This window comes from Castor canadensis, chromosome 2 (genome assembly GCF_047511655.1).
Source record: "Castor canadensis chromosome 2, mCasCan1.hap1v2, whole genome shotgun sequence".
Classification (NCBI taxonomy): domain Eukaryota; kingdom Metazoa; phylum Chordata; class Mammalia; order Rodentia; family Castoridae; genus Castor; species Castor canadensis.
The window spans coordinates 27,985,618-28,057,706 of record NC_133387.1 but is presented as its reverse complement, the minus strand read 5'-3'; the positions used below and the strand labels follow the sequence as shown (position 1 = coordinate 28,057,706).

At 33.3% G+C, this 72,089-nt stretch overlaps 1 long non-coding RNA gene across 1 annotated transcript; it reads right to left on the bottom strand.

Moving 5' to 3' along the window:
- Positions 1 to 29,914: 29,914 nt before the first annotated feature.
- On the bottom strand, positions 29,915 to 57,273 carry LOC141417212 (uncharacterized). Its single transcript, XR_012441801.1, has 7 exons — positions 57,164 to 57,273; positions 48,588 to 48,637; positions 46,617 to 46,648; positions 44,614 to 44,831; positions 44,386 to 44,451; positions 31,471 to 31,667; positions 29,915 to 31,093 (listed from the first exon to the last, which is right to left on the bottom strand). It is a non-coding gene; the product is annotated as an uncharacterized lncRNA (long non-coding RNA).
- Positions 57,274 to 72,089: the final 14,816 nt, after the last annotated feature.

Below are 72,089 nucleotides of genomic sequence, written 5' to 3'. Positions count from 1 at the left end.
AGTAACAGTAATTCATGGTTAGAGTAACTATTACAGGGGTAAAGCCTTCTAAGTTGGCATTTCCCAGGAGGAACACTCAGTCCAGCTGTGCTAATCCACTTTCCATCATGTAACAAACACCTGAGATAATCAACTTATAAAAAGAAAAGATCTATTTGGCTCACAGTTGTAGAGGTTTCAGATCACAATCATTCAGTCTTATTGCTTTGGGCCTGTGGTGATAAATCATGGTAGAAGCATTTGGTAGAGCAAAAGCATTCACCTCATAGTGACTGGTAGAAAAAAAGAGAAAGTGGGCTGGGATCCCACTACCACCTTAAAAGCCACATCTCCAGTGATCTAAGGCCTTCCACTAGGTTCTGTATTTCGAATGATCTACCAAATCAAAATAACAGCATGATCTGGGGATGAAGCCTTCAACACATGGGCCTTTGCAGGACATTTCTACTCCAAACTATAGTAATGTCCTGGCTATAGCCAGGAAACAGGGAGCAGTTGTTTTATACATAAAATAATATGAAATCTAAATCCTGAAGGAAAATTAGATGTTATAAATTGATCTCAAGGAAAGTAATTAAGAAGGAATTCAGAGGAATATCATGTAAAGGTACAAAAAAATCACAATATACCAGGTCACTCTTATATAGTGAGGAATCTTCTGGTTTAATGTAGTGAAAATATTATGTACTGATGTATGAAAATGGAAAAATGAGACATATTGAAACTATTGTAGGAATGGGGGAGGAGGCATAAAGGAGAATGATGGGAGGAGTGAATTTAACTATGATATATTGTAAGAACTTTTGTAAATGTCACAGTGTACCCCAGTAAAGCAATAATATGATAATAAAAGAAAAGAAAGAAAGTAAAGTGAGAATTGCTTCCAAATTGGGTCCAAGGAACAAGAAGTACCCTGTGTGCCTCATTAAGATGTATGGATTCTAATATTATGGTAATTACAAGTTTTCACAGGTTGTGGTAAGAAATGTGATGTGATCAAATTATTCTAGTAATGGAATTGAATGGATGTATTTAGTGCAGCTGTGTATAACAGAGACCATAAAACAGTGCCCTAAACATATGAAAGTCTTTCATTGCAAATAGAAGAAATACATGTATGATATAATATATATGTTCATTTCATTTATAAATACATATCTAGTTTAGAATATACTTATGTTAAATATTATCAATGACATTAAATTATATAACATATCAATATATAAATATATTTGTATCATGTTCTACTTTTAATTAAAATTTTATTTTTTATTCATTTATTCATATGTGCATACATTGTTTGGGCCATTTCTCCCCCCTGCTCCCCACCCTTTCCCTCTCTCCCCCACATTGACAATAATTGTACAAATCTATGGTATACAATAAAATGTTTTGACATATATATACATTATGTAATGATCAAACAAAGATAATTGGTATATTTATTGCCTCAAACATTTATCATTTCTTCGTGATGAAACACAAACTCTCTTCTACTTATTTTGAAATATTTAATGCACTATTTTTAATTATACTCACTCTACTGTGTAATAAGCTACCTATTTTAATTAAAATTTTATTGCAAAACTTTTATGGGAATATTAAGCAACAGAGATTTACAGCAATCTGGTCTGCAGTGTGGTCTTTGATGCTACGCATATGATGTATTATGGTTTGTATCTTAAATGTCCTCCAAAAATTCATAAATTGATGGTTTAGTCCCCACTGTAACAGTGTTCACAGGTGGGGCCTTTAGGAAGTGATTAGATCATGAATGGATTAATCCATTAATGGATTCATAACTTAATGGGCTATTGGAGGGATATTGAAACTTTAGGAGATACCGCCTAGTTCGATGAAGTAGGTGATTGGGGGCATGCCCTTAAAGGATATATTTTATCCCTGGCATCTCTCTTTCTCTCTCTCTCTTGTTTTTCCTGCCCAGCTGTCATGAGGAACAAGTCTGCTGTGGCATCTGCTACCACCAAGAAGTTCTGTCTTGCCAAGGGATCATAGTGATGGAGTCAAGTGTCCATGGACTAGAACCTTTCTGGAGCAGTGGGTCAAAATAAATCTTTCTTCTGTTAACGTTTATCTCTGGAATTTTTTCACAGTGACAGAAAGTTGACTAACATATTGCTTTTGATGTCATGATGCAAATGGTGTTAGATTTCTAGCCACAGTATACTTCATCCAAAGTCAGAAGTGAGGAAAAAAGAGTGACATTTTTATTATGAAGAGACTCTTAGAAGTTACACACAAAATATTCTTGCCTTATATTAACCAGAAGTTTGTCACAGTATTTCAAGCTACCTAGAAGACCTCACAAAGCAATGGATTTGGGGCAGTCACCTAGACTTATCTTAAAGGAGATGATCCTAAACGACAAAAGATTAGGTAAAGTGCTTTCTATAATATGGACTAGAAAACTTTAATGCATGGTTAATTTGAGGAAAATTTGAAGATGTGAAAGAAATGTCATTATAATGGCTTAGTGTTTTCTTTAACACCAGAAGTGAATAGCAAAGAGGATAGCATGGTAATTCCTAAGTCTCTATTAGAAATTCAAGTTAGGAGATTTCTGGAAGGGCTAGTTTGGACAAAGGTGAATCACTCCCATTAAATAAGATTGTGTCTGAGGTACCATGAAACTGATTTCAGGTTTATCAAATAAATACAAGCATAGTTCTGGAGAGGTAAGTGGGAGTTAAGGGAGTGATATTTTGAGTAAAAATGTCACAGCGTAAATTTGAATCTTATTGGGCAGAATGATGCTGAGCATATCTGGAGGGGAAAATCAGTTGAAATGACTTCATTATTCTCATTTATGATACATTGGGTTAGGATAATTGAAGACTTGTAAGTGTTGAGATCACCAGCAGAAAGGAATGCATTGAAAATAGAATAGATAATTGAGAGAGTCTCGAGAAACTTTAAGGTTTGGATTTACAACACAGGAACTGTACTCTATGAGGGAAACTTCTTCTACTGTAATGGAAAGGGGTAGAGAGGGCAGTAAAATCATGCATTACTAATTGTGAGGACAGGAGGATATGGGTTATCGTGGTTGGCTTTCATTTTATAGGAAATATAATAATGATTAGTTGTTCACAATAGAGGGAGAGTCTTAGAATAACAGAAGTTCCAAATTTTTGTGTGTTAACCTAAATGATGTAAAATTGAGAACATTTACCTGCTCTGAGCACTTCTATTTTGTATCATATTGAAAATCTGAGGGCTGGTGGAAGTGGTAAAGCACCTGCCTAGCAAGTATTAGGCCCTGAGTTCAAACCCCAATACTACCATAAAAAAGAAAATCAGGAAAGAAGAATAAACAAAGAACACAAAAGTCAGAAGAAAGAAATAGTGTTTCAACTTATAAAGGTATAAATTGTTTAAAAAAAAATAAAAGATCTGAAAACTACCTCTTGGACTAATCAGGTCCAAAACCACAAACATTAGGCTGGGGGTGTTATTCACGTGGTGGAGTACCTACCCAGCAAGTGTTTGGCTTTGAGTTCAACCCCAGTACCACCAATAAAAATAATAATAACACAAACATTGTTTATAGTATCTAATTATACAAGTAAGTAAAACTTAAAATAAATACAAATGAGATTTAATAAAAATAACATGGTATTAACAAAACCCCCAAAATACTTAAGAATAAGTTGTATGAAACTCATGCAAGTGTTCTATATGTAAAACTCTAAAGTCTTGCTCAGAAAACTTATAATGAAGAGCTTTATCATTTTTGTGGATTGAGAGACAAAATATTGCTATTATCAATTGCCCCATAATTCTTCTGTGGATTAAACGGCATACAAATTATGACAACTGAATATTTCACTATAGGAAGAAACTGACAAATTGATTCTAAAATTTATGTGGTAAAGGACCAGAGGTGTCAGAAAAACCTTGAAAAAGAGCAAAGTGGAAGATTTTACATTACTTCAGATCAGGCATTACTACAAATAAACACTATTAAGAACACTGAGATATTGGCATATGAGTCAAACATAGCCTTCTAACAGAAATGAGAGCCTTAGAAGTAACCACATTTATATAATCATGTGATTTTTGAAAAATCTTCCAAGGTAACTTAGTGAAAGTCCTTTTATCAAATGACTCTGAAATGACTTTGACATTTACTTCATATCAAACAGAAGTATTAACTCAAGATAAAACATACATCTCAATACTAAATTAAAACCATATAATTAAGGCCTAAACATAAATGTATATCTTTAAGATTTAATTGTAAGAAAAGAAAGATTTTTGAGGCAGCACAGAGAAATATCATCAGTGAAAAAATTGACTTGAACCAACTGAAACACCAAAACACACTTTATTAGTTACAGATTTCCCGAAAGAGGCAAAAAGAGAGAGAGAGAAAGAGTGGAGAGAGAGAGAGAGAGAGAGAGAGAGAGAGAGAGAGAGAGAGAGAGAGAGAGAGAGAGAATGGCATTTTATTGTGGGAAATTAGTATATGTGCTCACTGGGGAAGACAAATCAAAACTCTGCAGACTCGATATCCAAGTTTGAGTTCAAAGGCTATCAGATAGAATTCTCTCTTACTCTGGGAACAGTCAGCCTTTTTCTTCTATGCCGGCCTTCAATTGATTGGGTGATGCTTACTTACTGCAGAGGGAAACCTTCTTTACTCATCCATTCATTTAAATATTGATCTCTTAAAAAAAAATCACTCTCACAGAAGCACCAGAATAATAATGGTGTGTTTTATGGAATGAAAATGTGTGTTGCAATAAGGAAGCTTCTCACAAATGTATGCTGGTTGAACTAAGTTAGTCTTAATTTGAAAACTATTGAAATTAATCTAATCTGCACAAAACTAATGTATAGTGAAAATATCAGAACAACAGTTAACTCTGTGTAGAGAGATTCAATGGAAAGGGAGATAAATGAAACTTCTGGTACAAAGTAAATGTCATTTTTTAGTGGTACTGGGATTCAAACTTGGGGGCAGGTCCTCTACCACAATATTTTATATCTTGATGCAGATGATGACTACATGGCTATCTATTTATCCAAACTGAAGTATTAAGATTTATATTTCTCTTCATTTTTTTATTAATTATTTTAATTATACAAATTTACAGGGTAGTGTGTGATAATTCAATACATATACACAGTGTGTAAACATTAAATCAGGGAAGTTCACATTGCATTTCCATCTCATTAAATACTTCCAAAATTTTTGAGAAACACATAATAATTGTGTATGTTTATGGGGTATGTATGCAATATATACTGAGAAAATCAAGGTAATTAAAATTTATATCTTCTTCACATATAGTTTGTGTTTAGATCTATAAGATTCCTCTATTCTAGTTATTCATAAAATATATAATAAGATATTATGAAAATTAGTCACTTGCTGCTCTGTAGAAAACTAAGACATATTACTTGCACCTGTCTTTCAATGTATAGAAAATTCACTTAAACAAATGAGATACAAGTAGCTACTAAGTGTGAAGAGCCTAAGTGAAACAAAATGACATATGATTAATATTTGTTAAGGGTGAATGATAGACACATTGGAAATCATTATGATACATGGCTTATTTGAATATGTTTGAAATTCTCCGTGAGATGATGAATTTAACATAGATTTAGGAGACATCTTTGAGCCTCAATGGTACCTGCCATGGCTTATTGGCATTTTCATACTCCCATTCCCCTATGTTAGCTGTCATGGCTATGTAATATATTTGACTTCAGTAAAAGCAGACTTGGTGAAAGGTGACTATGGAATTCAACCAAGGGTCAAGTTCATGTTCACTGATTACAGAATGATGGGTCATTCAATACAGGAAGAAAGAGGAAGAAAGTTAGCCTCCCTGGGGCTGTCTGATGGAGAGGAAATACTGCAGTGTTTTGGTCTGTGAGATGAAGTAACCCATGTACAGTGAAATGGAACTATAATTAAATAATATGGTAGTCAGAAAATGTAAAAAATGCATATTAGTGTTTCAAATGAAGAAGTAAATGAGGAGAGAAAAATTAAGTCATATGTATTATTGTAAATACAAAATTTTGTGCCATATATGTTTTTAGGTCTTTCAGAGTATGTTTGATGAAATTGGGTGCATTGATGTTGGATGCATATAGGTTGATAATTGTTGCTTCCTTTTGGTGTATTTCACCTTTTATTAATATGGAGTTTCCTTTATCTCATTTGATCAATGTAGGTTTGAGGTCTACATTGTCTGACATAAGTATTGCTACTCCTGCCTGTTTTGGGGGGCTATTGGTTTGGTAAATTTTCTTCCAGCTTTCCACCCTAAGCCAGTGCTTATTTCTGTCAATAAGATGGGTCTCCTGTAGGCAGCAGATTGTTGGATTTTCCTTTATAATCCAGTTTACAAAACAGTGCCTTTTGATGGGGGAGTTAAGTCCATTAAATTCAGTGTTAGTACTGATAGGTATGCGGTGATTCCTGTAATTTAGTTGTTTTTGTTGTTAAAGGGTTTGATTGTGTGCTGTTGAATCAATGTTACTCTCTACTTTCTTGTCTTTTCTTCTCCTGTGGTTTGGTACTGCCTGTCTTTTCATTTTTTTCTTTGTTTTCATATTCTGTGTGCGGAATTGCTTGAAGAATCTATTATAGTGGTGGCTTGGTGGTCATATATTGTTTTAGTTTCTGCTTATCATGGAAGACTTTTATTGCTCCATCTATTTTCAATGATAGTTTTGCTGGTAGAGTATCTTAGGGTTGAAGTTATTTTCATTCAGTGCCCTAAATACCTCATTCCATGATCTTCTAGCTTTTAAGGCTTCTGTTGAGAAATCTGCTGTGATTTTTATGGGTTTACCTTTGTATGTTACCTGTTTTGTCTCTCTTAAAGCCTTCAATATTCTCTCTCTATTCTCTGTGCTTATTGTTTTAATGATAATATCTCATGGGGTAGTTCTATGCTGGTCAAGTCTGTATGGTATCCTGGAGGCTTTTAAATGGGCATAGTTTTCTCTAGATTTGGGAAATTTTCTGTTATTATTTTGTTGACTATATTATGAATTCCTTTTTCTTGTACATCTTCTCCTTCTTCAATGGCCATGATTCTCAGGTTCGGTCTTTTAATGGAGTTGGTGAGTTGTTTCATATTCCTTTCATAAGTCTTGAGTTGTTAGAGTAATAGCTCTTCAGTTACTCTTTTACTTTCCATTTCATCTTCAAGTTCTGAGATTCTGTCTTCTGCTTGTTCTAGTCTGCTAGAGTGGGCTTCCATTGTGTTTTGTATTTCTGCTTCATTCTTTTTTCTGAGGTTTTCCATATCATGGGTCACTTTCACCTTAATATTGTCAATTTTAGTCTTTAATTCATTTATCTCTCTATTTATAGTTTCTCTGTTTCACTTTGGTGTTTATTTAGGGCTCCTATGAGTTCATTTATTTGTTTCTGTATTTTCTCATATTCTTTATTTTTGTTGTTGTGGAATTTCTTGAGTGCCTCCTGTAGGTTTTGGTTGACCATTTCTAGTAACATTTCCATGAAATTCTCAGTGATTACTTGCAGGATTTCTTCTTTCAGAATGCTTTTGTGGGCTTCATTGGGTTCCTTAACATAGTTTATCTTTGTTTTGTTGGAGTCTGGAACTGGGTATCCATTTTCTTCATTTCCCTCTGAATCCTGTATTAATTTATTTTTTGGGGAGAGAATGGTTTCCACCCCTTTTTCTTCTCCAACACAGTGGTAATGGGAAACTTTAATACCTCACTATCACCAATAGATAGGTCATCCAAACAAAAAAAAATCAATAAAAAAAATTCTAGAACTAAATTGCACCATAAATCAAATAGACCTAGCTAATGTCTACAGAATATTTCTTCCAACTTCTGCACAATATACATTCTTCTCAGCAGCTCATGGAACCTTCTCCAAAATTGATCATATCTTAGGGCACAAAGCAAGCCTCAGCAAATATAGCAAAATAGAAATAATCCCATGCATTCTATCTGATCACAATGCATTAAAACTAGAACTCAACAACAAAAACAACAATAGAAAACATGCAAACAAATGGAAGCTGAGCAACACATTGCTTAATGATCAGTGGGTCACTGATGAAATAAAAGAGGAAATTAAAAGGTTCCTGGAAGTTAATGAAAATGAAAACACAGCCTACTGGAACCTATGGGACACAGAAAAGGCCATCCTAAGAGAAAAGTTTACAGCCATGAGTGCATATATTAAAGGGACAGAAAGATCTCAAACCAATGACTTAATGCTACATCTCAAACTCCTAGAAAAACTAGAACAAGCAATTCTGCTTGCAAAACAAGAAGGAGAGAAATAACAAAAATAAGGGTCAAAATTAATGAAATAGAAACAAAAAGCCATACTAAGAATTAATGAAACAAAAAGCTGTTTCTTTGAAAAAAATAAATAAGATTGAGAGACCACTGGCAAACTTGACTAAAATGAGGAGAGAAAAACCCTAAATTAGTAAAATCAGAAATGCAAAATGGGAGATAACAACAAACAGCATGGCAATCCAGGAAATCATCAGAGACTACTTTGAGAGCCTATATTCTAATAAATTTGAAAATCTTGAAGAAACAGACATATTTCTAGATACTTATGACCATCCAATATTGAACCAAGAGGATATTAACCACCTGAATATAACACAAAATGAAATTGAAGCAGCAATAGTCTCCCAAAAAAGAAAAGTCCAGAACCTGATGGATTTTCTGCTGAATTCTATCAGACCTTTAAAAAACATCTAATACCAACTCTCCTTAAACTGTTCCATGAACTAGAAAGGGAAGGAACACTGCCTAACTCATTTTATGAATCCAGTATTACACTCATTCCAAAACCACACAAAGACACCTCCAAAAATGAGAACTATATACTTCAATCTCCTTAATGAACATTGATGCAAAAATTCTCAATAAAATAATTGGAAACCAAATCCAACAACACATCAGAAAGATCATTTAACACAACCAAGTTGACTTCATCCTAGGGATACATGGTTGGATCAACATACTGAAATCTATAAGTGTAATACAGCAAATTAATAGAAGCAAAGACAAAAACCACTTGATCATCTCAATAGATGCAGAAAAAGCCTTCAACAAGATCCAACACCACTTCATGATAAAAGATCTAAGAAAACTAGGAATAGAAGGAAAGTACCTCAACATTGTAAAGGCTATATATGACAAACCTATAGCCAACATCATACTTAATGGAGAAAAACTGAAAACATTTCCCCTGAAATCAGGAATGAGAAAAGGGTGCTTACTATTCCCACTCTTATTCAACATAGTACTGGAATTCCTAGCCAGAGCAATTAGGCAAGAAGAAGAAATAAAAGGAATACAAATAGTAAAGAAACTGTCAAAATATCCCTATTTGCAGACGACATGATCCTATACTTAAAGACCCAAAAAATTCTACCCAAAACCTCCTAGACATCATAAATAGCTACAGCAATGTGGCAGGATACAAAATCAAACTTACAAAAATCATTAGCTTTTGTATACACCAATAATGAACAAACTGAGAAAGAATATGTAGAAACAATTCCATTTACAATAGCCTCAAAAAAAATGAAATGCCTAGCAATAAACTTAACAAAGGATGTAAATGACCTCTGCAAGGAGAACTACAAACCCCTGAGGAATGAGATCAAGGAAGATACAGAAGGAGGAAAGATGTCCCATGCTCATGGATTGGTAGAATCAACATAGTAAAAATGACTATACTACCAAAAGCAATCCACATGTTTAATGCAATTCTTATCAAAATCCCAATGATATTCATCACAGAGATTGAAAAATCTACCCTAAAGTTCATTTAGAAACACAAGAGACTGTGGATAGCCAAGGCAATACTCAGCAAAAAGAGCAACGCTAGAGGTATCACAATACCCAACTTCAGCTATACTACAGATCCATAGCAATAAACAATACATGATACTGGCACAAAAACAGAGATGAAAATTAGTGGAAAAGAATTGAGGACCAGGGTGTGAATCCTCACAGCTATGCCCACCTTATTTTTGACAAAAGTGCCAAAAACATACAATGGAGAAAAGACCACCCTTCAACAAATGTTGCTGGGAAAAGTGATTATCTGTCTGCAAAAAACTGAAAATAGATCCAGGTTTATCATCTGATACTTGTATCAACTCAAAATGGATCAAGGACCTTAATACCAGATGCAAAACTCTGAAGTTAGTACATGAAAGAGCAGGAATATTCTGGAAGTAATAGGTATAGGCACAGACTTCCTCAACAGAGCCCTAGCAGCTCATCAACTAAGAGAAAGAATGGACAAAAGGGACGTCATAAAATTAAAAAGCTCTGCACAAAAGAAATGGTCTCTAAACTGAAGAGACCACCTGCAAAGTGGGAGAAATTATTTACCAGCTATACATCAAAGGACTGGTAACCAGAATGTATAGGGAACTTAAAAAACTAAACTCTCCCAAAATCAATGAACCAATAAACAATGGGCAACTGAACTAAACAGAACTTTCTCAAAAAAAGAAATTCAAATGGTAAAAAAACACATGAAAAAATGCTCACCATCTCTATCCATAAAGGAAATGCAAATCAAAACCACACTAAGATTTCACCTCACCCCTGTTAGAATAGTTATCATCAAAAACATCACCAACAACAAGTGTTGTTGATGATGTGGGGAAAAGGAAACCTCATACACTGCTAGTGAGAATGCAAGCTAGTCCAACCACTCTGGAAAAAATATGGAGGCTTCTTAAAAATCTAAACATAGATCTGCCATATGATCCAGAAATCCCACTCCTAGGGATATGCCCAAAGGAATGCAACTCAGGTTATTCCATAGGCACCTGCACATCCATGTTTATTGCAGCGCTATTCACAATAGCCAAGTTACGGAAACAGCCAAGATGCCCTACTACTGATGAATGGATTAAGGAAATGTGGTATTTATACACAGTGGAGTTTTACTCAGCCTTGAAGAAGAAGGAAATCTTATCATTCTCAAGTAAATGGATGGAACTGGAGAACATCATTCAAAGTGATGTTAGCCTGGCCCAAAAGACCAAAAATCATATGTTCTCCCTCATATGTGGACTTTAGATCTAGGGCAAATGCAGCAATGTTGTTGGACTTGGGTTACACACTAAGGGGAGAGTAGATAGGTAGGAAACCCAAAACATGAACATGTTTGATGTCCCCATTGCAGAGGAACTAACACAGAAATCTTAAAGTAACAGAGGTCAGTATGGGAAGGTGATCAGGAACTAGTGAAAAGGTCAGGTAGAGATGAATCAATTTTCGTTGTAACACATTTGTGTATGGAAGCAATGCTAGGAATCTCTCTGTATAGCTATCCTTATCTCAACTAGCAAAACTGGTTTGTCTTTCTTCTTGTTTATGTCTTCTCTTCAACAAAATTGGAGAAGAGGACAGAACAGCTTCTGCCTGGAAGCAAGAGGGCTTGAGGGGGGAAGCGAGCAGGTGGGTGGCAGGGGGGAGAAATGGCCCAATCAATGTATGCACATATGAATAAAGGAATGAAAAAAATATAAAAATAAATAAAATAAAATGCTCTTCCCAGAAAAATATTATGTTCCAAATAATTTTAATATAATAATAATTGTAACATGACTTTAAATTATTCTTTTTTCAGCCATCCATCCTTCATGTTTATGTTATGTTGTTACTAAATGTTTTGGAACAAAATCTAAGGGGAAGTTCCCTTCAGATAAATTCTATTAAAATTCCTGGGATATATAGCTGAAAAGAAACACTTTTATGGATGATAGGACATTGACAGATCATAAATCACGTACAAATGCTACTGTCAGTCTGTGGAAAGTTTAACTTATTTTGCTTTCTGAGAGTTAAGCTTCAGTGCATATCAGATGGCAGAATTTGGCCCCCAGTACTGTTCAGCATCTTTTTCTGTGTGGTCAGTAATTCAGATTGTCAAATTCAAAGTGCCCTTGGCAAAGATGGTATATCACATAGTTATGAAAAAAAAGAACGAGGCACAAAAATCCTATTTGATTTGCATTTTAGGTACCATAGAGGATGGAATAGTAAAAGTTTAACCAGAAGTAATTAATCCTAATGTGAACAAGAAAGATTATCAAACCTCAGAAAGTGGCTATCTACAGAAATATCATTATATACTATCTCATTTAACCCTTGAAATAGCTTTGTTAGATTGTGTTTATTATCTTTACTTTGATGATGAATATTCAATGATTCAAAATCCTCAAGAGATTTTTGTAGAGATTAGATTACTGCTAAGTGGCAGAGCTGGGTAATAAACCTAAGTTTTCTGTATTCCAAAATCCATTCACCTTCCTTGAAGGGGTGGTTAAAATTAAGATCCTAAATATTATTGGTCATAGCAAATCTGTGTACTCATTTTAAAATGAGAAGTTACTGTGAGGTGAGAAGTTAAAGCTTGATTTGTGTTTGGTGGACATACTTAGAATTCTAGCTATAAGTGATTCCTTAATTTGGTCTAAAAAATTTCAATAGTCCTTTGTGTTTGAATGACTTTTCTAGGCTTTTTTTAATATAATGACATCATTAAGAAGTCAATCCTGGGAAGATTTCCCTTTAGCTAATTTGCTTTATAATTTTACCTGAAAATAGTAAAGTATGATTTGGTGAAATTATTGATTATAGTTGATTTAGCAAACAACATGCAAGAGTTACAGAGTATAGGCTAGAACTATGAAGAAAAATGTTTGCAGCTATAAGATCATGTGGTCACCTTTTCTCTCAGCACCTAACAGAGATGTATCCTTGGCTGAGGGTGTAGCTTAGGCTCCATATTGCAGAATAGCAGTCTCATCTCTACCTTTCAGCTATGTAACACACAGATTTTTCATAAAGGTGATCTGACAAAGTAGAGGGGAAACTTGAGTGGTGTTTCTTAATAAAGGCATCACAATTTGTGAACATCAAGTCCAACTACATACAAATATTAGTCTTTTCTTCTCTGGGACAAATATCTGACAACTTAAAGAAGAAAATTTTATTTTGCCTAACAATTTCAGAGGTTTCAATCTCTCATGGCTTGGAGGGGATGTCAGACCAGAGCAGCTCACAACATGGTAGCCAACTACATTATCTGGGCCAGAAAGCAGAAAGAGAGGATGCCTGCAAGCTCAGGGTTCTTCATCACCCCTTGCAGTCTATCCAGCCTCTGGTCTATGGGATGGTATGGTTGGGTCTTCCTGAATATGGGTGGCTCTTCCTCCCTTGGTTAATCTTTCCTGGAAACATTCTCACAGACACATCCAGAGGTGTGTGTTACTATCTCCTAGGTGCTTCTTATCCAATCAAGTTGACAGTCAAGATTTACCATCATAATAGGGAACTCTGGAAAGCTGGAGCCACAGAAGGCCTTCCACTTGTGGTGAGGAGAAAACTTGATTCCCATTCTTAATTGCCAGGCAACCAGAGAACCACTGGAGTAATTCAGTGGATACTTCTATTTGTCTCTCAAAAAATAATTTCTGCAACTTTGGTCATCAACTCATGTACAATGGCTGGTGATGAGAAGGACACCTGTAAATATAAGGACCATCATCTGTGCTAAAATTAGAGAGTGCTTCAATCCATCTGCAAATTTTTAAGAATAATGCATGAATGTTCAGTGACAACCAGATAAATAAAAAAGTAATAAATGACACAAAAACAGAAACATCAAAATCTTCATTTTAAAACCTTTTCATTATAAAGAACACTACTGTTTATAGTAAGACATAATTGAGACCTTGGGTAACTAGAAATACATCTCCATATACAGACTTCACTTAGCTGAATGTTTTAATGCATAATTGCTTCTCTAAGATGCATTTGATGCTGTCTACTAAAACCTACCTTGATGTTGACTGAAATGTGTCATGAAGTTATTTCTTATATATTCAATATTCTGTATATCTTTATTAAATTAAATTGAAGACCCAGAAAATTTATTCTGAGGCAGAATTAATGATCATTAACATCATTTATCATTAATTTCATTTATCAGAAAGTCTGATTATAATTTTGTTTGCGAGACAAGTTAAAATACACATGAATTCAGCTATAAGTAAGATTGATTCTGTCCAGCATTACCTAATTATGTCTTAATGCAGTAAACTAACCAAAATATTAAAGACACGACTTGAGAACACATGTGAATACTTTAGGGGTATATAGTGGAAATGCATACTACGTCTTCATCCCTCACTAATATTGCTGGCATTATCACTGTCATAACTAACCCTACTTGATAGCATTATAGATGATAAAATATAATATAAAACTTTCTTTGTTTAGGACTAAAAAAATTCCCTTGTGTTTTGAGTTAGTAATCAAATCATATGCTTTTTATATTAATGATATCCTTTAGGCAATTGTTTCTAAGTTTTTAATTTGCTTTTTTTCCAGACAGTTTATTAAAGAGACACTGATTATTCTGATTCCATTGCTATAGAATAAGTAGAGAAAGGAGAGAGTCATTGAGAGAATGGAGTGATCAAGTTTGCCTAAACAGAGAGAGAAGTATATTAGCAGTATGTTTATTAAATGGAATTCAGTGCTTTACTTTGTTATTCACCTCATGAAGGAAGAACAAGTCACTAATGGAATGATTGTTTTTTTCAGCTTTCTATGGTGAAAAATTCTGGCAAGGTGTAAACATAAGGTGTTTCTTAAAGACTTAAGATTATATTTGTCACTGATTATACTTGAGAGGAAAACAGTATCTACATGCTGTATAATGAAACCATTTAGTAATGCTTGAAAAATGCATACCAGGAAAATGTCTTCTACTTCTGGCAATTTAAGTTTAAAACCATCAGAATAACATGTGAAGACAAAGTATTGATTAGACTGTGCATATTCAGTAATTAGTTGTCACATGCAAACACAGCACTTAAAATTCACAAAACTAATTAGCCATCCTATGATTCAATAATAATTTCATGTTTATTAAGCCTATAGGATATCATTTGTATTAACAATAAATAGCCATTAAAATAGTACCTTGCAATGGTTCCTATTTCTCAGAAAGTTTTATAATAACAGGCTTAATTTTATTACATATATTAAGTTTATTATGAAGTTATTATATCCAAAAAATATTTTGCATAAATCCAAATGTTTTTTATAGGGTCATTATTTAAAGTTTCTGGAACTTACAATACATAAGCAGTAATTACACATTCAATATTCAGAGCACTTAACAGTATTTAGTCACTGGTACACTAATTGGGCATCAGTGGTCCTCAGTCCCTCTCCTGTGGTCAAAGTAACAGCAGAATTGAGTAAAGACTTCATGTTCATACATTTGTGCATGTGCACACATGGTTAATGGGTGGTGCGTGTGCATGAGAGACAGAGACACAGAAAGGTAAAGAAGTAGCCAAAAGAACAGGAGGAAAGCAAAGAGAAGGGAATAAAGAAGAAGAGAGGAGAGAAAACAAGAACAGAAAAAGACAGGAAGAAGACTGAGTGATTTGGAACATGTTACTTAATATTGCTAGTTTCTTTAAGTAGGCAGGGATAATTAATAGCTAGAGTCCTTGAATAGGTTAGTGTTAGGTTCAAACTATTTAACGGAAAGGATAGATGAGAAAGAAAATGAACTGACCTTAACAGACTAGATGGGCCTTTATTAAAAGCCAGAGAGGGGCAGCAAATACGCCCAGAAGAATCCAAAAGTAAGTGGCACATGGTTGTGGTAAAGCTTGGTCCTTAAGTAGGGAGGGAGGAGGAAAAAAGGCCACCGGGTAGCTGGTTCCAGGCAGGAAGAACTGGTGTCTGGGTGGGTGAAATATGTCATTTTGCAATTAGTATAACGGTTCAGGGGAGGAGAGGAATTTTGAGGTAGCCTCAAGGTGCGGTTATTTGTTCAAGTCTTTTGTAACCTTCCAGTTAGAATGTTTTCCAATTCAAATAACAGAAACCTTAATTAAAAAGTTTAAATCAGTAAGTTGTTTATCTTTTTCTCATAAATAAAAGCATAGGGAAAGGATAATTCCATGACTAATTTGATGATTCAGTGATATTACCAAGGACACAGGTACTTCCATCTTTCTAGTGTTGGCTTTTTCTTTGCACAGACTTCATGCTGACTCAGTGCCATGCATCCCAGGTACCACAGTCCCCTTGGTGTTAGAGAAGGAAAAATTCTCCTTGTGTTTCTGACTGAAGCACTAAGAAACTCATTCAGAAGCTCTTTAGTAGTCTTTCCCTCAGGACCCATTCATCAAAATTATATCACACATTTGTCGAAACTAAGAAAAGATATGGAGAATAGCATTTCAAGGATGACTTAAATTCAATTGGTAAATGAACAGATGAGCAGGGATTCTGAAATAATGGTAAAATGGGGAAAATCTTCTGGCACCTGAGAAGGGATTTTGGCTGGATCAACACACAAATCTTTGGTAACAATGATATTCAGACAAACATCATATGTGCCAGATTTTTCTTCTATTGAAATTTTTATTGATTTATTTATTTCCATGAATCAATTAGTTATTAGCATATTCAATAAAATTGGAAAAAAGATTGAGTGAAGACTGAATGTGTGTGTGTGTGTGTGTGTGTGTGTGTGTGTGTGTGTGTGTATTTCTGGACGTCTATGTGCAGGAAAAAAAGAGAGGTGTTACATAATTGGAAAGAACACTAGTGATAATTAAGTATTCTGTACTTTTCCAGTGCTGCTCTCAGACATATACTATATACAGAACAATATAAAAAGCCAAATTATTATGCAAAGTTTGAACATGCAATTTCTATGCATTCATCTGCAAGAAAATAACTTTAGCCACCATAATTTAAGCAAAAGTATAATGAGTTTGTATATAAGTAGCAAAAAAGAGAAAAAAAGCCACAGTTTGAAAATTGGGATGGATAGTGATGGAGTATACTGATAGCAGACTTATTTGGGAAATGGAATCCAAATTCTTAGTAGGCTCATTGAGATTTCATGCTTAATATACAAACTGAGATTTCAAATAAACAGCTGGATATGTGTATATAGATTTAAGGAGATGTTTCTATTTAGAGTTAAATATTTGAGAACAACTAGTATGATGAATGTGGTGACTATTATAGAAAAGAAAAAGAAGCCTAAAGCCAAGTCCTGAATGGTTCAAAATTTAAAGTAAAGATAGAAAAGAAGTAGTAAGTAGAAGAAAATCTTGGAGATTATGTTATCATGAGAGATGAGACAAATATGATTAGTCATGTTTTCACAATAGGGCTAATATAATAAAGCATAATTCTTATATTTATGTAACCCTGGGCAGTTTGTATTTAAGTGATGATTTAAACAAAACAACAGATTCTTTAGAATCCCTCTTACTTAATGATAACCGTCCCTTTTTATCTGGGTCAAAATTAGTGGTTCATTTGTAGCCAAAAGTATTCAGGAGAATCAATGTTTCATGGCATCCAAAGCTAGGATGTAAAAGGCAATGCAGCTTCTGCCATCTGCTTGAAATGTTTGTTTGCAGCTCTGAGCCACTATATCAGAACTCCTACTATTCTGAGACTTCCCTGCTGGAAAGAGGCTCAGGCCACCTGCAGCGCTCCAGTTAACAACCTGACTGAACTTGGAAATCTTCTGCATCATTGCTGTTAACAGGATGACTTGAGGATCACCACACCCAGCTATTGGTTAAATGAAGTCTCGTGAACATTTTTTGTCCAGGCTGGCCTGGAACCATGATCCTCCCAATTTCAGTTCCTCATGTAGCATGGGATAACAGGCAAATGCCACTGTGCCCATCTATTAGCTGACATGGGGTCTTGTTAAACGTTTGCCTGGTGCAGTCTCAAACTACAGTCCTATCTCAGACTCCCAAGTAGCTAGGATTATAAGTGAGAACCATCAGTGACTGGCTTTGACAAAGAGATTTTTAATTGATATTTTAATTGCATTTTCTAGATGATAAAGTGAGGGTCACACAGTTTAAGCAGTTTTCCACAGGTTATAGACCAAAGATGTGGACATGCACTAGAAGCCAAATCTTTTGACTTATCCACAGGTTCGTATTATGTTTTCAATTTTCTATGAAACAGATTGAGAAGTGTTTCAAAGCAGCATTCTTATGTTCATCAAATGTGCCATAAACTGTGATAGATAGGTATTGGCAATATGAAAATAAAGGAATTGATTTTTCTTCCTCAAGGCATTTATAGTCTTAGTAAGAAGATGAAACTCTATTCCATCATATATAGCACAACTTAATAGTGCTATAATGTTATTTTGCAGGAGGTATGACATGATCATGAAAAAAACAAAGATTGCATTAAAATTAAAATGTGTATGCCAGGCTGTCAGGAGAGGTGTTAACTAGAGGCACAGAGAATGAAAAGAAAACTATAGCCATGAGAACCTAATTAAAATATCTACACTAAAGCATTGGAAGTAAAGGTGGCAAGTTGGTGAGAGATGTATGTTTAGTTTTATTTAAATATGTAACTGGGTGGTGGTATATGTGTGAGTCATACATAGGAAAAAAGAATAACAATAATTATCTAAAGGTTTGAAATACTTCAATTTTTTTTGCAAAAGGAAAAAAGACAAGGATATCCATTTATAAGTACCAAGTACACAATAGATCTTAGTGTAGGAAGTTCAGAAAAGTTGCCAAGCAATTCTTAGAACAACCCCAAATTGTTACTATAGTTGTTTTTTTCTTCATTTGAAGAAAGTTAAGCTAGAGTTCAACAAATTGGGCTTCAAATTCTAAAATATGAAGGCAAGAGGATCTGGAGAGATATTTTATGTGAAAGATAAGGCCAGAGAAAAGAGAGACAGAGACTAGCTACTGGAAACAAGATAGGTGTGAAACTTTTAGCTAGACTTGATAGACTTTGCTCAATAATAGAATTCTCAGTTTGATTTGTTAGAAATAGTGAGACACTACTAGTGAGGTTTCTGGGTAAAGATGTATGCAAAAGCTTGTTTTAGTGAGATTGATGTAAGTGAGCTAGAAACCTGAATCAGAAAAAATAAACCTAGAGACCATAAAAACATACCAGGTCTGAGGAACATGATATCTACTTCATTTTCAAACATCTCTTTCTTACTTATAATAGTGAAAATATCTTGAGATCTTCTAGAAGTTCCCATGTAATAGTTTATACATAATGTTTGTTTCTTTTCTGTCTATTGATGTGTAAGAGTCAACTAAAATAGACATAAGAAGAAAAAACAGTCAAATTCAAATCTGTGATCACAGGACATTTGGACCTGGCAAACATCAAATTCTATCAGGTACAGAAGAAAATAATCTCTGTCCATATACTAAAGAAATATGGAGTTGCTTAATTTTTTAAAAATCATCTTAATTTGCATTACTAAAATGCTTTCTTGATAGGTGATGGGAAAGGATGTGTTCAAGACTTGTGTCTTGGTTAGTGCTTAGAAAATCGTTAATAATGTTCCTTCCTTTTCCCTATTTTTAGTGTCCCTATTTTTAGTGTTCGTTCCCATTCCCTAGTTTTCCTGCGCACATTCTCCCCTTAGTGTGTGACTCGTGTCCAATAATATTACTGCCTTTGTTTTAGGTCCATAATATTCATGTGATTTTTGGCCTCATGAGCCTAACTAACTTCACTTAAGATGATTTTCTCCAGTTCCATCCACTTACTTGCAAATGACAAAATTTCATCTTCTTTGTGGCTGGATAAAATTCCATTGTGTATAAATACCACCTTTTCTTAATCCATTTGTTGGAAATGGGGCATCTTGGCAGTTTCTGTAGCTTGGCTATTGTAAATAGTGCTGCAATATACATGGGCGTGAAGGTGCCTTTGTAAAAACTTGAGTTTCATTCCTTCCAGTATATCCGTAGGAGTGGTATTGCTGGATCATATGTCAGATCTATGTTTAGTTTTTAAGAAGCCTCCATATTGTTTTCCAAAGTGGTTGTACTAGCATACATTCCCACCAGCAGTGGAATGAGGGTTCCTTTTTCTCCTCATTCTTGCCAACATTTTTTGTTGGTAGTGTTCTTGTTGCTAGCTATTCTAACAGAAGTGAGGTGAAATCTAAGTGTCATCTTGATTTGCATTTCCTTTATGGTCAGGGATGGTGAGCATTTTTCATGTGTTTTTTGGTCATTTGGATTTCATATTTGAAAAAGTTCTGTTTAGTTCAGTTGCTGACTTATTTATTAGTTCATTAATTTTTGGAGAGTTCAGTTTTTTCAGCTCCCATGTATTCTGGTTATCTGCCCTTTGTCTGATGTATAGCTAGCAAATGTTTTCTCCCATGCTGTGGGTTGTCTCTTCAATTTAGAGATCATTTATTTTGTTGTGCAGAAGAATTTTTAATTTCCTGTACTCCCATTTGTCCATCCATTCTCTTAGTTGCTGGGCTGTTGCAGTTCTGCTGAAGAAGTCCTTGCCTATACCTATTGTTTCCAGGCCATTCCTTACTCTTTCATGTACTAACTACAGGGTTTCAGGTTTGATATTAAGGTCTTTAACCCACTTTGACTTGATACTAGTACATGGTGACAGGCATGGATCTAGTTACATTTTTTATACCTCTCTATCACCCATAGAAAGGTCATCCAAACAAAAAAATCAACAAAGGAATCCTATGGTACCACAAATCAAATGAACCTAACTGATGTCTACAGAATATTTCATCCAACAATGGCACAGCAGCCCATTGAACTTATTCCAAAATAGATCATCTCTTAGGGCACAAAGAAAGCCTCAGCAAATATAAGAAAACAGAAATAACCCCCTGCATTCCATCTGATTACAATGCAGTAAAACTAGAACTGAATGACAAAAGCGACATCAGCCTTTCTATATGTGAATAATGAACAAATTGAGAAAGAATATAGGAAAACAATTCCATTTACAATAGCTCTCCCCAAGATAAAATACCTATAAATAAATTTAACAAAGGATGTGAATTGACCTCTACAAGGAGATCTACAAACCATTGAAGAAAGAGATCGAGGAAGACTATAGAGGTGGAAAGAGCTCCCATGCTCTTGGATTGGCAGAATCAACTGTAAAAATGGCTATACTACCAAAAGTAATCTACATGTTCAATGCAATTCCCATCAAAATCCCAATGATATTCATGACAGAGATTGAAAAATCTACCCTAAAGTTCATTTTGAAATACAAAAGACCACAAATAACCAAAGCAATACTGAGCAAAAAGAGCAATATTGGAGGTATCACAATACCCAACTTCAAACTGTACTACAGATCCATAGCAATAATCAAAGCAACATTTGTTGACAAGGGTGTCTTTTCTCCATCATATGCTTTTGGTGCCTTTGTCAAAAATAAGGTGGGTGTAGCTGTGTGGATTCATATCTGCATCCTCTATTCTATTCCACTTGTCTTCATCTCTGTTTTTGTGCCAGTATAATGCTGTGTTTTTCATATTTATGAAAATAATCAGAAACTGAATAACACATTGCTCAATGATCAGTGGGTCAGAGGAAAGTTTATAGCCGTGAGTGCATATATTAAAAAGACAGAAAGATCTCAAATAAATGACATAATGCTACATGCTAAATTCCTACAAAAAGAAGAACAAGTAAAACCCAAAACAAGCAGATGGAGAGAAACAATAAAAATAGGGGCCAAAATTAATGAAATAGACACTTAAAAAACCCTACTAGAATCAATGTGACAAAAAGTTGGTTCATTGAAAAAATAAACAAGATTGACAAGCCCCTGGCAAATCTGATTAAAATGAGCAGGGAAAAGACCCAAATTAGTAAAATCAGAAAAGAAAAGGGTGAGATAACAACAAACTCCAAGGAAATCCAGGGAACCATCAGGGACAACTTTGAGAACCTATATTCAAATAAATTGGAAAATTTTGAAGAAATGGACAAATTTCTACATACTTATGACCATCCAAAATTGAACCAAGAGGATATTAACCACATAAACAGATCTATAACACATAATGAAATTGAAGCAGCATTAAAGAGTCTCCCCAAAAAGAAAAGTCTAGGACCTGATAGATTCTCAGCCAAATTCTACCAGACCTTCAAAGGAAAACAAATACTAACACTCCTTAAACTTTTCCATGAAATAGAAAGGGAAAGAACACTGCCCAATCATTGTATGAAGCCAGTATTACACTTGCCCCAAAACTGGACAAGGACACATCCAAAATAGAGAGCTACAGACCAATCTCCTTAATGAACATAGATGCAAAAATCCTCAATAAAATAATGACAAACTGAATCCAACAACACATTAGAAATATCATTCACTATGACCAAATGGGCTTCATCCAAGGGATGCAGGGATGGTTCAAGATATGCAAATCAATAAATGTAATATAGCACATTAATAGAAGCAAAGATAAAAAAACACTTGATCATCTCAATAGATGAAGAAAAACTCTTCAATATGATTCCACACCACTTCATGATAAAAGCTCTAAGAAAACTAGGAATAGAAGGAATGTACTTCAACACTATACAGGCTTTATTTGACAAACCTATAACCCACATCATACTGAATGGGGAAAAACAGAAACCATTTCCCTTAAAGTCAGGAACAAAACAAGGATGCACACTCTCTGCACTCCTATTCAACATAGTCCTAGAATTCCTAGCCAAAGCAATTAGGCAAGAAGAAGAAATAAAAGGAACACAAATAGGTAAATAAATAGTCAAAGTATCTTTATTTGCAGACAACATGATTCTACACCTTAAAGAACTCCTAGATACCATAAATATCTGTCATTTACTTGTCTTTGTTGTTTAAGGATTTGGTTGTGTGCAGTCAAATCAATGCAACTCTCTTATTACTTTTCTTTTCATCTTTATAGGTTGATACTTCCTATCTTCTTGTGGTTCTGTTTGCTTTCATCTTCTGTGTGCAGAATTCCTTGTAGAATCTTCTGTAGTGGTTGCTTGGTGGTCATATACGGTCTTAGTTTTTGTTTATTGTGGAAGACTTTTTCTGTCCCATCATTTTTGAATGATAGTTTTGCTGGGTTGAGTATCCTAGGGCTGAAGTTATTTTCATTCAGTGTCCGAAATACCTCACTGTATGCCCTTCATGCTTTTAAGGATTCCATTGAGAAATCTGCTATTATTTTGATGAGTTTACCTTTGTATGCTATTTTTTTCTTCTTCCTTACAGCTTTCAAATTATGTCTCTGTTCTAGTTATTTGATGATAATATGCTGTGGGGAGTTTCTATTTTGGTCAAGTCTCTGGTGTCCTGGAGGCTTCCTGTACCCAATGAGCAAAACTTTCTCAGGATTTGGGAAATTTTCTGTTATCATATTTTATTTTATTCAAATGAAAAGGGGCAGAAAGAGTAGTTGGGAGGGAGAGCAACTTCTTCTGGAATGTTGGCTTATCATCCTGCTCCTGCTCTCAGCCTTTGCTGCTTTACATACACATTAGTTCACTGAGAGTTTGGTGCTGAGTTGTCACACCCCTGTTCTCTGGGGCAGGTTCAGTGTTCCACCCCCACTTCCATTGTTGGTGTTAGATTGCAGTTCATGGCTTACAGTTTTTGTTTTGCTGGGAGGGTTCAGTCTGCCCAGGGGCTGCACTGGAATATAGTCCCAAGGGATCAGTAGGGGAGTCATGCATGGTGTGTGATGCTCACCTGTTCTGCTGTTTCATACAAGCAAACTTGGAGCCAGCTGGTGGTGAGAAATGGCCTAATTTTTTCAATGCAGCATGGCATAGGGAGGCTTTCCACAGGCTAGGGTTCCAGGATGTTACAGAGTTTGATTCTGATTGATGCTCCTGAGGCTCTGTCTTCTGCTTATTGGTAGAAGAAAAAACAAAACAAAAAGAGAAATGTCTGGAGGGCTTTATTCCCAGGGCTAGAGGCTGGACACACCTTGCTGGCTGTGCCAAGGGGGATTTCTGCTGCTGTTAGGTGTAATTACAGACTAATTTAAGGGTCAGTCTCTGAATTTTACCTGCATCTGATATGATGATGGTTATTATTTTGGTAGGAGCAATCAGAATTACCCAAGTGTACCTTCAATGTCTCAAGGAGGTTTCAGGGGTCACAGAGCTTAGGATTTCTGATTCCCTACCCCAAATGTCATTTTAGATCTCCTCCTACCTCAGCTTTCTAAGACATGTGCTACCACACCTGGCAGTCCTTTCTTCTTGGGCACCCATAACAAAATCCTTTTGTGAAAATCAAAATGGTTCAGAACAACATGTGGATGTGATAATTTTCCTTACCCTGACCTAATTATGCTCTCTAACAGTATCTGCCTCATTTTCACAAGTGTACTATTTGGAGAGGTAATCTGGGAGTTATTACCCAACTCAAGTGTTTGATATATATTTGTGTGTGCAAAGGTTATATTCCTTATCTCACTGGTTTAATTCTTGGCAGTGTGACTTTCCCTGGCCAATGGGTATGCTCAGATATGGTATTTTAGCATTCTAGTAAGGGTCATTTTGTAGTTCCAATATTGTGTTAGTGGCCCACTAACACAATAACAGCAATAAGAAATCTGACTGAACAAATAACATTAAAAGTCCCACGATGAAAAATATTGAAACCTCTCATCTATTTGTGAATATAATATAACATATTGCATTGTAAACAGTTTAATAATAGGGGAGCATGGTGATAGAGAAAGAGTTAATAATGGGGTATTTAAGGCATGATATATACATGTATGAAATACCAAGATAACACCCCCTTGAACTATCAATATACAGTTTTTTAAAAATGAAGGGTAAGAGGGTAAAACAGGTCTTTCTCAGTGGGTAGACACTAGTGGGAGGGGGCAGGGCATAAGAAAAGGGTAAATGAGTGTGAATATGATGGATATAGTCTGTATTCATATATGCAAATAGAAGAGTGAAACCTGTTGAAATTGTTTTAAGAAGCAGGAAGGGGAGAAAAGGGAGAATGATGGAGAGGGGTAAATCTAATTAAGATATACTATAAGCACACATGTAAATATTACAATACATCTCCCTGTACAAATATTATATGCTACAAAAAGTCCCATGAATTCAGAGTGTAAGTCCCATGAATTCAGAGTGTGATATAGTTTTACAGCTGAAAAACAAAATAGATAATTTAGATAAAAATAGATAATTTATAGATAGATATTTTTATTTAGATAAAAATAGATAATTTCCTCAAGATCATTCAGTTAAAAAGTTGTTAATTCTAGAATATCAGTGTATCTGTCTTAGAACATTTAATTTCATATCCAATGGGATAGGTCATGGGTGTCTAACTAAATGAAAGGGACAATAGAGCATTGATTAATGGTGCAATCAGTTGTGCTAAAATTAATTGTGGGGAGTCAGATATTTAGGATGATGATTCAAATAACAAAGTACAGAAAATAGTGGTGGAAAACATGTGATTCCAGTAAGGGAACAACTTTCTTGCCTTCAGTCCCCAAGAGTCATTTTGTTAACAGAAAATGAAATGTTCATAAACTGTTGTCAAAACTCTATGAAATTGTGCTCCCAGTCTAGAACTTCCTACCAGCATTACTGGTAGTGTTCAGATGAAAACTAGCATACTTGGCAATTTTTTTTTTATTTAGTGCATGAGGATAATGAGAACTCTATTTAATTCGCAATTTCTTTCACATTCATTGTAATAGGATTTGCAGAGTACAAAACCTACTATCCCCCAAGGCACCATAAATGATCAGTTTTCTCCAGGGATAATCTAGGCTGAACCTGTGAAACTTGTCCAGCTGTATATCTACACTGTAAAGAGGAATATCAAAACAACTCTTATAATTTTAAAATAAAATGGGCATTATCATAATTGGTAATGCTGAGTTATAATCAGTTAAAACATACAGCTGGAATGAAAGTAATCACTTAGAAAAACATCCCATGTTTTACATTAACTCATTATCTTATGCTTCTGGGACAACAATGTTTTGGGGGGTTTAATTGTAAAGACTCTACAGCTGGTACTTCATCTTTGCTAAGGAGCCAGCTGGCAGTGTGTTTACAGAGATTTAAAAAGGACTTAAGGAGATATTCTTTCCCTATCTTGCTCATATTCATTGTTTTATATGTTAGATTCTTGCTAAACCCACAATCTGCAACCAGAATATTTTCTAGCATAGTCTTCTGCACAATTAAGTACCCAGGAGGTGAAATTTCATTTATGGGAATTACTATAAGGAAAGATGATATTGGATGCATCCCAATGTCCTCTCACACCGAAACTGAACCCAGCATTTATCCTGACAACTATTGTACAATCTTCACACTTGGGGTCTTGACAATGCTAAGAATCTTATTTATGTTCATACTGAGGGATGGCTTACATCCCAGCATGTTGTAATTATTTTACTTTACCTTCTGCTTCCTGGAACATTTGTGCTATGTTTTCCCTGTATGCTCAGGACCCTAAACATTGCAAATGTAGTGTACTCCATGATATTAGCCCTTGTAATCTAAATAGTTTGAATGATAACCTAAATCTCAACTGCCAGTAGCTGGGGCCCAAAAGGATGCTAGAGAAGTGAGAGTGGTCTGGAGAGCAAAGGCAGATTTTTCCTTTTCTGCTGGTTTGTGTAATGACAGGGGTCATTCAGCCAAAGTTGCAATTTCTTTCCCTAGAAACAAGATTAATAAATTTGCCCTCTCTTGGGAAAACAAATGGTTATGACCAAGTAGATAATGATTGTGAAACTCTGAAACTGCCTGGAGAAATCCTAGATACAAGCAGACGACCCAGGAGTTTGTTCACTTCATAACTTTGAAAAGTAGAATCATCAAGACATGTTTTATTAATTGTGGGTATAAGGATGTTACTTTGGAACATTGAATGAAAGAGTGTTCTTCATGTCTAATAGAAAGTCTTTAAATTAGAATAGCTAGTATTTACATATTTTAGTAATGCCTACTAACTGCAATGAAAAGCTTCAACCCATTAACCCATTAAAATAAAGGCAAATAACAAACTTGTAGGTGGAATAATATAAAGTGATAAAGGATTAATATCTTTATAAAAACTTCTTTGCAAATCAGTAAGAACCCTCCAAAATTATAGAAAAATCACCTTAAAATATAAATTCCTAGAAAAAATGAAAAACAGGATCTAAACATGATATGAAAACTATATTCAGACAATACTAGTAATTAAAGAAATGTAAGGAAAGATAAAAATCGAATGTATTTTTCCCAATCTTTTCAATTGAACTTAAATGTAAAATAGCTAGTAGCAACTTTTATGTGATTTCAAAAATGTAAAAATGGATAGAGAAGTATAGAAGGAAATTCATTTTAAAGTACATTTCATACACACCCCCACCACACAAGCACAAAAACACACACTACTTTTCTGTAAGCAAAATACATTTCATTTTAAACCTGAAGAGGTAAGAAGGTTACAATAGTCAATAAATACATTTAAATAAGTATTAATACTAAAATCAAGAATAGTATAAGGTATATGTTAATTCTTATGATTTTAATAGTTGGAACAAAGATTCAGAATACCCCTTTTTACTTTTTCTGCAAATCAAAGTTATCATCAAATCATATAACTTCCAAAAGGAACCTTCCAAAGCCTATGTTAATGCCTATAATATAATTAATAAGTGATCTTATCAAATGGAGGAAGGAAGATACTGATATGGATTTGCAAAGGGTTGTAGTAACCAAACTACAAAGTAGTTAAAACCATTTTCCCAGTTACAAACCTTCATTCTCATTTTCATTGTATTTTGTAAGTTTGGACAACATCACTTAAGGAAAGCTCTAATAGCTATCAGCAGGAAAATGTGAATTGGAACTTCATCGAAGAATATTTGTATTCTACTTTAGAATTATCTGCAGTAATATTTTCAGATTTAGGGTATTAGAGGGGTATTTGGAAATCTCTTCCAAAACACTCTGGGTTAGGGGTTTCCTAGCCATTTCCACTCTTCAGAGTCCATGAATAATAGGAAATCTAGGGAAGAAGCCATGCTGCTTTCAGCCCCTGAGCAATTAGCCAGAATCAAATGGTTCTATTAGTCTGAGCAATGAGGGAGAACTCAGCTTACCTTCCAACTCTAGAGTGACAGAGTTATTGTGAGAAAAAGCTACTTTTTAATATTTATTTTTATATTTTTTTATATTTATTTTTATATTTATGATTTGAAATTTGTTAGGATCATTTGGGATTTGGGGTGTAGACAAAATGAACTATAGTCTACTTACTTTTTTCAAGTTTTAGCAGGATATTAATGCTAGCTACAGTCTAGAAGGAACTCACCTTCCTCTACTCTTCTACATTTTTACCCCTTTTCTTTTTGCAGTACTGGGGATTGAACCCAGGGCCTCATGAATGCTTGGCAAGCACTCTATCACTTGAGCTGCATCCTAGCCTTTTTTTTTTTTTTTTTTTTTTGTGATAGGGTCTCCATACTTTTGTTGGGGGGACTAGACTCCAACTCTACCCTTCTGACTCTTCCTCCTGAGTAGCTAAAATTACAGGTTTGTTCCACCCATGCCTGGATCTTTTAAATTCTTTGCACATGTTAATTTATTAAGTCCTCATAACAACCGTAAGAGGCTGGAATTACTGTTTTCATTCCCATTTTGAAGATAAACAAAAGAGGAGAAGAAGAAAGAAAAACAAAAGAAAGAAAGAGAAAGAAAGAAAGGAAGGAAGGAGGGGATTGTTCCTTAGGCTTTGTAGCTTTCTTGAGGGTAGGAGATAGGAGGAAGCAAAACAGAATTTCATTCCAACTCTTGACACCCCAAAGCCTGCATTTTCATGGTAATACTAACTGTTGTCATTGGGACTCAGAGCTGATGAAATTACTTACTTCTTTGCTGCTCATTTGCTGTTCATGATGATTTGTTTTGAATTTCTCTTTATTGGAAAGCCTAATTGCAAGTAAAAAAGATATTAAGTACTCAGAATATATCAAGACAAATTAAAGCTATTTCCTTCACACACACCCTGTCCTAGTCCTCTGATGTGAACATTAATAACTGCTGTATGTGTTCTGCTTGCACACTGTTGTTCACATTTTTAAAGACACAGATTTATTCATTTATGTATATTTCAAATATATGCACAGTTAGCCCTCTACTTCTACAGGTTCTGTATCTGTGCATTCAACCAATGATGGATCCAAAATACTTGAGAAAAAAATAAGTTACATAGTTGCTGATGTGTAATATGATGTTGGGACTAGGATGGCTGCATCTGTACTAAACATGTTCTGACATTTTCTCCTTGACATTATTCACAAAAAGACACCGAAGAGCAAGTAAATAAATAGCATTTATATCCTATTAGGTATAATAAATAATATAGCAGTGACTTAAAGTATATGGGAAGATGTGCCTAGATTATTTATATAGGAACTGAGCATCTAATAATTTGGGTATTTTATTGGGGGGAGGTGGAATCAATCCTTCACAGGTACTAAACAATAACTGTGTACATACACATATACACACAGTGGAAACACAGTTGATATACCTGCTGCCAGGGAATTTGTTCTTCTATTTCTGTATTTGTTATATAATAAACTGATGATGTTTTTCCTTCTAGGATCTCCTATTTTTATGTTTGATAGCTTTGTCTTCTCTGATTATTTTATTCTTAATCTCTAATTCATTATTTGTTGATTATATCTTCATTAACCAACATTTGATAAGCTCTTTGTGTGCACTGGGTACTTTTGTAGGTGCTGAAAGTAGGGAAAAGCATGCAAAAGTGGACCTGCCATATTGGAACTTGCATTCTTGTTATTGTCAGCTAACACCTCAATTTGATATTATAGAAAATTAATTTAGATTTCACCAGTGACATTCTACGTTTCTTTTTATTTTTTAATTTTTTGTTTTTTTGATTATTCATTTATTCACATATGCATACATTGTTTGGGTCATTTCTCCCCCATGCACCCCTCCTCCATCCTCTCCCCCCTCCCCCCTTAGTTCCAGATAGGTCCTGTTCTGCTTTTATCACTAATTTTGTTGAAGAAAAAACACAAGCATAATAAGGAAGACAAAACATTTTTGCTAGTTGAGTTAAGGCTAGCTATACAGAAATATTCCTAGCATTGCTTTTGTGTACACATGTGTTACAACCCATGTTGATTCATCTCTAACTGATCTTTACACTGTTTACTGATCCCCTTCTCATGATAATCTCTATTGCTTTAAGGTTTCTGTATTAGCTCCTCTAGAGTGGGGACATCAAACACTTTTGGGTTTTCTACCTATTCCTATATCTTCCATATGTGCTCTCCCTTTGTCATGTGATCCAAGTCCAGCCACATTGCTGCATTTGTCCTAGATCTAAAGTCTCCATATGAGGAAGAACATACGATTTTTGGTTTTCTGAGCCTGGCTGACCTCACTCAGAATGATGTTTTTTAGTTCCATCCATTTACCTGCAAATTATAACATTGCATTCTTCATGGCTGAGTAAAATTCCATTGTGTACAAGTACCACATCTTCTTGATCCATTCATCAATAGTGGGGCATCTTGGTTGTTTCCATAATTTGGCTATTGTGAACATTCTACATTTTTAATTTATTTAATTTGTTCATTTAAAAGTCATGCCTTTTGTTTTTGTTTTTGTATTCAGGAAAGATTTTTTTGCACTGTAGTTTTATATATCTGAAAGTTTCTATAATTTTTTTTGCTAAAAACCTGTTTAATCTCCACATACAGATTATAATTCAACAGAACCACTGGTTTTATATTTTAACGTGCCATGTTATTCCCTCAGGTTACTGACTCTGCTTCTAGGAGTTGATTCAGTGTGATTTTTCTTCAATTATACTTTAATTTGTATTTGTTCTTCAGTTGTATAAAGGAAGTTTATAGGATCACTTGAACAATGGCAAACCAGTAGCTAGTGGATACCAGGGCTGAGATAAATCCAGGTGTGAAAATATTTGCCAGGAGTTGAGATGCAGAGAGAAGCTTGCTCATCTTCCAGTGGCTCCAGCAAGATGAGGTATATGGTTTTCTCCTCCCATCGCATTCCTAGCTCTGAGTTCTTTGGATTTCATGCTGCTGGATGAACTCCTTCACTTGCACTGTGTTTGAGGATCTTGGTGGAAACCATGACCATGAGACCTACCTTGTACATTTCAGTCATTCTGTATCCTGAAAACAGAGTGCAAAGCCAATATTTCAAAGGCCTGAGTTAATTACTATCCCATATTTATCTATTATATCTTTTCCTTATCTGCCCAATCCTGCTCCTTATTTTCTGTAAGCAGAAAGAAACATTAGATCAAAGAGACCTGAGCTAAGAAATAGCATGAGTATTTTTAAACTAAAGAAGTCTAAAATATATGATTTGGTTGGTATCAATAATATTCATCTAAGATATTAACTGACCAGAGTTTAGTGTTTTATCCCATTGTATATGAGTTAAGAGTTTTACTTCAAACATGTATGGAAATGCTCACTCAACAAGCAGGCTTCCTAGCTTAAGCCCAGGAGTAACATATTCAATAACATAATTTGTGGAAGCTCACCTCTGCATATTTGTGAGAGCAGCCTTGGATGTTACAGCTAGGGGGAGATGCCAACCGGTACTTCAATATGTTCCTCTTACGTTAGTACAGATCACAGTTGGCGGAAATGTATTGCTTTGTAGATTTAATTTTAAGTCCTTGTACCACTTACATAATAAAATGTGCAGGTATTAAAGAATCGAGTTGGGTTGTAGGAACTGAAACAAAAACAAAATTTCATTTCATGACAAATTGAAAACTTTGATGAAACTTCCTTTCTTTAGGAGTTTGTTCTTAAAACAACAGAGCACAATTAAATGAACTCTGCTACTCAAAGAAGTATCTTCATATACCGTAGACAGCATCATTCTCCCTGCTTAAGTTGCTAGTATTTTCAAAACCATAGAATTATATATTACCTAAATAAATATTAAAACAAAATATGTTGATATTTGCTGTAACATTTGAGGGCCAAATTTTGTTTTTCACTTTTTTGTGTGTGAGCTGCTGTTGATAGGCTTTTGGTATCAATGTTCTTGTTGCTTTGAGATGTGGTCTCTCCATGTAGCCCAGGCTGGCCTTGAACTCACACTCCTCCTGCCTCTACTTCCAATTTTGAACAAGTCTGACAACTTAAACATGTGAAATAATTCTACATACTAAGAGAATGTTCAACCTTCAAATACTAGTCCAAGAATGAATTTAGGGTTGCAAAGTCCAGAAAAAAATAGAATTTTTGAAAATATAATATGCTAAGCTAAGCAATGAAAATATGCCAAAGTTAGATTTTTTCTAATCTGAGTGCATATGAAGATCAAGAGAAGAAGTATTGGTATATATAAACCAAATATTTGACTTATTTATTTTGTGCACTTACCCAGAAGAACTTGTTTTACATGTAGACATTTACTTAACATTTGCAAATGGTGATCATCACAAGCCACCTGTGTAGTTTTTGGAAATGTCCACTTAACACATATGGTCTTATAAACAATTGCTTATATATATATAGTTTTTTATTTGATATGAAAAATATCAAAACATTATCATTAATGGTTATTATTTTTCAAAAAGAAGCACTTTATTGAAGTATGATTGACATGTGGGGAGCTGTATATATTTAATGTACACAAATTAATAAGTTTAGAAATAAGAATCTTTCATGAAACAGGGCCACACTGTCATAAGCTTATCCATCACTCTAGTAGTTTTATATTTATAATTGTTTTTGCATTGTTTTACATACTTAGATGTTATGTTTGGTTTAAGATTCTCATAAATATGAAAATCAGATTCTTTATGCTAAGATAGTACAATAAATGACATATCCAAATACACACAAACATTACAGCCCCAAACAACAAATATTTAAAAATATTAAAATCTAAATCTCACTCTCTGTCCAATATTTTTTTTTACATTCTTTGACAGAGGTTTTTGGTTCATCTACCAAATGGAAAATTATTTAACTTGCTACATGTGTTGTAAAAAACACGAACTATTTCACACACGATAAAATACATTTGCAACAAATGCTTTCCACACCCCCTGAGAGGCTACCTGTCTTTAAGCATAGTAATTGAATTACAGTGAACTGAGCTAATTTTATTGGAGCAGATGGGAATGATCAGACTGGCCTAGAGCTACAAGTGAATCAAAATTGTTCATAAAAGTTTAACTTTTGATTTAGGAAAAGTGCTTTATCAGTTATATTAGTTTTCCTTCTTTTTACAAACTACATAATCATTTGAGTTTATGACTACAACTGTTCCCAGCTGTGTTGTAAGAATACATTAAATGCGAATGTGAAATATAAAATAAATCTCGTTTCATTCAGTGCTATGAAGCAAAGTAATACTAAAGTGAAATATTTCCACATCACTGTCAAAGATGTACAAAACGAAGACACTGAATGTAAAGGGATTTAATTCAAATCCAGATTACTATATTTTCTATTAGTTCAACTAAAATGTTATAGATTATAGTATATAAAGCATCAGTTATTTTGGCATGGAACTCAAAATTTTACCTTTCTATACAGTAGACAAGTTCAGTGAGAGATTTTCTCAGACATCTATCTATCTGTCTATCCATCTATCTGTCTAGCATAACATGCTATGAGACATCAACATAGTAAAATATAACATATGATTATAGAACTGATTAATTTCAATGGGGAATAATGGACCAATTCTTTTGAGTTTCCATATAGGAAAGAGTAATCTATTGCTTCTCAGCTATCATAAAGCAGTTCTCTACAGAAACTCAAGTGTAAAATATATGTCTCAAATGTCTAATTGTTTAGGGACCAACAGAGCATAGCATAACTCATAATGATTGAAATGTTGAGGAAAACTATTTTGGAGCTAGTGAAAGAGGTAAACCACTGAGTAGACATAAAAGTTTACATTTAAAATCAATATTTGATGTAATAATTTTATGTTCGACTTGTTTTGACATGCCTAAAAGGTAAATCATGTATTTTCATCCATTATATTAAATGGATAACAAAGTATCTATTTACAAAAAATCATTTTGACTAAAATAATTAAAAGGCAATACTTGCTAATGTGCATTTTTATATATGCAATGGGAAATGTTCATATTTAATTTTAAGTATGATTTAAATATTTCTTATAAAGCTATTCACAGATATTAATGCAATAATTATTCAAATATGTAACTGTGCTAGCTTTTGAGTGTATTTGCATGTGATAAGGAAAAAAAGAAGACAAAAATAGCACTTATTATCTCAACTGTATGGGAGGCACTGGAATGATAAACTAATCATGTTCTAAAAATGGCTCCTTAACTTATTATAAGAAACATAAAATAGATATTATTTTATTCCTTTAAAATTAATGAAGAAATTTAAACCAATTTATTTATAAGTCAGTCACTCAATATTTATTGAGTACCTAGTGCCCATCAATTAATATTCTTAATATTAATTGTACTTAATATACACTGATATTAAGTACACTGATAATACACTTATGAAAATGATAAATAAGGTCTGAGTTTGAAACATGTATTCAATTAAATAAACAGCAAAAACACAAATTTAAACAAGGTGAACTCAGTATTTCCATGGCAGTATTAAATAAACTTTTTGCTGAGATACATATAAAATTTTGCTACTTTTCAAAACCCAGTTATTATATATTTGATTTTTGGTAGAAAATTGAGATATATTTTATATGTACTAAAATTTCATATCAACAAATTCAATATGCATTCCTTTAATGTTCTTAATAATGCATAATGTGATAATGTGAACAGTGGGCCGTGCCCATCTTCCTTATGTATTTCCAAAACTTTTAAGTATCATCTGTGACAGCTTGTAAGTTAGTAAGTATATCACTGATGCGAATAACTTAATGTTGTCACATCATCATAATCCTTTACTTTTCTTAATATTTTTTTGTGTGATGGGAAATCACACAAATATTTAATTCTACATTTGCTCTTCAGTTTACTTGGCTAATTTTGCATTCACATAGCTATACATACATATCTACAAGTAAGCCAAAATTTTTAAAAATTAGACAGCAAACTCTACTTCCCTTATTACTTTCCTTTACATGTTTTGGTCTAAATCCAAATGGCCTTCTCATAGCATTTACTGAACTTGTGCTTTGAAACTCAGATCCTATAATCAATCAACATTTTCACTAATAGTGTTTTTCTTTTACTTTTAACAAATCTAAAATAAAGACATATGTTATTGAAATCAGGTCCTAACATTTTCTATTAATATTAACACATGTAGTTAATATGATACTTAATTGAAAAGCCATTCATTTCTCTTGTTCAGTATTAATAATGCTTAAATACTAATAAAATTGGTCTTTAGTGTTCTAACTAAGGAGTTTTTGTATTTGCATGATTAGAAATGAATTCAGCTCCTATGCTGTCCTTCACCTGAGTTGAACCTTCAGCATAGTTGCCCAAGGTATTCTACTAGACATACCTTACTATCAACTCAAATGACATGTGCTAAAAAACAATTTCATCATGTAACCAAGTCCCTTTTCCTTCTTAAGATCTCTGGGGGTAGATTACCAGTAGTCTCTCTTATTCTTGGGTTTGGAAATATGGAATCACAGAAGCCATCTTGAACCGTACATCCATTATTCAAATGTGCACAGAATGACTCTAAGAGAGTTTTATCCTATTCATACAGATGTTGACAATAACAAACTTACATACTCATTCTTCTTAGGTTGACTTCTTTACCTTCTTTCTCCTTGATTTATTTACCTTCTAGTCCCTACCATGCATATTTTTGAATTGTCAGGGTTTTCCTTACAGTTCTTTTTATTCTGTTCATCCTATATAATATCATGTCTTTTTTTTTTGCAGTACTAAGATTTGAACTCAGTCTTTTGCACTTGTTAGAAGGCACTCATCTGCTTGAGCCATTCCTCCAGTTCTAATACCACTTCTGAATGAGGCCATGATATAAAGTCATTCATCCCTTAACAATTGTGATACCTTCTGAGAAATGCAGCATCAAGGAATTTCATCATGAAGTGCATGATAGAATGCACTTACACAAATCTAAACAGAGTAGCTTGTTACGTTCCTAGGCTATATAGTACAAACATCATATATGTAGATAAATATTAACTGAAATCACAGCACAAGACTGAAATCATATGGTTTATGACTGTATTAAATGTTCAGTTTTGCCTCATTTCTTAATAAATATGCACCATCATGAATATTTGACATGTTTTCATTCCCTTGTATCTCAGTGACCTTCCCAGTTTGGGTAGTTCTCTATCATATGTGTCAGAGTGCTGGAGATGAAATCCATACCCACTAGCACAAAAATTAATAATATAGACTTTAGCCAACAAAACCTTTGCTAGTGATTTGACCCAATTTTTGCTTTTAGAAATATAATTGGTTTACTCTCCTGAAATCCTCCCAATTCACTCTACAGAAGGTGCCATTTGTGTTTTTAAACATTTTTCAGCATTTCTTAGTTTGCACAAGGGGTTTCATTGCAAAATTTCCACGTATGTTTACAATTAACCTTCATTAGATTCATCTCTTCCATCACTCTCTCTCATCGCCTTCACTCTTGTTTAAAATAATTTCAAAAATTTCATTGTTCTATTTTCATACATCAAGTCCATCAACTTTATTCCCCCTCCTTCATACTCTTCATTTACCCTCTCCCTCCTACTACTGCCCACTCCGTAGCAGGACATGCTTTATGTTCCAGATTTTCATTTTTCAATGGTACATTCCTTGTTCAAAGGGGTTTCATCATGGTATTTCACCCACAAATATTTTGTACTTTAATCGGATTAAACCTTCTCTGTTATTCTCCCTTACTCTAGCACTACCTTTTAATCAACTGCTTTCAGTGTGTTTCATTGTGAGATATATATATATATATATATATATATATATATACTGATAAATTGTGTGTGTGTATGTATGAGATCATGTTAGTATTTTTATATTCATTTATTTTGGTAGCCTTTCTTCCACATATGAGAGAAAACATGTAGCCTTTGTCTTTCTGAGCCTGGCTTACTTTGCTTAACATGATGATTTGCAAATCCATCCATTTACCTACAAATGACATAATTTCAGTCTCTTTATGGCTGAATACTCATGATTTTGTAGATATACTAAATTTTCTTAATCCACTCATCAATAGTTGGGTATTTAGATTATTTCCAAACTTGGCTTGTTGTGAATAGTACTGCAATAAACATGGGTGTGTAAGTGCCTATATTGTTTGCTGACTTATATTCCTTTGGATATATATCCAGGAGTTCAATCACAAGATCTTATGGTAGATCTACTTTTAATTTTTTGAGGAACTTCCTTACTGCCTTCCATAGTGGTTGTACTAATTTACATTCCCACCAACCAACAGTGCATAAGGGTTCCTTTTTCCTCAAATCCTCATCAATATTTGTTATGGTTTGTGTTCTTGATGATAGCCATTGTGATGGTATGAGGTGAAATCTCAATGTTGTTTTGACTTATATTTCTTTTATGTCCAAGGATAAGAACTTTTTTTTTCATGTATTTACTGGCCATTTGTACTTGTTCCTTTGAAAATTGTCTATTCAGTTCATTTGTCCATCTATTCATTGGGTTGCTGATTGTTTGGCAGTTTAGCTTCTTGAGCTCCCTGTAAATTTGAGTTATTAGTCCCTTGTCAGATATATAGCTGGAAGAGATTTTTCTCCCATTTTGTGGACTGTCTCTTCAGTCTAGTGACTCTTTCCTTTGCTATGCAGAAGCTTTTTAGCTTGACACAGTCCAATTTGTAATTCTATCTCTTGTTTGCTGTGTTAGTGGAATCAGTGCACTTCATTAAAAAAAAAAAAAAAACACAACTGGATTTAAAGCACAGACAGAATCCAACAAAATAATAGTGGAAGATTTCAATACTCTACTCTCATCAATAGATAGGTCACCCAGACAAACAAACCTTAGACTTGACACTATAGAACAAACAGGTTTAACAGACATCTACAGAATATTTCATCCTGCTACTGCAAAATACACATTCTTCTCAGTAGCCTATGGATCTTCCTCCAAAATAGATAATTTTTTAGGACAGAAAGAAAGTCTTAACAAATGTAAAAATGTTCAAATAACTCCCTGTATTCTATTAGACCACAATGGAATAAAACTGGAACTCAGCCAGGAGTCCATGGCTCACACCTGCAATCCTAGCTACTCAGCAGGTAGAGATCAGGAGGATCACAATTCTAAGCCAGTGGGAGGCAAATAGTTTGCAAAATCCTACCTTGAAAAAAACCCAATACATAAACAGGGCAGGCAAAGTGGCTCAAGTGGTAGAGTGCCTGCCTAGAACCCTAGCAAAGGTAAGACCCTGAGTTTAAGCCACAGTACTACCAAAAGAAATAAAGGAAAACAACTAGAACTTAACAGAAAAAGTTTGCAAGCACATGGGGACTGAAAAACTCATTGTTAAATGACCAGTGGATCATGAAAGAAATAAGGGGGGAAATCAAAAAGTTTCTAGAATCTAGTTGAACATGAAAACACAGCCTACCAGAACCTCTGGGATATAGCATAGGGAGTATTAGGAGGAAATTTTATAACTTTGAGCACCTATATTTTAAAAAGCGAGGTCATAAGTAAGTAATGTAATGAAGCACCTTAAGCTTTTAGAAAAATAAGAACAAGGTAAATCCAAAACTAAAGGAAAAATAATAAAAATCAAGGTTAAAATCAATGAAATTGGGACCAAAAAATATAAAAAGAACCAATGAACCAAAAGGATGGTTATTCAAAAGATATATAAGATTGATAAGCCCTTAGCCAATCAGATTTGAAGGAGAAAGGAGAAAACTGAAATTAATATAACTGGAGATGAAAAATGGGATATCATAGCAAATGCCAGTGAAATATCAGTAAAGAACACACTGAAAACCTATATTAAAATAAACCAGAAAATCTAGAAGAATCAGAGCTATAAAAGTAATGACATTGAGGCAGCAACAAAGAATCTCCCAACAAAGTCAAGCTTAGGACCCAATGGATTTATTGCCAAACTCTACCAGATCTTTAAAGAAGAGCTAATGCCAACACTGCTCAAATTTTTCCATGAAATAGGAAGGGAGGGAACACTACCAAACTCATTCTATGAAGCCAGTGTTGCACTCATTACACCACCAGACAAGGATACAACAAGAAGAGAATTGTAGATCAATTTCTTTAAAGAACATAGATGAAAAATTCTCAATAAAATATTTGCAAACTGAATTCAACAATAAAGAAATCATATATCATGATCAAATTGGCTTCATTCCAAGAATGCAAATATGGTTCAACATTTGCAAATCAATAAATGTAATACAGCATATAAAAAGAGTAAAGAAAACTCACAGGATCATCTCAATAGATGCAGAACCAGCCTTTGACAAAATTCAACATCATTTCATGATAAAAGCTTTGATGAAACTAGGAACAGAAGGAACATACTTCATCGTAATAAAGGCCAACATCATACTAGATGGGAAAAATCTGGAACCTTTTCCTCTAAAGTCAGGAATGCAACAAGGATATCTGTTTTCCCCCATGCTTATTAAATACAGTTTTAGAATTCCTAGCCAGAGAAATAAGAAAGGTGGAAGAAATGAAAAGGATTCAAATAGAGAAGGTAGAAGTCGAATTATTCCTATTGAAGATAATATGATATTATCCTAAAAACTCTACCATAAACTTTTAGATACCATAAACACTTTCAGCAAAGTAGCAGGATACAAAATACATGAATATACAAGAATCACTACTTTTCAACAGACTACCTCAATTTCTATTTAGAAAAAAAATTTTCTCATCCATCTACAATATTTATTATGTTCTATCTTAAAACTAACAACATAATTCTAAAAGATTTATCCAATTGTGTGTATTATGGAACAAAGGAAGCATGATAAACATAGAGAAAAGAAAGAAGTCAAACTCTTGGTAACTGAGCGAACAAAACTAACAATGCCTAATGTTTACAAAAAACCTTAGATTTCAAGTCTGACCTACCTATAAGGCTTTAAATAATCTGTGTCTTTCTAATTACAAGGTATTATCTCATAACTTCCTCTTTAATTTCAGGTCAGTATACTTCTGATTTCCAGTGTTGTTACTTTTGTGTAGCTGTGACCATAACATCTGAGATAATAACTTAAGGCACGAAAGATTTACTTCTATCTTGGTTTCACAGGTGTATCATTTTTCGTGGCAAAGAGGGCACAGCAGAGCAGCTCAAATCATGGTAGACAGGGAACAGAGCTGAGGTGCAACAGGAAGGGGGCAGGGCAAGATATATCCCCAAAAGGACATACTTTCTCCAACCAGGACCCACCTTCCACAGTTTCACTACTTCCCAATAGTCTATTGAAATTTGAATCTGTCAGGGGATTAAGCCATTCATTAGGTCAGAGCGCTCATAATCTAATTATCTCTGGAAACATCCTCACAAATACACCCACACATGCGCTCTACAAATTTCGAAGACATTTCTCAATCCAATCAAAACAGACCATCACTTTTATAGTTCACTAGACTTACACACTGACCTCCTGAATTTTTCTTAGCATGTGCAAGTTTGTTCCAAATTCATGTATTTGTTAATACATGATGATAGCTTTAAGTACTTTCATAGGTCGTCTGCAAACTATATCAGGTGGTATGATATTTTTATCTGCACATATTGAAATAATCCTAATTTTCCCACAGCTAGGCTTAGGACATTGGTAGGCTATACAGTAAGCATTGCAATGACAAATCTAACATAATTCTAATTTAATATTTTTATTCATAAATGCCCTATCTTCTCTGCCTCAGTAACTATATATCAGTACCTTTATCCTAGGGCTTAAATGTATGTTACTGGATGCAGGGAACCAAGTAAGGGTCAGAAGAAGGTTCTTTGTTACGTTAGAGAAAGGATTTGAGGAATGACACAGTGAAGCTTTAAACAGGAGCAGATTCATTCATCCAAAGCAAAGTGAAAGAATACCCTTCAGATGGGATGATAGGAAAGCTCAAGAAGGATGGGCACTTAGGGTACTCAAGCTTTTATAGGGGCCTGTGGACATGGAGGTAGTCACCTTGGGAAACTGGGATATGTGTTATCAACTTCTTAAGACTAAGTTATGCATCATTAACTCCTTCCATCCGTTGGATAGAGGACTTTTGAATCTTGGACGGTCTGTGGTTTGCAAGGAGTGCAGGTCAGCAAGACACTGATGTATATCATGAGTTGCTCTGTCTGCTTCAGCAGGGCAGGATGTGATTCCTTAATCAACATCCAAGTCATTGTTTTCAGCCATCGGGTTTCCTGTGTCAAAAGGAGGAAAATTTTTTGGAAAACGTCCTTTTTTTTTTTTCAGTTTGCTTATAGAATCATTCTGAATCTGCTCCACGTCTTTTATGCTCTACTTCTTGTTGATTCATGTGCTTGTGGTTTGTAGCCACTTCAGTTTCATAATTTGTTTTCTGCTCTATTTCACATCCACTGAAACATTGTTTAATTTTCCTAGATTTAGACTTATTGCACATAAAGCTACATATTTTATGGGGTTTAAGGATTATTAAAAATAAACAATGCACCATAAAACATGGTCTTTGTTCCAATAAGGAAGGAGAAAAATCTCATATTATCTGAACCTTGGCAGTTTGGGCAATTATGCAACATATAATATTGATAATTTCTTGAAAGAATAATCAAGTTTAGAAAAATTTTTACATCTGGATGTTAATGGGACATTGCAATTTGACACAGATTTTTAGCTGAGGTTGATCAGTTAAAAAATAGCCATCATGTTCTCATAATTAAAAAGGAAGATGCTAAAGTATTTTCATTTGAAGAAGTCTCAAAAACAACTCAATGGTCCTTCCGCCACCAACAGTATTGAACCTATGTTTATGAAAAGACAAGAGACTGATCAGAGAGAGTAAGAACTGTTTTGAAGAGAATAATCAGACTTATTTATGTATTTCCAGCACCTTTGTAGGAAAGGCAGGTGATGAGTTTCACGGCAGAACCACTCACCTCTGAAAGTATTTACCAAGAGTATGTAAAAATATCTCAAATCGAAAAAGATGATTGCTGACTTGTAAAATGGTTTAATCCCACTTAACATTGCTACAAAAGTGGAATGAGTAAAACAAATAGTACTCAAAGTAAATTGTGTGGCCAGGTACAGTGGCTCATGTTTGTAATCCTAGCTACTTTATGAGGTTGAGATCAAGAGGATCACAGTCCAAGGGTAGCCAGTGAAAAAAGTTCATGAGCCCCCATCTCAACCAAGGCCTTGGCATGGTGACACATTCCATCATCTTGTTTTTCCAGCTACACTGGGAAGCACAAATAGTAAAGTCTCAGTTCAGGCCAGCCTGGGCATAAGGTGTGACCCTATCTCAAAAGTAACTAATGCAAAAAGGGCTGATGGAGTGAATTCAGCACCCCCACACACACACAAACATACATACATACACACAGATGTGCTAAGTCTCTTGGATTTAGAAGATTCTATGACTTCATTTCTTAACCTTGTCTGGAAAAACCCAAAAATAAAGAGTGAGTCTGATTAAAATTCTTTGTTATGGCAGAAAGAACTAAGAAATGCAGTAGGAATACCCTGGTATTGCTGCAAAGATATGCAATACTGCAGACCCTTTAAACCAGACTCTACATGTGCTGAGCCCAGAAGTTTTTAATGCTACTCATATGATGTTATCTACAAAAACTAAAAATTATTGAACAAGAGAAAAGGGTGAAAAGGAACACAGAGAAAAGTATCAAATTGGGAGGAATAAAAGACAAGTAATGGTTTGAGAAATTATCTTTAACCAGATACATCTTTTTATTTCCTTCTATATGCTTCAAGGAAAACTGTGTTATAATAATTTTCATATTAAAAGGGAACAGAAAGGCAAATGTTTGGGATATTTGGGTGACTGCTCTGACTGCTTTCAAATTGAGATTTTTGTTTTATCTCATTAAAACAACAGTAATTTGCTTAATTTGCTATCCTTAATTGCATGAAATATTAATAATTTAGCTATCAAATAAATGAGTTAAAATTTAATTGAATATTTGAAAGATCAAAAGATGTGGCAGTGCCACAGTTTAGTCATTTTGGTTTACATAATTGAGTTACATGTCCTATCCTATTTGAAACCACCTACTCTAAAAACCTTTATTTTTATTTGCATTATTGGTTGAATTGTGTTCCCTAAAATCTATATCAAAGTCTTAACTACTAGAACTTCTTCATTCTAAAAGAATGTGACCTTTATGTGGAAATAGGATTGTTGGAGATATAATTAATAATATTGAGAACATGTTATAGTAAGGTAAACTTAATCCCAAACTACTAGAGTTCCTGTAAGAAGAGAAGAGACACAGAAATAGAGACAATATGACTGTGTAACACTGGAAGCATATATTAGAATAATGCAGTTATAAACCAAATGATGCGAAGTATTGCCAGAAAAAAAAACAGAAGCAATGATTTCACTCAGAATTTCTATGACTCTTTGAGGGTCTTTTGTGTTTCCAGATAAATTTTAGGTCAGTATTTCTTCTATTTCTGTGAAGAATGTCATTGGCATTTTAATGGGAGTTTCATTGACTCTATAGATCACATATGGTAATATGGGCATTTCAACAAGATTGTCAATCCATGAACATGGAATATTTTTCTGTCTTTGAGTGTCTTCAATGATATTTTTTTCAGTGCTTTACAGCTTTCATTGCAAAGGCCTTTAACATCTTTAGCTAAGCCTATACTTGGGGTTTTTTTGTTTGTTTGTTTGTTTTTTTGAGGTTATAATGAATGGATTGTTTTCCTGACTTATTTTTTAGCAAGTTTGTTGTTAATGTATACAAAAACTAATGATTTTTTTAATTTCCTTTATTCATATGTGCATACGATGATCAGGTCATTACTCCCCCCTTCCCCCCGCCCTCTCCATTTCTCCCCACCCCTTCCCTCCCTCCCCACCCCCACTTCCAAGCAAGAACTGTTTTGCGCTTATCCCTGATTTGTTGAAGAGAGAGTATGAACATTAATAAGGAGGACCAGGGGTTTTTGCTAGTTGAGGTAAGGATAGCTATATGGTAAGATTCCTAGTATTGCTTCCATGTACTTATGTGTTACTTTGTAAATTGATTCACCTTGAACTAACCTTTTCTCTAGTTCCTAGTCCCCTTCTCCTATTGGCCTCTGTTGCTTTAAAGTTTCTGCATTAGTTCCTTTGCATTGAAGACATCAAATTCTATCTATCTTTTTTGGGGGGGATGGGGTTACCAACCTATTCTCATACCTCCCTTGTGTGCACTTGCATTATCATGTGATCAAAGTCCTATCCCCTTGTTGTGTTTGCCCTTGATTTAATGTCCGCATATGAGGGAGAACATACAATTTTTGGTCTTCTGGGCCCAGCTAACTTCGCTCAGGATGATGTTCTCCAGTTTCATCCATTTACCTGCAAATGATAAGATTTCAGTCTTCTTTATGGTTGCGTAAAATTCCACTGTGTATAAATACCACATTTTCTTAATCTATTCATCAGTAGTGGGGCATCTTGGCTGTTTCCATAACTTGGATATTGTGAATAGTGCTGCAATGAACATAGGTGTATACGTACCTCTGGAGTAATCTGTTTCCCATTCCTTTGGGTATATCCCCAAGAGTGGTATTGCTGGATCAAATTGCAGGTCTATGTTTATATTTTTAAGAAGCCTCCAAATAAAACTAATGATTTTTGTATGCTTATTTTGTATATTTATGCTTTGCTGAAAATGTTTATCAGATCTAAGAGTTTTCTGAAGTCTTTCAAATCTTTTAAGAGCAGGATCATATTATCTGTAAACAGGGAAAAAGAACAAGGGTGAATATGCAACAATACCTCACTTCAAACCATACTACCAGGGTATACTAACACAAGGACTATAGTAGAAGCACAAAAACAGACACATAGGCCAAAAGAATAGAACTGAATATCCAGAAATAAGCTCAAATAGCCACAGCCATCTAGTTTTTGATGAAGGTGTCAAAAACATATAATCAATAAATGGTCAAATGAACTAAACAGACACATTTCAAATGAAGCAATGCATTGACCATGAAATACACAAAAAATGTGCAACTTTTTAGTCATCAGGGAGATGAAAATGAAATCTAGATTGAGAATTTGTCTCATCCTAGTCAGAATGGCTACCATCCAGAATACAAACAGTAACAAGTGCTGGTAAGAACTGGGGGCAGCGCAGTAGAAGAAACCCTTACACCCTGCGATGCAAATGTAACTCAATCTAGCCAATATGGAAATCAATATGAAGGTTCCTCAAAAAATTAAAAATAGAACTTGCATATGATTCATTTATACCACTTTTGGGTGTACATCCAAAAGAATTAGCTAGTTTACTGTGAAGATACTCGCATACTCAGATTTACTGGGGCACTGCTCACAATAGTCAGGTTATAGAATCATGCTCTGTGCAGATCACCTGATGAATGAATAAAAGTGTGGTATTGATACACTTTTATTCAGTCATGAGAAGAATGAAATTATGCTGTTTGCAGGAATTAGAGATTCTCTTGTTATGTTACATAAGTCAGTCTCACAAAGAATATGTTTTCTCTCACATGTGGAAATTAGGGATACATGAAAATGAAAAGGGAACTATTAAGGATGTGGAAGGGGAAAAGGGAGAGAGGGTGGGGAGAGAAGAAAGGGGAAATGGGGGGACAAGATCAAGGCACATTATGTACATGCATGGAAATGTCATAATGAAATTCTTTGCTTTGTACAATGATTGTGTATTAATAATAAAATTTCCATTAACCAATTAGCAGAAAAATAAAATAACACTAGCAACCTAAGAGGGAAAATGTACTGCTAAAATATAATAAGACAAAAGAAAGCAATGAAAGGAAGAAAATGGGAAAAAAAACCTTGTAAGGTAGAAAATAAAGTATTTTGACAGATTTCAGAGAGAACATGAACCTATAGTGATGTTAATTTTGAATTTCTAGCCTCTTGGACCATAAGTCAGTATATTTCTATTGTCTTAAACCACCTAGTTTCTGAATTTTTATGGCAGCCATAGGAAATAAATACACCTTGTATAAATATAAAAGGTGATACATTAAGTAAATGAATAAATGTAGTATCTTTATAATAATGAAAAACTTTAAAACCTTTAATTAAATTTTAATTTTCATAAAAGAAAAATGTGACTTTAATATTTTAATGCACATAAATGTTTACTCCTAATAGACATTAGCACAATGAGTAACACAGAATTGTTCCTATTTTGAAAATGTTAGCAAGCTTATTAAATATAATTTTGTAATTACATAAGTATGTGCAGAATGACTATCTTAGGGAAACATTGTAAAATATTTGTAATGTTGAAAAGACTTATAGATACAGTAAAGAAATATAATTGAGAGCAGATAACTTAGAGATCAAAATAATTTATCTAGGCAAAGGCTCTACCACTTAAGCCACTCCTCCAGAAAAATAACTTATTTAAATAAAAATATTTCTGGTATATGACCTCGTGTCTCCTAAGTTACTTAGATATTGGATATTTTCATTTCATTTGTGCATATTTTAAAATAACTTCTTGGGAAGGGACTTACCTCATGTCTTCAAAATAATTCCATAGAAATAACTGGAAAAAAAGATACATCCATGAATCATGGAAAAGCACACACTTAATGAAAGTTAGTACGCTATAGTTTTTTGTTTGTTTGTTTGTTTTTTGATGGTAGTGGGGATTGAACTGAGGGCTTCCAGCTTTCTAGGCAAGTTCTCTACCTTTTGAGCCAGACCTGGGAGAAAGTGAGACCCTATTTCCAAAAAAGAAGAACAAAAAGGGGTGAAGGTATGGCTCAAGCTGAAGAGTACCTTAGTACAGAGCTTGAAAAGTATGAAGCTCTGAATTCTAGCTCCACTATCACCAAAAAGAAAATGAGATTTTTTTAGATCACGGCTCTATGATCATACACACTGGTAAAATTAATGTACTCATGCAAAAAAAAAACATTATAAGATATAGAAAAGAATAAGGAAACTGTTTCCATTGGAAAAGAGATGCAAAAAAACCTATATCATTTTAAATTCCTAGACAATAATGCTATTAAAATATGAATCCTATATCTCAATGCAATATAATATCATAATTTAGGAGAGTTAAAATAATTTTAGGTATGGGAGATCTAAACTTATATATGCTTATATCAGCATTCAAAACTTATAAAACTACTTCAGCAAAAGAAAAAACATAAAAACAAGAAATATATGATTTCCCAGAATGAGATCTTAAGTGAAGATGTACTAATAAGAAAACATAGGGTAACGGTAGACATTTGACCCACATGGCAACTTGTCAAAATTAGAGTACCCATGATTTTCTAACGAATGAACCTACAGAGATAAAGGAAATTCTATTCAACAAAAATTTGGTAAAGGACTTCCAAGATTTTTGTGGTAAGATTTTAAGATTCTTACAAATGGTTTTAAGTCCCAAGAATAAGGAGCAAAATCTAAAAAAAATTATAGTTCTAAAAATTATTATACTGTTGAAAATTGTATGGATTGTAACAATCTAAATTTGATTTTAGAGTTCAGACCATTCTGTTTTCATCAGCACACCTTTATGATCACTGTAATTCATCATAATGCAACCATGTTATTTTATATTTTGGAGCAAATGAAAGTCACATTATCAAACTTAAAAGGCACCTAAGAGCTATCAATGCAATCAGAACACCTTAGGTCAAGATCCTAAAATATGAAAAAGTAATCTTTGTAGTCAGCTCAATATTTAAAGTTGTTTTCCTATATTCCAACTCACAAGGAATATATGGAATATGAATTTTAAAAAATAACTGAGCAGAAGGACCAGAAAGTTAAGAAAACTTTTAGTAATTTTATGGTACTGGGAATAAAATAATTTAGAACTCTGAGATGGTAAAATAACCATGAATTGAGGAGCAAAGATCCTGCAAATTAATACAGCACAGGGAAGTAAGCCTCATACATTCTGCTTCTTGCCTTGTTGAGTCATTTGCACAATATAAATGCTGCTGGATAGATGGATAAGGAGATACTCAGAAAGTGTCATATAAGAAGAGCGTTTATGGAGACTCATGTCTATATTGCGACCCTCCCAAGGATATTCTACACCCTCATATGGTCCAGAGGTATAGATAAGATTGAGAGAAATGTTAAAAAGTCCTGAAGACATTATCTTGAATGTGTTTAATTTCTGACTGAATTAAGGTAATCTATATCCAACTTTATTGGAAGCCATACACTGAAGTAAATTATTTCCAGACATAAAATTATCTAGAAATATTTTAATATTTCAAGCAAAATATTTGGCATTCAATGAAAAATCATTATTCACTAAAAGTGTCAACAGAAATAATAAAAAATAGCTATCTCAATAGAAGCTTAAACTATGATTGTTATAACTGGAAGAATTCAGCAACATAGGTAGTTGGAGAGAAATGGAATCCATAGTAACACAAGAGTTCAAGAGCTAAACACTGTGGTTGAAATTAAGCACACAATATACAGGTGTAACACTGAAGAAGACAACTCACAAGAATAACAAACTGGAAACTGGCACTGTAGAATATGTCCATTTTGAGACCTAGAGAACCAAACAAAAGAAAAGTATAGGAAACAGAACCAAATATTTAGGGTGCAAATGAAAATTTTTTAACAAAAGAATAAGTGGTATTTTAATAGTTACAGAATGTAATATTTAAAGACATAGTAGAATACAAGTTACAGGCACAGAAATGCACATACTGCATATCCTCACTGATAACAGAGAGCTTTATTAAAGTTTTATTTCTTTATTAAAGAACAGAACAGAATAGTCATTACTAGAAGATGGGAAGGGGAATGGGTGTGGGGATAAAAAGAGGGAGATAATGGGTACTGAACACAGTTAGACAGGAGCAGTAAGTTCTAGTGTAGCACAATAAGGTGATCATACTTTGCAATGATATGTATTTTATGATGAAATGGAAGGAAGGAATTCAAAGGATTTAGACAAATTATAATAATGTGGGAATGTTATTTATCCTGATTTGGTCATTATACATTGTATACATATATATCCCAGTAATGCAGAAAGAAAGAAAGGAAGAGATAAAGAAGGAAGGAAGGGAGAAAGTGAGGAAAGAAGGGAAGAAGGGAGGAAGGAAGGAAGGAATAAGGAAGAAGGGAAAGAGGAAGGGGGAAAGAAAGAATGGAAAACTTGTCTAAGGATTGTATAGTTAAGGTGACTATATGACATAGTTCTTTTAAACAATACCAAGTTATGTCTATTTTTTGTTCTGATGTCATATCTAATGCTACTATATTTACCTTTTAAAAGATTTAGGATAGGAAAATAAATCTACATTTAAGCAAATAATCAGCAAAATAATAGAAGCATTACCTTCAAATGGAGAAAAATAATACAGCTGCTGACTTCTCAAAAGAAAGAAAGAGAACCAAAAGAAAATTGTATGTCATCTTTAAGGGTCTAAAAGAAAATAACTAACTTAGAAATTTGAACCTGCTCAATATGTGTCTTAAAAATGAGATATACAGATATTGTCAGATAGTCAAAAACAGAAAGATTATGCCACCAAGTGGCTTTTATGCAAAGATAGGCACATCGATGGAAGAGAATAGAAAAACCAAAATGAAAATAGAAAAATCAAACTTACATGTTTTCAATTTATTTATGACAAAAATGCATTGAAGCAAAAATAGAAAGTGGTGCTGGATGCATTAATTAAACATCCATGAAAAGAACCTTGATTCATAATTCACAAATTCTAAATGCTAAATTTGAAATATTAAAATGCTCTAAATATGTTAATAATAAAGAAAAACTTTCTAGAAGATGACACAGGAGAACAACTTCTGTACCTTATAATAAAAGTTTTCTAAAAGAGATTGCAAAAATGTTAATCATAAAAGAAACATGATACACATGGCTATACTAAATAGTTCTTCATTGAAATACAAATAAAATTGAAATACAAGTGAAATACAAATGAAATGTGCAACATCCATAGCTAACAAATAGTCAGATGGTACATATTTTTTGTATAACTAAAATCAACAAAGAGTGAAACAATATAAACACAGTCAACAGTTTGAGCAAGGATATCAGATGAAAGGAAGTGTAATTCACAAAAAAGCATTTGAAAGATGCGCTGCTTCATACTTCACAGAAAAATAAAATGTCAAGCCATCAGCTACCACTATAAACAACATAGAATGGCTAAAATGAAGAAAGTATTTATAGTTAGAGTAAAGACTGGTATTACTTAGTTATGGCATGATGTGAAGCATGTTCAGTTCTTCTGTGTGGCTGTATTGCTGCTGAGGCATGAAGTGCTCTTTGGGAAACTCTTTGGCAGAATCTACTGAAGGTTAACATGTGCATACCTATGTGTAACTAATTAAGACAGAGCTAGTTAATGGAGACAGAATGCTCTGTACTTGGAGGTAATTAGTGGTTGAAGAAAGAATGAGGGTAGATTTGAGATGCTGATCATGCTCTAATTTCTGAGATGTCTCTGTTTGGCTTAGAGGTACCATCTTCTGCTTGTGTCTTCACATTGTGTTCCCTCTGTTCTCTCCTGTCTTAATCTCCTCCTCTTATGAGAGCACTCATGTTGAATTAAAGCCTATCCTAATAATCACATGGTAACTTTACTACCTCTGTAAAGATTCTATTTACAGATACAGTACAGTCTGAGGTGCTGAGGGTTAAAAGTTCAAAATATATGTTTGAAGGAGATACAATTCAGACCAAAACACTATAAATGAAAATTATATAAAGATCACATAAAACTATTAATTGAAGTACAAATGGATAACCGGGAGAAATATGCCTTTCACAAAATGAAAAAAAATACAAACAGACCAGAATATATAATGGTAATTTTAACTACAATTCTAAAAGAAAGCATACTTTAAGTAATGAGATGGTACTGTCTCTCTTCCTACTTGGTTGAAATAAGAGAAAGATAGAGAGACTGACAGAGAGAGATAGAAGAAAGGAAGAGTGACAGAGGGGAAGAAGAGGGAGAGGAGAAAGTATGAGAGGCATGTGGAAATCAGTTGATGAGAGTGAAATGAATTAGCCCATTTTGAATATAGTTATTTGAGCATTTAAAATGGTATGCTAATTCCAGAGTGTAAATTTACAATATTAGCATATTTGTATGTATCTTCACACATGCATATTGTTTTCAGGTGTAAATATAGATATGTAAATTTAAAAATAGATGTATATATTCACACACATAGATCTTTCTGTGTGTAGGTGTATATAGTAAAATACAATCTACAGAATTATACAAAAACCTTAAGATAAATGAAAATTCATTGTTTTGTAATTTAAATTCTTTCAAAGGCTCTATCTTTTTATTTTTATTTTTATCTTTGTATATCTGAGACCCAAATTTTTGACAATGAAGTATATGCTATTCTTACAAGAAACAAAAACCCTTAAACCATTTGCAGTGTTATCTTCTCCTTCCTTTAGGGATTACTAAAATATAACAAATAATTTTCAATTATGACTTTCCATGCTGATTGAAGTGAAATACCATGAATTTCTTGAGGCCAATACACTAAGTGAATCTATGAAGCCTTTAAAATTTCCTTGAGTAGACTTCTGGTTTTGTTAACTAGAGGTCTTCTATATCTTAATGAAAGTACCACACACAGCTGTGGAGTAAATGAGATGCAGGGCACCTGAGAAGATGAGAAGGAAAGCCCCAAGGCAAAGAACTCTCAGATGCTTCAGTAGGACATTTGGGGCAGTAGAGGAGTCATAAATCAACCTAACCAGAGGACCAGAGAAGATGTGAAAAATCACTTTTCTATATTCACTTCTTGGTAGAATGTAATGAGCAGAATTAAGAGAAAATTGTTTCTAAGGAAAAGGAGAAAACAGAAGATAGATAGATGCATGTACTCCGATATTCAGATACAGAAAATTTCGTTAACTATTGTTTCCTTAACAGTACAGAAATATGTTTTTTAAATATGTGTTTGACTATCAAGGGTTCTGAATTAACCAATGTTGATAATTTAGTAAATTATTATTTCTAATACTATTTTTGATCTTTTTATTTATTCAGCAATAAAAATAACCATCATAATAACTAATATTTTAGCACTTTCTGTGTGCTAAGGATTGTGCAAAATTTGTTATGTATTATCTTCTATGAGCTGTGTCAAAAATGTTATTATTCCAATTTTATAGATGAAGAAACTAAAACACAGAGAAGTCAAATAAGTCCTCATACATCACATGGCTAGGAAAAACAAGGATTTTAACCCAATTATCTGGCACCAGATGACTCATTTTTATAACTATCAGAGCAAGTTGTCAGTTAATTATTTAATAAACAATGTTGAACATTACTATGTTTCAGCACAGTTTTGTACCTTAGAACACCATATTGACTGCAACAAGTGAAATTCTCTGTCTTCATAGAACTCATGAATTCGTGGGAAAATTTAGTCAGTAAACAAGATAAATAGAACTCAAATATATTGTATCCTATATACAACTAAAGAAAAAAAACATTAAAGAGAAAAGACATCATTAGAACTGATATATACTTAAACAAAAGGCTAACTTCAACAACAAAATGAAATTTTAACAATTGAAGGAGTGAGGAGGATGTCATAATGGGGAAGAACATTCCAGTCAGAGGAAATGACATGTAAACTCCCAAAGAAAGGACTATTTCTGTCATGTTTCACAGATGGCAAAGTGGTTAGTGTGGCAATAGGCCATTACCTGGAAAATTATGCAGATAGTAAATAAGCACTTGAAAAGATGTTTGACATGTTAACCACTATGGAAAAATAAATTAAATCCATATCACTGCTTGCTTATCAGAATGACTAAAACAGAGAATCATCACTGAATATGGAAAAGCACTCAGAGAAACTGGATCACTCACACAGCGCTCATGGAAATGTAAATAGTATAGCCACCCTGGGAAAATACAGTGATTTGTTAGACAACAGGGTTTGCCATTAACATACAGTCTTGTAATCTTAATCCTAGGTATTTACCCCAGAGCACTGAAAATCTAAATTCACCCAGAAATCCCTAAAACAAAACACCACAATTTCTAATAACCAATGACTGACAACAATGTAGCTGCCTTCTAACAGGTAAATGGTTAAGTAATCTGCAGTTGATCCATTAGATGGAATATTATTTAGAAATAAAAGTGATAAACTATTGATTCACAAAACTTGGTTAAATCTCAAAAGAATTATGGTGAATTTAAAAAGTTCAATTTCAAAATACAATATATAGATATGTGATTATATTTGTATAACATTCCTGAAATGTCAAGATTACAGAGATGAAGAACAAATTAATGGATGCTATGATTTAGAAATGAAGGGGAGAATGGAGATGGACATAGCCATAAAAAGATAGTGCAAGGGACACTTGTGAAAATAATACTATTATATTGGCTACATAAGATGCTCCTAAGAGTCCACACATATGAAAAATGACATAGAACTAAGCACAAACTTGAATTTGTGTATTTAATATTGGTGATATGCAAACAGGGTTGGTTGACTGGATCAAAATTGATTCCCTGGTTGTGCTTGCATAATGCACTTATACAGATTTATTATTATTTGCATTAGTTCTTAGAATTGCATGTGGATCTACAATGATCTTCAAATGAGTAGTTTAAAAAGCTCCCAATGAAAGCAAAAGAGAATTCTTTTTATAAGTTACAAATTTTTAACAACTTTAAAGGGAAAAAGGAATCCATATTTGAGCATAGATAATTCTGCATTATACAAATTTATGCTATTATTTAAATTTTAATATCTTAATGATTACTAAACCATTAAGTAAAAAGTTATTTTACCAATGAGTATAATTTGACCAAAGAGATTTTTCATGTGTGAACTATTTTAAATTATATTCACCAGAAAAGAGCCAAAATATGACCATTTTGTTCCTAAAAAAGCCATCTAGTAGTACCGTAACCTACTTGCAAATGTATGCAATGCTCTCTAATTGAACTGATTTATCATGGGTATATTATGCAAGTTTAATTCATGCTTAGTGACATTTGTTATAATGTTTGTTTTTCCACTTAGTAGAGTACTTACCCTCTCTCTATAGTATATCACAACAAACTTACCAAAAATCACTATTTGAACAGTTACTTGCATTTGAGGAGCATTATTTTTATTTGCCATTTTATTTTCACAAGTACCTTGATGCTGGCCATAATTTTTCCCCATAAAATGTGCTTCTTACAGAGGCCTATCAAATACAACACTGTATATTCTTTAATGCAATTGCTAGCTATATGTGATTCTGCTTGTTTTGTAAGCACTCACAATATAACCATATTCAGCTATGTAAATAATGGCAATAAAAATCGCACACAGGATATGCATGCTAAATTCCATCTTTATTATCATTGGGTCCAAAGTCAAGTAAGAAACAACCAAAACTCATTGAGATTACTTGAGTACACCCAAAGCACAAAATAAATATGAGAGAGGATGAAGGTGTAGCTCAGTGGCAGAGCTTGTGTTTAGCATGTGCAAGGCCTGGGTGGGCTCAATCCCTAGCACCAAAATAGTGATAATAACAATAATTGTTACTAAAAAGGTAAATAAATTTTGATTGGTTAAATTTGGGATGCAGAAAAGTACTATAGCTATTGGAAACATATCTATTCAATGTATTGTTCACCTCATTTCTTAAAATCTAATGTCAAATTTAGATAGCAGAGTCTTAGGGCACATAACCTATTCTCCTGCTGCAGAGGTTCATGGAACCCAGAGGGAATAAAACATCAAAAATGGATGCAGACAACTTAGATTACAAAGCCATAAGATATTTATTTCTGTTGTCCTCAGGGGTATAGGAGTCAAGTTTTTCATGCAAAACCAGAATCACATTCCATAAATTTCAAACATCATTACCTTCCAAGTAGGTTTCCCCTTCAAACAAAAGCTATTGAGCACTAACATTGATTTAACAAGCATAGGGGGTAACTGGACCTAATCTTTTCAAGATAATTCATTGATGCCAACTTTTGCCATGTGTTGAGATTGTCCCTGTCTAATACTATCTTTTTACCTGTGTGACTATTTCTCCAGCATTACTATTAACACAGAACAGCCCAGGCTATGCTATGTTTGGTGCACTATTCCAAACATCTAAGCATCTATACATAATAAGAGGTAGGGAAGCAGAATTGCTTCAACTTTTGCAGATTTAAGGTGTGGGGAATCAAGTAAATTACACGCCAATATTAGAGAATGCATGAAGAAAATCTTACAAACTTTCCAGCCTATTGTCACTTTCTTTAATGTTAACCCTCATTATTGTATATATATAAATCTACACAAGCCAGTAATTCATTCCTTTCTATATTTTGACGTTTGTGTTAGCATTATAGGGTGTCATATGGATATTGTAATCTTCCAATGTAATCACCTACACTCTACTTTAGAAAATCTTTTGTATGGCAATCTTAATGTCCTATTATGTAACAAAATTAAGAAACTAATGTTTTTACTTTACCTAAAATATATTTTCACTTTCAGGCAAAGACAATTTCTTGAGTAATAAGAAGGGTTTCTATAGTTTCACAAAACAAAGCTCTCAGTGGTAGGTTCTTTGATTTTTCTTAATATGTTACCTAATATGGCTCAAAGATACTCTAGAAGATAGATACCTAGAGAATACAGGTATGGAAGGATAGTGGAAAGGATAAACATTTACTTTGTGAATAATTGGAAATGAAAAATTTGGAACATGAAAAGTTGTGGTTACTCTTAAAAGTTTTGCTTACTTGCCTACCACTTAATGAAGTTGTTCCCTATTCTCTGATATTCTCTTTAAAATAGCCTTCCCTTGTGGGGGTTGGTACCAGTGGCTATGAGCAGGATATAAGCTAAGGGTGTAGGAGGGTGAATGTGGTAGAAATATTATGTACTCATGTATGAAAATGGAAAAATAAGACATGTTGAAACTATTCTAGGAATGGGGGCATGGAGGGATAAAGGAACATGATGGAGGGGATGAATTCAACTATGCTACATTACAAAAACTTTTGTAAATGTCACAAAATGACCCCAGTACAACAAGAATATAATATAAAATTACTTACGAATTAACAAAAAAATCAATAAAATAAAATAGCTTTCCCTGTCTTCTGTCCTTATAACTATGCCATATTATCTATACCTACACCTCTCCATCCTTGATAGGATGCTTCTACCCTTACAGTTTCCTGTAACTTTGGTTCAACAAGTCCTTCTCATTATTTATGTGTGTGTGCTCTGAATGTATTTCCAACACATGCCCAAAATAATCATTTCTATTTCACAAAGATTATACATTTAGGAATACATAAAATTTTCATTTCCAATTATTCACAAAGTAAGTGTTTATCCTTTTCTTTTCAATAATTTTTCAACTTTTTCATTTCCAAGTATTCACAAGGTAAGTGTTTATCCTTTTCTTTTCAATAATTTTGTATTGACAGAGATCTGTATAACAATCATGACCAAAGAGAATGGAACAAAATAATCCATGTCTTTTTAAAATACACTCCTAAATCCCATTATATCACATTGGTATTAAATCGATCTCTGCTAAATTAAACATCATTACAAAGAAATTTAAAATAACTTTCACATTTCATGGAAATATATTTCATGGAAATACAGTATTTGTAACATCATCAATATACAGAACAAGGGTCCGTTATAGGCCAAATGCCATCTTAAATGCTACCAGGACTTCTTAAAGGGAACTTTAGCTTTCTAAAGAGGGAAACAAAATTTTAACCTACACAAAATGGAAAATGGAGACAATGATATAATAAGATGAAAATTGACAGGATTGTGGTGAGTATTCTAACTTTATATTTAAAAAAATCAATGAATTTGGGAATTTTCAAAACAGGACAGTAAATTAGAGTTACAAATTTAAAAAAGTATGAGTTCTTTATATTCAAATATAATCTGTTTAAAAATAGTCTTTCTTCCCAATTTCTACAACTGCATCTGTGTCAAGAGTATATGCCATTGATACACCCTTACAGAATGACTTCAGATGATCATGTGCAGATCATAAACTTACCAATCTATATTTCAACTTTTTACTTCTGACTTTTCCTTCTTCTTGGTTTGTTCAGAAGGTCATAACCACAGGTCACAGTTAAATCCCTGACAGCCATCGTGGAGTTCTGCTGTCAAGCTTTGAAAACAGTTTTTCTAGCTAATGTTTGCCCATTGGCAAACTCCCCAGGAAGCTGCTCTGGCAGATTTGAAATTTTCCAAAGTTCCTTCTATTTATGTGCAGTAAAGTGCAAATCAGCTTCAATCACAAAGACCCTTCATCACTCCATGATCAAATGACTTATTTGGCTTTACTAACCAAAGCAAGCTGCCTTCCTCCATTTACCTCTCTTCCTTGGAAATACATTTATAAACTAGCTTGAAGGCTAGTTTTTATATAGGTTCTTATGTTTTTTCCCTCACTAGCCTCAGACTGTCATCCTCCTACTTATGTCTCTGCATAGCTGGGACCACAGACACATGTCACCATACCCAGTTTATTTGTTGAAATAAATAACTGTTAACTCTTTGCCAGGGTTGGCCTCGAGCTACCATCTTCCCAATTTTCATTTCCTAAGTAGCTGAGATTACACCCAGCCTGGAGAATATTTCATGAGGAATATTATCAGAATTAAACAAAATAGATTATTATATAAACTATAATAAATCCATATTATGAGTTGAAAAATTAATTTGACTGATGTGGCATAATATGTACCAAAATAAGAATATTCGAAATTTAATGTTAATAAGTTCAGTTAATAATTTTGAGTGTGTAAGTTTTATTGAATTAGTTATCATATGCTTATATAGTTTTTAAATTGCAAGTTCTAATATGAAAATGGAAGTGCTTCATAGAAATTTGAGTGTTCAGTGTAATTTATTTTAATTCCTGTAATGTGCTTAGCATTTCATACTGCCCTAAGCTAGAGGTGTCATTTTTTTTTTTTATGCGAGCAGCCCTAGGCTTTTCTTAAGCAAACCTTGTATGCTGGAGTTCTCTGCAGCAGGTAAGGATGGCTGCTGCATAAGCATATTGTTGTTTTTAATTAAATTTTTATTTTATTAACTTAGTGTATTTTACATTAACAAATAATAATTGTACAAATTTATGGGATATGATGTGATTTGATGTATACACATTGTGGAATATCAAATCAAGCTGGTGAATATATCCCTCACATCAAATTCTTGACATATCTTTATGGTGAGAGTACCTAAAATTCATTTTTTTCTTCCTGCAGCAGTGCCGGGGATTGAACCCAGGGCCTGGCACTTGCTAGGCAAGGTCTACCACTTGAACTATGCCCCTGGTCCTTTTGTTATGAGGGTTTTTTTAAAGATAGCATGTTACTAACTTTTTCTGGGCTGACCTCAACCTCTCAATCTTCCTGTCTCTACCTCTGGAGTTACTTGATTACAAATGTGCCCTAATAATTCCAGCTTATTTTTATAAACTATAATTGTTAAAACATTACACATATATATATATATATATATATGTATATGTATATATATGGCATTTTTCCATTTAAGAGGTTCTATATAATGTTTCTTATATTTTTTCCTCCTTTTATTTTATTGTTTTTACATTTACTTACATGTGTATACAGTATTGTTTGTGCCACCTCCCCCCAATCCCCTGTTTCTTATATTTTAAAAAGCACAGACTTATGAAAATATGGAGTTAGAATAAAAAAACATAATATTTCTGAACTATTTTATACTAAGTAATTGTCTAACTTGATGCCCATCACTCCTAATATCATTTTGTGTTTTCTACAAAAGAGGAAGCTCTCTTTCATTATCGCAATGGAAACCATTTGATAAGAATATTTTCATTGACACACACTGCCATCATTTCATCTTCAGTCCCCTTGCCAGATCACTAATTGCTCTATTAATGTCCTTTATAGGGAAATCATTTCAGAGCCACATGTCTCTTTAATCTCCTTCATTCTAAAACAGACTTTTAGCTTTTCCTTGTGTTAAAGTTCTAGCAGCATAAGTCCACTTAGTATTGATAAATATAGAATTTAGCATTGGTAATCCTTATAATCTGAGCAATTCTAATAAAAGTGTAAAGGTATGGAATTATGATCTGGATTTGCATTCCTGTGATGACAAATGATGTGATAAACTTTCATGTGTCTGTGTGACATCCTTGCCACAGTTTATGATCCAAATATTCATGCTTTCTTCATTGGTTGTTAATCTTCTTATAATTGATTCATAAGATTTCACCATATATTCTGAATAAATTTTTGTTATGTATATGTATTTAAATATTTTTCATATTTGATGGATTACATTTTCATTTTATTACTGGTGTCTTTTAAAGATAAAAGTGCTTTATTCTAATAGATTCCAACTTATCAATTTTTCAATCATGATTTCTGTTATGTCTTACCTAAGAATTCTTTTCCTATCTGAGACTAGGCATTCTCTTCTGAAGGTTTTATAATTTTATCTTTAAAATACAAGATTATAATCCATTTTGTGAATGTTTATTTTATTCTCAAATGGATAACCAAATGGTTTTGGAATATTTTTTGGTAAAACCTTTCTTTTTCCTTTTGAATTGCCTTGACACTTCTTGAAAATTAATGGGAGATGTAAAGGTAGGGCTGTTTCTGGTGTCTATTCTATTCCACTAATCCTTGTGTTTATTCTTTCACCAATACCATACTGTCCTGATGACTACAGATTTATTCTATTCCTTGAAATTGCATAGTGTAGGCAGTCACCTGTTTGTTTCTTTTAAAAAGACTTTTGACTCTGTTAAGTCACTCATTGTATTTACATAAAGTTTTAGATTTGGTTAATTAACTTCTTAAAAAAGTAACTGTGGTAATCTCTAAAGTTATTGCTTTGAATCCATGTCAATATGCAATAATATTGATTATTAAGACTACTGGTTTCCCCAACAATGAACAAAATATTCCACTTTAGTGTTTTGTAACTTGCATCAAAAGTGTTCTGTGGTTTTCAGTGTAGTGATATTGCATGGGTTTTGCTAATTTATTTCTTAATATTTCTTTTGTTCTATTGTGAATGAAACTTTAATTTTTTATGTTTTACTTTTCCTATTCTATTTCAATAAACTTTAACTACCTTTTTTAATTTTAACAAATAGAACATGGATATAGTAGCTGTTTTATAATCCATATTGTATCTGTGTTAGCTTCCATTTTTATTTTATTAAAATCATGGGTCATATCACCTGTTTCTTTACATGCCTTAATTTTAAACTAGATGTCAGACATACAGATTTTCCTCCTGGGTGCTGGATATTCCTACATGCTCCATATATTCTTGAATTTATTTGTTACTGCTGTTAAGTTACTTGGAAATAGCTTAATACTTTCTTGTCTAGCTATTAAGCTTTCAGATAGGGCCAGTACATTACTTTGGCTGCAACTTGTTTGCCCTCACATCTGAGACAAGGGCTTTCTGAGTGCTGTAGTCAGTGTCCCATGAAATATGAGGTCTTCTATCTGGCTGTTGGGAAAAGACATTATTCTTAGTAATTGGTGAGCTGGGAATTATTTTCCCCTTTAATCCTTTCAGGTCACTGCTATTATTCCATTATCTGAAAATGTGTTTACTTCAGCTTCATTCTTGAATAACATTTTCATCGAATTCTGAGTTGATACATTTTTTTCTTTTTTTTTAAGTACATGCAGACATGGTTTCACTACCCATATGCTTATATGAAGTGATTATTTCTTTATTACTTATATTTATGCTATTTATAATTTTTCCTATAAATGATTTTTCTTTTCTTTGGTTTTCAAGATGATGTACTGAGTCCTGGCTTTCATCAGAACTCTTGTCTTTGAGTTAATTTTAAAATTGGTTTGGACATTGAACCCCACTCTCTGTTAACTGGCTATGGAAAAAGGGCTTAAGGTTACATTGTTCACCAAAGCCAGTGATTTAATCTAGCATGCTCCTTACGGCATCCTCCAGTAAAAAAACACAAAGGATTGTCTTTAGGCAGCTTCTAGATAACTGAACATAGCTATTCCTGGATGTGACACCTTAGGGGGAGCATGACAGATTTGCACCCTTTCTTTTGCACCTCCTTCTGCACAACTCTTCATTTTCTGTGTCATCTGTATCTCTGGAATATCCTTTATAATAAATGGGTAAATGTGTTCACTGTATTTTCCTGAGTTTTGCTAAGCATGCTAGCAAATTAATTAAACCTGAAGAGGACCTTATGGGAATACTAATTTATATCATGTCAATTTTGCAGGACTGACCCTTCAACTCACCCTTCAGCCCTTCAACCTTCAACCTGATGCTACTTCTAAGCAAATAGTCTCAGAATTTAGCTGCACTGGAAGTCACTCAGCTGGTATCTGATGAAGAATGTCCTGAAGAATTGCTTGTTGTTGTGTGGTATCAGATGGGCTGTGTTGACTGTGAGAGTAAAGTAGGAGAAAACTTAGACATATTTACAGATATTTTAAAAATAAAACAAAATCCAATACTCTTTCATGATAAAAATGGGAATCTAAGGAACTTCCTCAATTTGATGAAGTACATTTTTTAAAAGTCCCAGAGTTACAATATCAAACATAGTGCTGAAAAATTGAGTGCTTTTACTCTAAGATCAGAAAAAATAAAAATGTGTGCACTCCTGTCACTCATATTCATCATTGTTCTGGAGGTTGTAGCCAAGGCAATTAGGCAAGAAAAGTAAATAAAAGACAAATAGATTGGAAAGGAAGAAGTAAAACTATTCCTATTCACACTGATATAATTTGAATACGGAAATACTGAGGAATAACCAGGAAAAAAGGTAATACAAGACTTTTACACTATAAATTATAAAACATTGTTGAATATGAGAAAGATTAATGAAAAACTTAATGAAAAAGCATCACACTTTGATTTGAAGACTTAATACCATGAAGATGGCTATTCTCTCCAGTTTGTTTGCTAGATTCAACAAATATCTATTAACAGGTTTTTTGCAATAATTAATAATATGATAATGAAATTCTTATCCAAGAATCAAAGAATTGCCTTAGCAGGAGAAAAATAAATTTGGAGAATCCTAATGGGTATGCTATTTATTTGGGAGGTAATGAAAATGTTTTAGAATTAGGTAATGGTTATAACTACACAAAGGTGAAAATAGATTGTCATGCTGCCTATTATGAAAAGAGTAAATTTAATAAGTGCTTTTATATATCAGTAAAGATGTTATTAAAGAAAATGATACAATTTGAGATAATATGAGTTGGTAGAATTTGTTTTATATTACTCAGCAGAATTTTTTGGTAATTCATCTAAGGTGTTTCCACTTTTAAGAGTATATCCCTTTTCACTTCAAGTAATACTCCATGGTATGGAAGTGCTAGTATTTTTAACTGTTCACCCATTCAAATGGGCATGTAGCCTGTTTCCAGATTGGCCTATTACCAATGAGCTGTTAGAACACGTTCACTTGGCATAAAAATGCAGAATTTAGTTATAGGAGTTTTGGTAACTGCATGTTTAAATTGCTTAAGAAGTTGCCTCTCTCTAACAGAGGCTGAGTCACTTTATTTTATTAACATTATATAAGTGATTAATTTTCTTCACATCATTGATGTCATTGTTTTAAAATTCATTCTGACAGATATGTATTGATGTACCATTGTTGTTTTAATTTGCATTTTCTAGTGGGAAATAATGAGTTTATTTGCCACTGTATACAATTTTTTGTGAAATGACTCATCGTGGTTTTTGTGCATTTTCTAATTGGATCTTTTAACTATTGAGTTTTCAGTGTTCTTTACAAATTCTATACGCCAGTCTTTTGTGAAATATGTTGTTTAGCATTATTTTCTTCCAACTGATTGTTTACATGTTTTTCTCCTTTTGTCAAAGTTTTTTATAGAGAAAAAATTTACATGAGGTTCAATTTGAAATATTTTCATTTTAGATTATCTTTTTGTGTTAACACCAAGTATTGTCTTCTAAGCTTTTTTTCCTAAATATTTTATAATGTGTGGCTTAGGTTGAAAGTTAGTCAGTTAGTTAGGCTCAGTTTGCTTTTTTAAAGCCATTGAATTACTTTGGCAAGAAACAATATGTCCTATTTGCATGGATATATTTTTAAGTTAGCTGTTTTTGGATCTGTGTATATATCCTTCTGCACATTCCACAATTCTTGATTACTGTGTGTATATAATAAATCTTAAATTAAGTAAGATGATAGCTGTAGCACTGTTCTTTTTCAAATTTATCTCATGTAGTCCAGTTTCTGTAGCTTTTAATATTACAAACTTAAGAATGATCTTTCCTATGTAAAAGAATCTTCCCATCATTTGGTATGAATTTTTTTCAACCCATTTATCAATTTTAACAGAAGTGTTATCTTTACTATGTTTCTCTTTGTCTTCTTATTCAGTGTTTTTCATTTTTTCATTTTCAATCAGGATGTTGAGATGGAAATTTATATTATAGACTTGAGAACTTTATTCTTTTCTCATGTCAATCCTTAGTGCTGCAACAACTTCTTTGATAAGCTGAATTTTCATTTTCAGTTTATGCAATGTATATCTTTAATTCCCTTATAACTTCCCTTTGACCCATTTTTTTGCTTGTTTTCTAAATGTTTGGAGGTGTTCCTATCAAATTTCTGTCATTAATTTCTAGTTTGTTTCCATTGCAGTTGCAAAACACACTTTGTATGATTTCAATTTTTTATAATAGTTTGTTTAGATTATCAAGTAAGAAATGAGGTGTATGTTACCATGGCTGGGCATGGTGGCTCATGCCTGTAATGTAGCACTCAGGAAACTGAGATAGGAGGATCACAAGTTCAAGGTCAACCTGGAACAAACAAAAGAAAGAAGAAATAAAATCTATCTTGGTATATGTCCAATTGTCATCAAAAAAGAATGTGTTTGGCTTGTTGAGAAAAGTGGTCTAAATATGTTGATGAGATGCTGGTATTTGATGATATTGAGTTCTCTATATTTTGTGAACTTTTTAAGTTTCTGTCAATTGTTGAGAGGAGGGGACCTTGAAGTTACTAAATATACTTGTCCTTAAATTTTCCCTTCAGGTCTATGAACTTTTGATTACATATTTGACATATATTCATATATTGGTTACCTATTTGCTTTAAGGTTTGGTGCATTCACATTTGGGATAACTAAGTCTCCTTTTATCTTCACATACATTTTTTGCTGTAAAGTCTAATTTATCTTCTATCAATGGATGTATATGTCAAAAGTTATTTTCTTTGATTTAGGAAGAAAATCTAATTGTGATACACTGTAAGTACATAAGTAAATGTCACATTGAAAGATCCTTCTATACTAATATATGCTAATAAAAATCTAAAAAGAGCAATTTTCTTTCAGCATCTTAAAAATATTGTGCCACTTCCTTCTGACCTCCATAGTTTCTGATTGGAAATCTGTTGTTATTTAAATTGTTTTATTGTTTATAGGTAAGGTGTTATTTTTCTCTCAATGCTCCAAAATGCTTTTTGTATTTTTTAGAAGTGTGTATATGATGTGTCTTATTGCATGTTTCATTAATAGACTTATACTATCTGTGTTTCACTCAGCTTTTTGAATTGGAAGACTCATAGCATTTGCCAAAGTCAGAACATTTTCAAACCATTATTTCATGAAGCACATTTTCACTACTGCTCTTTCTTCTAACAGTCTGATGACATTAATATTAGACATTTATTATTATCCCATGGGTCTCTGAAATCTTGTTCATATTTTTTCAGTCTATTTCCTCCCTCATGGTGATATTACATACTGTCTAATGTTCTAATTTCAATTTCATATAGTCTTTGTGTGTGTGTATGTGTGTGTGTGTGTGTGTCTTTGCTTGGATCAGAACCAGGCCCATCAATGTACTAGGCAAATGCTCTACCATTGAACTATAGTCCCAGCCCCAATTTTACATACTTCCTTTGCTCTCCTGTATTCTGTTGAGCTTATTTACTGATTTTTTTCATTCTAGTTACTGAATTTTTCTATGATGACACATTAATTTTATGCTCTATATTTTCACTATTTTACTAATATTTCTATTTTTCTAAAATTTTCTATTTTTCTTTATTTTAATAATACCTATAATTATTTATTGAAGCATTCTTAGGATGGTTGCTTCAAAATGCATGAAAATTCGAGCATCACAGAGGAAATTGGAAATGCTGCTTTACTTCTTACCCAGCATCACTGACACCATATAGGTGACAGCTTCATTGCTGCAGTATTTGGTAAATTTCCTGATTCTTTTCTAGGCTTCTTCTGATTTCACCCCAGCAGTGTTTTGTCTTGCATTCAAGCTTTACTTTATCATTTATCTAGGTCTGACCAAATAAAATAACATAGACTGAGCAATGTAATCAACAGACATTTATTTTCTCACAGTTGTAGTGGCTGAAAGTCACTAGGAGCCAGCAGGTATGGGTTCTCCTTGACTTGGAGGTGGCTGCTTTCTCACTGTGTCCTCACATGGCCTTTCCTTTACAAATGTGTCCTTGTTGTTTCTTCTTCTTCTTGTGAAGAAATCAATCATATTGGAGTAGCGCCACACTTTTGTGACCTCACTTAACTTTAAATACCTCTTAAAGACCTTGCCTTTAATATAGCCCCATTAGGGGGTAGGGTTTCAGTCTATAAATTTGAGGGACCAAAATTCAGTCCATAACAGACACCATGTTGCTGTGTAGTGGAGGAGAGGTCTAGACTTCCTATGTGCTCTCTAGTGGCATGCTGTGATAAGCTTCTTGTTCATGATAATCCATTAGGCCCAAGGCAGGTCAAAGTCCCTGCTCCTCACTTAGCCTTCTTTAACATCACCGTAGAACTGTTTGAAAGCATCTCCATATATTCAGGCAAGGGCGAAAGTTTAGCCCCCCTGCCACACACGATTTGTGAAAATGAGTGAGTGTACAGACACTGGTTTTTTTTGTTTGTATTTTTTTGTTTTGTTTTTTTCTGTAGTGTTTAGCTAGAGTTCAGCAACTACTATGTAAGGCTTCTGTTTCTTTGTAGGCTTCTCTTTTCTTGGTTCTCTTTCCTTGTTTTGTCTTGCATTCAGTGAATTTTCTAGACTGCCTGTGTCTATTACAACAATTCTGGGATACAGGTGGTGAAAAAAAACCCAGAAAATTCAACATTGTGTCACTTCTTATTTTCTGATGTTCTTAGTTGGTCTGTCTTCTTTCTACCTATCAAATTTTGTTTTTGTTTTTATGATCTCAGGGGTTTTAATTATTAAAATAAATTAAATATTAAATAAGGAACTAAGTTTCCTCCAATCATCTATATTTTAAGTCTTTCTATTCAAGTATTAGAGTATTGTATAACAATATCACATTCAGATTCAGAGTAAGTTTGTTTATCTCACAATTCTTAATTTGTTCTTATAGATTTCAAATTTTTGTGTTAAAACATCATCTTATCTTTAGTTTTGAAAGATTGTTTCTTGCATCATTATATAATATACAACAGTATTCCCTCTGCTAGTATTTCACCTGAATTTCTAGTTTTTCTGATAATATTTGTTACAAATGTCTTTTGGTTACTATGTAGTGCATATTTAATTATTCTTTTATGCTTGACTTTTTGAGTCATCTAATTTAGTCTGTCACTTATATTTTTTCATTTTATCTGAATTGGAACATTTTTAAATTAATGTACTCCATTTAGGAATTGTTTTTATAGTTAAACTGATTTGGAACATATTTGTTGAGTTTTCTGTTTGTCATAAATTGTTTTTATAATGTCTCATTTCTGACCTTGCATTAATGTGACAATGTAGTTTTTGATAGATTACTTTTCTTTTTTTAATGGTGAACTTCAAACTCCAGCACTATGTATTATTCATAAAATGGTTGACATTATTAACTATACCTATCATCCTTACAAAGAAGATAATGACCTTGGCAAATTTATACTACTCACTGAAATAATATTAAAGAATATACCCCATATTCCATGTCATTACCTATTGTTTTCTTTCTAGCTATTGTGAAGCATGAAATAAAATCACAGTATCTATTTTTACAGAAAATGTTGTTTTATATACATAAATACGTTTTACTAATTTCTTTTTTCAGACTCCTTATGACAACCCAAGCACGCTTTTAATCCAATGCCTAGCTCAGGTACTCTGTCACACAGGGGGCTAAACAGTGCTTATTCTACCTGAACAATGACTATCTGTATTGGTTTAGTCCTAATACAGAGGAAGTCTGACAGTCATATAAAACACACCGAAATTCTGTCTCTTTTCCAAATATGGATTTTGATCTCTTATGAGTTTTGGTCTGTTCATTTGCATCTCTTGTTTTTGAGTTGACTTTGTGTTATCATGATTCCAATATTTTTTTCTACTATTGCTCTGCCACCATTTTCCTTTTATCCAATGCTTCTTCAACTACTTGTTAAAATTCAGTAGACCTGAATGGCACCTAGTATTCTAACAAGTTCCCAAGTGACAAATATACCCCTGGCCCATGGTATACACCTGAAATAGTAATGCTTTAAATATCCACGCTGTTTTCTAAGTGATGAGATGAGCAATTACAATATTCTGCTTCCTTTGCCTAAGTTTAACTGAGAACTCCTAAATTCCTCATTCTCTGAGACTAGTCAAGTTTTTCAGCATCTTTAGGAAAGCGAATGGGTTGCTGTTCACCTTAAAATTAATTTTGATGCAATTGATGGCAAATAAATTTCTATCTCTATTCTTTGAAGTTCAAACCAAGTCAACTTCAGTGCATCACAAAATGTGTCATTTTTACCATTTATTACCAATCTATGTAATTTATCTTGATAATCAATTGGACATTGAAGTTTGATTGTAAAAGGTTGGCCTAGTTTATGACCAGGACATGCCTTCTAACAAAATATTCTGTAGTGGTAAGTGGTCTACTTCCCAAAATATTAACACAAATAAAGTTTTATTTGATAAAGATAGTATGTTTCTGTCAATGAAATTCTATATATTTGCAATAAAAATTATATATAAAATAACTAGTCCTAAGATTCATGGGATTCTGAGTAATATAATTTCTAACATTTTAAATAATGAATGTCTCTCATTCAAATGAGAGCATTAAAATTACTTTACATTAAAACCATTATCCTTGTGCTCCTCTAAATGTCAAAGATGATGATTATCTGTTTCAGACATTAGTGCATATTGTGCCCATTACCCAATATCTTTTTGTTTGTGTTATTTTTGTTGTAGATTATTAAACATGATGTTCTTATTAAAGCAAATATATTTTAATTGCCAGAAGTTATGCCAAACAGATTGGAAATGGTGGAAAGTTCTGACTGCTTACATTTCATGCACATTGCTCCGAATTTTCTTGTAAATGGTAAGTTTACATTATAAGTTTATTGTAGAAAATAAAATAGATTTAATTTCCAAGACAATTTTTAGTACACTCCATTTTTCTAAAAGGAAAAATCTGATTTTCCTGGAGGAGTAATGTTTTACATAACAAAATGACCTTGAAGAATTATACCAATGCAATTTATAAACACAAATAAGTCTCCCTAGCATTAGTCATACAGTGACATTGAAAATACTTTGGCTTATATAAACAAATTCAGTACATTCATTAAAGTAAAATTCCATTCCTTTTATTCACAGTTCCATATGTCCTGACTCCACTCCCAAGTCAGTGAAGCAGCACAAGAATTTTGCCCAAATGAACATTTGCTTTTTCTGAATACTTTCTTGCACTATGGCATAGAACAGCAGTCCAAGTATGGCTGTCTTCTTTGGCTATAATCCTGTCTCTTAGGAGTATTGACTCCTGCTTTTATGTCAAAATTATTATTTTCCTTTGGACTTCTAAAGTAATATAGTGTTATAAATTGTTAGTATAAAATAACTGTGGAGAGTGTAATAATTAAATAAACTGCTTGAGACTTGGAGAGATAATTTCATGACAACATTGAAAATGGACTGTGTTCTGTTCAGAATTTATATTTATCAGCTAGCATGTTTTACAATAAAAAGTCAAAAATACCATGTGGAACCTTTTTAAATAATTAAGATTATTTACATGTAAGCATAATATACTTCATTCATTCAGAAATAATGCATTTGAATTTTAGTTTTTTCATATGAAGAATTACATTGATAGGTTGGAGATAAGGAGGAAAAGGAAGAAAAGAGAATGAAAAAGTAATGTGTAAATAACTGAGTTTATTTAAATATTTACTAGGGTCTATTTACAATTTTCTATTGTGTATTTTGACACATTATGTGGTAATATATAATTGGTGGTCGAATACTTTTGTTAGAGCTAATTTTGAGTTTATTGTATGTAGACCAAAATCAACACTTTTATTACTATCTTGGAAGCTTATTTCTTTGAAACTCATGCATCTATTTCACAAACATAGTAAAGTCGATTTACACTAAACTGATTTCCCTAAGCCAGATATAAATAGAAACTTTAGAAAAGACTTAAAAATTTAGAAAGCATGAACTCCAAATCAGCAAAACTTGTATTCCATACCCACTTGAATTTCCTCTTAAAACTTTTGATATTTCAAGATATGTGCTATCACAGTATTCTGTTTATCATTTGCAGGATTACACCAATAGATAATCTCTTCAGTTTACATTAAATAGGCCAACTGAAATTACAGTTACAAAACTTTTGAACTATAGGACACTTAAAAATGCCTGCAGTTTTGTCCTTCTATAATATTTTTGAAAACTTACTTGTTTAAAGAGATGGATAAAAATCCATTGGTACACTTGGAACTGCTTGTTAGGCCTAATATAATAAAAAGACAAGTGAAAGAGGTCAAGATAGTGAAAGACCACAAAAGCCCAAATCCTGTAAAACTCTGTGTGATACTCCTGAAATAAAATGAGTGTGGGAAAACTGCTCAGGCACCCTGAGGAAAAGATCATACAGGATCCAAATAAAGGTAACCTATTTGCTATAGGACACTGGTGTGAAATTGTTTCACACCAGTATTTCTTAGGAAGAATCATGACTAAGATTGAAAACAATCCTACATGTTGAACTACAAAAAATTAAAGTTGAATCAGAAAGCATCAGAGTAGGCGGCTCCACAAACTCATTTCTCTTGTTTGAAGGTGTAGTTTTGGGCAATTTCTGTGAGAACTCTTGAATAAGAAAGTTCTAAAGTGTGTTTTTGGGTATAATATATCAAACAATACTTACAACAAAAGACTTGTCATAGAAGTTACTCAGGACTAAGTACTTCATGAGGAATGTTTTCTCTCAGGTGTAAGAAATAAAAATCAGTAATGTAATAATCAAACCCTCAAATTCAAGTCTGCCTTATTCACATTTATTTATAGCCATTTGAAACAAATTGTGTTTGGTGAAAATAATTGCAAGAAGTGAAAAGAAAAAAGAGAAGAAGGCATTAGGAGGAGAAAAGTACAATTAAAGCCACCAGAAGAAGGAAGTAACTTCACCTCAAACAAGTGACCTCAGCAAAAGGAGATTTAAGATGGTTCTCTGATAATATCAACTTTTATAAACTATTGATAGGGTTATCTACCTCAATAAGTATGTTAATGTTCTTTCCAGGAAAATAAAAATAATCACTTTAATATCTTTTTTCATTCTTGAGCCATGCTAACTAATATGGCAGCCACTAGCCAAAATGGTAGCCACTAGCCATGTGGCTTTTGAGCAGTTTAAATGCAGCTGGTTTGAATTGAGATTTACTGTAAGTATAAAATATGTATTCCACTTGAAAGATTTAGCATTAAAAGGAAAAAATATCTTATTAACCTTTTTTACTGAATGCATTGTGAAATTGTAATATTTTCACATATTGGTTAAATAAATGAATTGTTAAAATCAATGTCACTGTTTCTTCTTTACTTCTACAATGTGGTAATAGTAAGTTGAAAATTACACTCACAGCTAATATTTGTCTTTATTTAAATTTGTATTAGATGTTGTTGTCATTATGATCATGAGTCTTAGAAAGATCATTACATGCAAAAGTGACCCATATTGATTTTTTTCTGATGAAACCCAGTTCCTTTATATAATTTTTTTTTACATAATGATAGGCATATTTGTTTTTTCACCTCTCAGGGGCAAGCAGGGAGACTTCCTTTACTTCAAACCACTTAAAATGTTAAAAGATGATTAATTAGTACTTTGTCTGAGTCGTGTATTGTTAAGCAATTGAAATACTAGGAGACACATGTAAATAACAGAACTTTGCTCATGAAGTATATATTTTAGAGGAGGAGACAGAAACTGAGCAAAATCAGTTATGAAAAATCAGTTGAATTTGGTTCTACTAGGTCTTATGGTGTATGAATGGGGAACCTAACCTAGCCAATATCTCCTCTGTTACCAAGCACAAAACTTTTGAATACAAAAGATGCTCATTATTTAAAAAGAAGAAAAGGAGACACACTTTATTTTGAAGATTATCAGAAAAGTCTTTGGCCAATGAGTTTAGTTTCTAATGTAATATATTTTAACACTTACCATATTTTAGGAATTTTAAAAAGCATGACAAATAATAAAACAAGTAGATATGAAACCAGTTAAACAGTAGATGATCACCTCTTGCAATCAGTTATTAATATTTACACAAATTAAATATTATATTTCTGTTAAGCATGAAATATTTAATATTTTAAAATATTAAAATGTTTTAAAATTATGTTTGGTAGTACTGGATTTGAGCTCAGATCCTCATGCATGCTGGACAGGTGCTGTACCATTTGAGCCACTCTGTCATCCCATAAATAATTTTTTAAAGAATTATACATTATGTATTAAGCACGAGGCTCTGAGTTTAAACCCAGTACCACTAAAAATAACTAACTAAATAAATAAGTAAATGAATAAATAAATATATAAATAAACAAACTGGAAAAAAGAATTATACATTATGCTTACCAGGAAAGGTCTCTAGAAAGGACGTAAATTT